At 37.1% G+C, this 72,089-nt stretch overlaps 2 protein-coding genes and 1 pseudogene across 2 annotated transcripts; all 3 read right to left on the reverse strand.

The window, feature by feature from the left end:
• Window positions 1-36,136: 36,136 nt before the first annotated feature.
• On the reverse strand, window positions 36,137-37,093 carry LOC130848521 (olfactory receptor 1009-like). Its single transcript, XM_057726996.1, has one exon. The coding sequence runs from the start codon at window positions 37,091-37,093 to the stop codon at window positions 36,137-36,139; it is 957 nt and encodes a 318-aa protein (XP_057582979.1).
• A 19,465-nt stretch (window positions 37,094-56,558) lies between these two features.
• On the reverse strand, window positions 56,559-57,503 carry LOC130849855 (olfactory receptor 1009). Its single transcript, XM_057729062.1, has one exon. It carries the CDS (start codon window positions 57,501-57,503, stop codon window positions 56,559-56,561), a length of 945 nt encoding a protein of 314 aa, XP_057585045.1.
• An 11,289-nt stretch (window positions 57,504-68,792) lies between these two features.
• On the reverse strand, window positions 68,793-69,732 carry LOC130849841 (olfactory receptor 1002-like; annotated as a pseudogene).
• Window positions 69,733-72,089: the final 2,357 nt, after the last annotated feature.

Genomic DNA, 72,089 nt, shown 5'->3' on the forward strand with positions numbered 1-72,089 from the left:
TGCTGATTTCCATAGCAAGGTCTGGGAGGCTTCCAGGAAGGTACACCAAGGAAGTTGAACAAAGATGGATAAACCATGAAATGACAGCAACAAAGGTGCACAATCAATACAGTTGAGATGCAAGACCCTCCTTTATATACTGTAAAGTAAGGCGTTTAAAGCTTGGGGAGACAGGAATGTTGGTGTAAGTCAACTAGGTGCAACCTATTCAACCATGAACTAAAACTCTGGTTCTCAAATCTTTTGATCTCAGCAGCCTTTTTCACTCTTAAAAATTATTGGGGACCCCAAAGTGATTTCATTTATGTGGGTTATATCTACCAATATTTACCATGTCAGGAGTAAAAAAAATAGGAAATGTTAAAGCTTCTTATTAATTCATTTAAAATAAATAATAAACCCATTATATGTCAACATAAAAATAGATTAATAAATACATATAATTTTTTTTCTGTACCAAAAAATATATAGTGAGCAGATTTCTATGTTTTTGAATTTTTTATAAACTTCTGGCTTTAACAAGACAGCTAAATTCTTACCTATGTTCTGAATTCAGTGTACAGTTGGCCCTTGAACACTGCATGGGTTAAGGACACCAACCCTCCATGGAGCCTAAAATCCACACATAATTTATTGTCAGCCCTCCGTATACATGGTTTCTTCATAGCCACAGTTTCCCAAATGTAGGTTCAAACAACAGGGGATCATACTGTAGTATTATTGTTGAAAAAAAATCCATGTATAAGTGGACCCTTGCAGTTCAAACACCTGCTGTTCAAGGGTTAGCTTGTTGTTTTGATTGAACCATATGAAGAAAATTCTGCCTTAAACACATATGCAGTTAGAAAAGGCAAGAATATTTAAATAGTCTTCACATAATTGTGATACCCTTCTCTGATAATATAACAAAACACAAATCTTCTTTTTTTATTTCAGTATGAAACATAAAGCCAAAATCTGTCATATCTTGGGGTTTGATGAAAATATTGAGCTTATGGAATCTATGAAATGTCAAGAACCCCTCAAAGTTCCCTAGACAGCACTCTGAGAACCACTGATCTAAACATATCCCTCGAAAGAGTCCAAAGGACATTCTTTTAGGAAAGAATAAGGAAATGTATTAGTGAGAAGATCATTGAAAAATCTCTGTGACTAATAGGCTGGGGATGACAGGAAGAGATGTTGCCACAAAATTGTTTCCTTTTTATGGCTGAGTAATATTTCTTTGCATGAGGGTGAGTCAAAAATTATCTGCACTCTGGCTGTAGAATTTATTTTAATGAACTTTTAGAAAAGACAAATGCATCATTTTTTTAACATAATCTCCTTGCTTTTCAACACACTTTGCCCATCAGTCAACAACCTTTCATATTCCCTCATTAAAAAATGTTTTAGGCTGAGCTGCAAACCACAAACGCACTGCTGTCTTCACTTCTTAAACAGAAGTGAATCTTCAACCTCTTCGGGCTGCTTTCAGGGTACCAAACAAGTGAAAGTCTGATGGAGCAAGATCAGGACTATAGGGAGGATGCTTTAACACCTCAAAGCAATGTTTTTGCAGAGTGTTGACAGTGTGGGCAGAAGTGTGCAGACATGCACACCCTCAGACCACAAAAAGCAAATCACTGCATACTGCTCTTCTTTTGTGCAAATCATAAGTGGAGCATCCATTTTTGCTCGCACCACAGTTACAAATGAACTGATGTAACATGTTCATACCTGCACAGCAGTGACTGGGGAGACAGTAGCCTTGAACAGAAAGTGCTGATAAGACAGCACAGCCAACAGAAGTTTTAATATAATCAGATTGTGGATAATTTTTGATTCACCCTCATATATACGTACTGCATCTTATTTATCCATTCTTTTGGATTTGAACAAGAATAATAGAATCTTGGAGAGTTGCAGCTAAGAGAAAAGCATATAATCATCAGAGGTACATTGATATAATTACTAGAAGAGCCACAGGAATATTTTCAGTTGCATAAGTGGGAACTAGAAATGATTATGCATCAATTGTGCTACATCATAGAGCTAGTGACATGCAGAAATAGACAAGATTCAAATTCAGCTCTTCCCAACTCCAAAACATATTCTCTCAACTGCTATAATATCCTCAACATCTATCAGGAACATACGTGTATTAGGGACTATACAAGTTGATGGGAACAAATAATAAAAAAGGTATAGGCCCTTTCTTCAAGGAAATAATAGTACAATGGGGAAACAAGCATCTATCATTAAATAAGGGAAATGAAATGTGTAAGAGATGTAATTATAGATTTATGTGAAAAGTACAAGGAGAGGAAAAAGAAGTGAGCATTTGACATATTAGGGGGAATAAGGTAATTGTATAATAGCCTGACAAAGTTTGTACAATAGAAGACACATTACTTTGAGCTGAAACATAGTAAAAACTTATCAGTTATTAAGTTATTGCTTCTCAGCTTCAAGCCCACTCTTATATTCTGCTTTAGGATACTTTGGCTGGGACAGTGCAAACCACATTTCTTCCTTACCCGCTGCTAGATTCCACCTATAAAGTGTGAAGGAGGAAGGTGAGCTGGAAGAGGATAAAAGACTTGCTTCATTCTGTTTTCACTTCCTGTCCCTATCAGCATCACCTTAGAAATGCTTCTTCACTGAAAAAGAGCAATTGTATTCCAGCGGTTTCACATTTGACCCCATCCTGCAGTGTCTCCAATATTGGCTGAACCAGCCTTATTGCAGCACGTCAAAGACGCAAGTCTCAAATAAGTGAGTCTCAACACCAAATGATAGGTGGGGAGGGGAGATCCTCTGAACTTTGCTGAAGAGCAACACTTTCTCTAAGATCTGAGTTTTATTGCTTTTCAGGATCTTCAGATTTCTAAATTTGAATAATTTCAAACTTTTTTTTTTTTTACCCCAGCCCTAAATATTATAGCTTCTTCCATAAATTGCCTCAAGTCTTTCTTTTTGGTCTTTCCAATTCTTCAATAACCAGTTAACAATTCTTTATATTTAAATTTTCTCTGTAAAAATAATTGTTGGGGTTTCTGTCTCCTGACCAGAACCTAGGTGATGCAAAGAACATTTCTTCCAAAGAAAACCATAAATGCAAGGACTTGGAAGTCTGAAAAAAAATAATTCATGAATGAATGAATTATAACACAATTCCTTTCCTCAAAATTATGTTCATTGGAGAGAAGATTTTTTTTAATTTTTTGTCTTTTATAAAAGTTCTTAGCACACTCTGCCTTTTATTCCCAATTGGCTACCACATAACTTATATTCATTAAGCCCTAATGAGGCAAGCACAGTAATAAACATTTCTAATCTCATTTATCCCTCACTTGAAATCCTAAATCTATTATTATCCCCCTTTTATGGTGAGGAAACTTTGTTTTAGGAAGTTTAAATGAGTTACAAAGATATCCAGATGGTAAGAGGCAGAACTGAGATTTAAATTAGGCCTTCTGTCTGTAGACACTCCAAATAAAAGAAAGAAAAATATTGCTGGAGATTGCTTTTGTAATTTCAATAACAGTTTGTAATAAAATATGACAAATTTTTAAATGAAGCTACATTTACTTTCACTTCCCCAATGAGTGGGAGATGTTGCTTGCAGGTTGATGCAATATTCTACCTCTCAAATTCCAGATAGACCATTCACATGAAGACAGCAGTTCTTGTCTGATTTTTCCCAAGATATTTATCTTGTTTTTGTTTTTTTTTTTTGTTTACTTGTTTTGTTTTGTTTCATTTCAGTTTTCAGTTTCTACACTTGAACCTAATGCAATGCATTATCTCAAAAACACCAGCACCACTTGCTGTCACCCACCTCATGTTTGGACTATTGTGCAGTCACTAAACTTCTGGCCACTGGTTTCTCCTGCTTTCAATCCTTCCTCCTCACAGCTGCTCTAATAATTCTCCAAAACCTTATGTCATTCTAACTCCAGTGCTTCAAACTTTATCATACTGGTTCCTGTTTTTCTACAGAATTGAATCAGTTATGCCCACAGGTGAGCTTAAGCTATGTGTCTGCTTTAATTCTAGCTATTTCAAGGAGTATAAGGAAAACACAAGTGTGGGCCCATAAATGAAAATTTTTACCCAGAGCTAAAGAGTTCCTTGGATAGCACTCCACCTTATAGGAAGAAGAGTCTAAATGTGCAGATTTGATCCAAGAGCATGGGGGCAGAGGTGGTTTGTAGAACATTGTAGATTAAGTCATTATTATTCAGCCATAAAAGAGAAGGAAACCTTGCTACCTGCGAAAACATGGATAAAACTGGAGGACATATTACAAAATGGAAAGATTCAAACACAGGGGAAAAAAATACCACAGAAGAGAGAAGACAGCTGTATCAAGCAGTATCAGCAGTATTTCGTCTTGTGGAACTGAAAACCACAGCCACAGAAAGATAGAGAAAATGAAAAAGCAGAGGACTTTGTACCAGATGAAGGGACAAGATAAAACCCCAGAAAAACAACTAAATGAAGAGGAGAGAGGCACACTTCCAGAAAAAGAATTCAGGATAATGATGGTGAAGATAATCCAGGACTTTGAAAAAAGACTGAATGCAAAGATCGAAAAGTTTACCAAAGACCTAGAAGAATTAAAGAGCAAACACACAGAGATGTGCAACACAATAACTGAAATGAAAAATACACTAGAAGGAACCAGTAGCAGATTAATGGAGGCAGAAGGGTGAATAAGTGACTTGGAAGACAAAATGGTGAAAATCACTGATGTGGAAAAGAATAAAGAAAAAGAATGAAAAGAACTGAAGACAGCCTAAGAGACCTCTGGGACAATGTTAAATGTGCATTATAGGGGTCCCAGAAGGAGAAGAGAGAGAGAAAGGACCCGAGAAAATATTGGAAGTGATTATAGTTGAAAACTTCCCTAACATGGGAAAGGAAATAGCTACCCAAATCCAGGAAGTGAAGAGAGTCCCAGCAGGATAAACCCAAGGAGAAACATGCCAAGACATATAGTAGTCAAATTGAAAAAAATTAAAGACAGAGAAAAGTTATTAAAAGCAACAAGTGAAAAATGACAAATAACATACAAGGGAACTCCCATCAGGTTAACAGCCAATTTCTCAGCAAAAACTCTGCAAACCAGAAGGGAGTGGCACGATGTATTTAAAGTGATGACAGGGAAGAAACTATAACCAAGAATACTCTACCCAGCAAGGATCTCATTCAGATTCGACAGAGAAATCAAAAGCTTTACGGACAAACAACAGCTGAGAGAATTCAGCACCACCAAACCAGCCCTACAACAAATGCTAAAGGAACTTCTCTAAGCAGGAAACATAAGAGACGAAAAGGACCTACAAAAACAAAAACAAAACAATTAAGAAAATGGTAATAGGAACATACATATCAATAACTACCTTGAATATAGATAGACTAAATGCATCAACCAAAAGACACAGACTGGCTTAATGGATACAAAAACAAAACCCATATGTATGCTGTCTACAAGAGACCCACTTCAGACCTAGGGACACACACAGTCAGAAAGTGGGGGGATTGGAAAAGATATTCCATGCAAATGGAAATCAAAAGAAAGTTGGAGTAGTGATACTCATATCAGATAAAATAGACTTTAAAATAAAGAATGTTACAAGAGACAAGAAAGGACATTACATAAAGATCAAGGGATCCATCCAAGAAGAGGAGATAACAATTATAAATATATATGCACCCAATATAGGAGCACCTCAATACATAAGGCAAATGCTAACAACTATGAAAGAGGAAATGCAAGGCAGAAATAGAGACACAGGTGTAGAGAACAAACACATGGACACCAAGCGGGGAAAGCAGGGAAGGTTGGGGGGGGATGAATTGGGAGATTGGGATACCAAATTGTATACTCTAAATATATGCTGTTTATTGTCTGTTAACTGTATCTCAATCAAAGTTCTTAAAAAAAAATACTGCAGGATCTCACTTATATGTTAAATCAAAAAAGTAGAACTCAAAAGGTGTTTGCCAGGGGCTTGGAAGTGTGGCAAATGGGAAGATGTTGGTCTAAGGGTACAAACTCAGTTTTATGATTCATAAGTTATGGAGATCTAATATACAACATGGTGACTATAGTAAATAATACTTAATGTATACTTGGAATTTGCTAAGAGAGTAAATCTTAAGGATTTTACTACTCACAAAAATATGGTAACTCTGTGAGTAGTAAATGTGTTAATTTGTTTAATTGTGATAATCATTTCTTAATGTATGTATACAGCAAAACATCATATTGTACATCTTAAGTATATAAATTTTTTATTCATCATTTTAAAAAGATTGCCTTTTGATAGTGTACTCAGGTATTCATATGTGAGTCTTGGAAGGAAGAGGAGGAAATGATACTATGTCAGGCAAAGTGCTGTACCTTAGAATCTCTGTAAAATTCCTATACTGTGACTTAGTATCTTTCACTACTGGGATAGGAAACCACTTCCCCCATCTAAACATCCGCCTCACCAGTGCTCATCCACACATGCCCAATCTTGAAGCAAAGAATGACGGGGAACTTAGGTCAAGCAAGAGGCAGGAAACATAGAGCACCCAAGTTTGCTAAGGACCACTCAGGGAATGCAAGTGGACAAAGCTGCTCAGTGCAACTGTGTCAGGCACAGGGGCCAGAGGCCACTTTTTTGGAAGGGTAGAAAAAAGGAACAAGATCATATTCAGTGACTGTGTTGTTCAATTTATGAGACACTCTCACATAATAGGGGAGGTCCATGCCCCCTCCTCAAAAAAAAAAAAAAAAGACCAGACAGATTAAGGCTGGGTCATTTGCATTTCTATAAATAGAACCTAAATTAAAGAAAAATGTTACTGCTTGTGACCCTATTGTAAATCACCAACCCCTCTAGCCAACCTCGGACCAATATGAGAACTTGATAAGCTAATGGGTCAAGCTCCTCTATGTGACATAAAAAGGCTCGTATACTACAGCCTTCCTCTCCAGCCACATCTTCTGCTACCCACCAGCACCATGCTCTTGTGATAGCAGAAACTGAGTAAGGCTACTTCCAATATGCTAGGCCTGATTCTTTTAGCGCATTCAGCCATTTTCTCAGAAACGTTTCTCTTTCTTACTTAATCATCTGAAAATGATTACTTTCTATTCAGAGCTGTACAATGCACCTGGTGTTTGCTTCTCTGAGGAAGCACTCCTTAACACTCCCTTCCTTTGTGAGCATTCTTTATTCCAGATAGAAAGTCACAGGGTGATAGCCTCAAGGACCACTGGAACCCTCCCAAGACCTCCTCAAGTGCTGCAGAAAACTGATCCCATGAGAGACCAAACACCACACTCAGAGGGTTGGAGAACTCAGGTTTATTGAGCCGGTGGACCCAGGTGAGCTAACGCTCCAAAATTCTGGGGCCCCATTTCAGGGGAATCTTTTCCTTATATAGGTTAAGGCATATAGCTATAATTGGCACAGGCTGATTGGCTGGTTTAAACAAGGCTCTAGTTGAGTTTGGCACAAACTGATTGGTTACATAATTACTATAGGTTAAGGGCAGTTACAGAGCGGGGGATTTGCCATGGGTTACATGCAAGGGGTGGGGGGTGGGGGGTTTCCAAACAGAAAGTTGCATGAGCAGGAGCAGGACATTCCATACTTATCAGAACACCTTAAGGTTACAGTTGATAACTAGGTCATCTTGTTCTTATTGTGGCACAGCAAGCAGTTTTTACAGAAACAGAGCTAGCATAAAGGTATAAACTTCAAATTTTCCCCCATCACAAGGACCACAGGAACCCTCCCAAGACCACCAACTTTGACCATGTGGAGGTTTCCCAAGAGGAAAGAAGAATGCAAGCTTGCATCTGCCCTGCTCCTTATCTGCAGCCCTGCCTTCCTCTCCTGAACTATAAGACCCACCCTATTTTCTCCCAAGGGAGGACACAGTCTTGAGGGCCCTAGCCTACTCTGACCCCCTTTGTCTGGCAAAGCAATAAAAGCTACTCTTTTCTACTTCACCCAAAACTCTGGCTCTGCATTTCTTTTCTGTACCAGAGGACAGAGGCATGGATTTTGGCAACACTCTCAGTGGTGCAGACCCTTAGAACTCTATGTTATTACCTGGGAAAGCCTCCAACATGAGCACCTCTCCTTGGATTTGAACATGCTCTTTCTTGTGCTTGCAATGCTCTTGCAAGCTACTCCATCTTGCATGTTTCTACTCATACTACATGATTAACCTAAAATATTCACCATTCCCCACTTTCCTGAATAAATAGTATTAATCACTCACTGCACTTTGTACCAGGTAATCCCCAACCAGGTGTACTCTGTACTAAACACTACTAACACCAAGAACTCAGGGTTCCCTCCACAACTGTCCCCAGCTCTCAATACTTAATAAAAGGAATGGTTACAATTCTAAGTGCTTGCTAAATGCCAGGCACAGGGTTGAGCATTTTAAGGATATTATCTCATTCAAACCTCAAGCAATTCAAACAGATAAAACCTGCCTAGGCAGTGGAGAACTTTCCCAAACATCATACAACTAAAATAAAAATGTATAAGATATAACATTTCTCTAAGAAATAAAATTGCTTTTAAAAACAGCAAATGCACAGCAACTGTGTTTAAGCATGCTCTGACTAATTTGTAAAATAAGTTAATACATGTAAAGTGTTTAGAACCTTGTTTAAAATACATAACATATAAATTTATAATTAATATTAATATTGCTGTTGTTTAATTTCTCTATTTTGAACACTGAGATGCTTTTCATATCTTGGGAGGAGACAGCATAAAATCTCAGAAATTGCAACTTTTCTGGTAACGTGAAATTCCTATCTAATTTTTCATAAATTTCTAACCAGTGGTGCTCTGACAGGAATATGAGAGACATATGAGAGGTGAGGCAAATAGGTATTGCAATTGTTAAAAATCAAAAGCAGTCTAAAAAAAATCATACTGATGAAACCAGTGACAGGGCAAGAATAAAGATGCAGATGTAGAAAATGGGCTTGAGGACACGGGGTTGGGGGTGGCAGGGCAGCGAAGGGGAAACTGGGACGACATCAGAGAATAGCATAGACATAGATACACTACCAAATGTAAAATAGATAGCTTGTGGAAAGTTGCTGTATAACACAGGGAGATCAACTAGATGATGGATGATGCCTTAGAGGGCCAGGACGAGGGAGGGTGGGAAGGAGTCATGGGAGGGAGGGGATATGGGGATATATATATAAATACAGCTGATTCACTTTGATGTGCCTCAAAAACTGGTACAAGGGTGTAAAGCAATTATATTCCAATAAAGAGCTTAAAAAAAATAAAAAACAGACAAACACGTAGTCCCTACCTTCAAGAAAGATAATCGTGAAAGTGTAATGGCAAGAAAATATTATAACGCTGTATCTTTTGCGAACAAACGTAAAGGGAAAAAAATCTGTTAAAAGGAGTTATCTTCTGTACTTTCCAAAAAATTTTGCCATGAAACTAAAATTAGCCTTGAAAAAATTTTTTTTGAATTTGAAGTGGGCTAAACAATAAAGGGGAAGGCTGAAGGGAGTTTTCATTTTTCTTCTATACACATTTTTTTTTCTTCTATGCACTTTAGGGGTTTTGGCCCTTGTTAGTAAGAGGCATGCATTAATGTAACCTACATAAAAGAAATAAAAAAGAATTGTTTTCCTCTATAAATGTAGTAAACGCAATTAATGACATTGTTTATGAATATTTAAATGTTTTACTTTTCTCTATAATTATTTATGCCCATATGTGTACAGTCAAAAAATACATTCCAACTTCAGCAAAGCAAGGAATGATGCTTTTCTTGGAGACATTTTGCCACCTTGTGGTGTATAAAAATAATACCATGTTTAAGTATCCACACATGTGCTTAACAAGAAGTATCTTCCACTAGCCAGGCTCTGCTGCTCTAAATGCTTACAGAATTCATACCTTTCCAGGTGACCATGACCAAGAAACCCAACTTTGTATTCCTTATTATGCTGAACAATGTACATATATTTGCAGTTATATATTTCCTTGTCTCTTCCCTAAACTACAAACCCCCAAGAACACTGGGTCCATATTTATTTTTGCTCACCAGTGTATTATGTCCCTGCCCCAGCATAGCTCCTACAGAGCACCTAGCACAGTAGCACTTGATAAATATCTGTTGAGTTAGTTAATTAATTAAAACACTGAAACATATTCATTTCTGAGTTATTTTTTAAATTAAAAAAAAAAGAAATGCTTATAAGTGTGTACAATATGTTCCCATTTGCCTGAAAGTGCAAAGATCTATTCACATGCATATTCTTGTAAATGGATGAAAATCCCCTGGAAGGAAACCCAGGAACTATTAATACTAATCCATGTTAGAGAAGGAAGCTGAAGATCTGGGCTGTGATCATCACCTCTTACTGTGTACTCACTTGCATATTTTGTTGGAATATTTACCATGAACATATATTATTTTTAATATAAATGCATAAACAAAGCAATAAACAGTCTCATTCTTGCCAAATGTAAACAGCAAATTACTTGTAATTTTCATTATATAAAAGAGAGAAAATAAAGTCCCCCATGACCTTTATGAATTTTATTTTTTAATTGTATATATTTAAGGTGTATGACGTGATGTTTTGGTACACATATATACAGTGAAATGATTACTACAGCCAAGCTAATTAACACATCCATCTTCTCACATCATTAGCATTTTGTGTGTGTGGTGAGAGCACCTGAGATTTACTCTTTTAACAAGTTTCCAGTATAATATAAAGTAATTTTTAACTAAGGTCACCACACTGCACATTAGATTTCTCGAACTTATTCATCCTACATAATTGAAACTTTGCATCCTTTGACCTACATCTCCCTATTTCCTCACCTCCCTGATCCTGATAACCACTGTTCTACTCTCTATTTCTAGGAATTTGACTTTTTTAGATTTCACATGTAAGTGAGATCATGCAGTATTTGTCTTTTTATCTCTGGCTTATATCACTTAGGATAATATCCTCCAGATTCATTCCTGTTGTTGCCAAATGTAGCATCTCCTTCATTTTAAAAGTAAATTATAGGCACTTCCTAGGTGGTGCAGTGGTTAAGAATCTGCCTGCCAATACAGGGGACACGGGTTCGAGCCCTGCTCCAGGAAGATCCCACATGCCACAGAGCAACTAAGCTGGCGAACCACAACTACTGAGCTCATGTGCCACAACTACTGAAGCCCACGCACCTAGAGCCCATGCTCTGCAACAAGAGAAGCCACCGCAATGATGAGCCCGAGCACCGCAATGAAGAGTAGCCCTGCTCACTGCAACTAAAGAAAGCCCGTGTGCAGCATCAAAGACCCAACACAGCCAATAAATTAATTAATTTATTTATTTATAAAAAATAAAATAAAAGTAAATTATAGATATAGATATAAATATATCACAATTTCTTTATCCATTCATCCATCAATGGACATTTAGATTATTCAAGATACTGATTTCATTTTCTTTGGATATACACACAGAAGCGGGATTGCTGGATCATATGGTAGTTTTACTTTTGGTGTAACTTTCAAACTCTTTTCCATAACGTCTGTAACAATTTACATTCCCATCAGAAATGTACACGGGTTCTCTTTTCTCCACATCCTTGACTACACTTATCTTTTGTCTTTTTGATGAGCCATCTCAACAGGTGTGAGATGATAGCTCACTGTGGTTTTCATTTGCATTTTCCTGATGACTAGTGATGTTGAGCATATTTTTATCTACCTATTAGTCATTTTTTTCTTCTTCAGAAAAAATGTCTATTCAAGTCCTTTGCCCACTTTTTTTTTAATCAGGATGTTTATTTTTCTGCTACTGAAATGTTTGAATTCCTTATATATTTTGGATATTAACTCAGCAGATCTATGATTTCCAAACATTTTTCACAGTACATAGGTTTTCTTTTCATTATGATGATCGTTAGCTGTGCAGAAGCATTTTTAACCTGATATAGCCAATTTGCTTTTGCTTTTGTTTTCTGAACTTTTGGTGCCACATTCAAAAAATCATTGCCAATGCCAATGTCAACGATCTTTTCCCTTATGTTTTCTTCCAGTTTTTTATTTAAATATTCGATCCATTTTGAGTTGACTATTGCATATGCTGTAAGACCAGGGTCCCACCAGTATTTCTCTTTTGCATAATTACATATGCCTTTTTATTGCAACCCTCTCACTTTGATCTTAAAACTTAACATTGTAATATCTATTTAAAGTTATCATTTCATCATTTTGGAACCTCCCCTTAAGCTAATATAATGTTTGCTCTCTCATATATTTGTTCTACTGTAGTGTGTTTACATGTGTGTATTCAATACGATGTGTGTATATATATATGCATACAAAGTTTACATATATTAAAAATATATAAAATATATTTAAAATACATTTGCTATTTCCATTTAGAAGATTATATCAATTAAATATCTCTCAGAAGAAAGTTCCAATTTTTTAAAAAAGTTGGCTATAAAAGAGGACAAAATAGAGGCAATTGAGAGCAAGTGACATTTCTCTGAATGCTCAAAACTATTTCCTTCCCCTTATTGGCTTCAGCAGAGAATACCAGGAAGCACTGACTTTCTTTTCAAAAAATTCTTTTTTACTGCTCTATCATATAGTTCTAAAATTCCACAAGAATATAATTGCTCCTTTTTAAGAGATGGTCCTTTGGGAATAGCCATGAGTTAATCATACAATGTTTAATATTCCTTTTCAGTGTGATTAGATATTTGAGCTTTCTTTTTTCTTTCCTTCCCTCCTTCCTTCTTCCCCCCTATTTTTATAAGCAGATATCATGGTACCCTACAAGAAGTAATTGCCCTAAATATCAGGATGAGCATGTTCTTAAAATTATTGTACTCCCAACTAACTCCATGACCTTGAGCTGATCAAGTCTTTATTCATTAGTTCTCTCATCTGACAAAGAAAGGGATCAGCCCAGATCATCTGTAAGGCAGCTTTCATTTCTAACATTTCTGTGACTCAGATAACTATGATTCATTTGAAATCTGAGCAATCCATAGTTAACTCTACAGAGAAGCTATTACAGCAAAAAGCTAACAAGTTATTCATGCTAATGTGAGACTGAAGTTCCAAGACCCAACATCTTTACTGATGTTCTTTCCAACAAGGTGCTTTGGGCATTATTAAGACTGATTGGGTGTTCAGAAATGGGCAATTACTGAACTTGAAAGAAATTATTCGCCTCACTTCTAAACAAGTTTCAGAGGAGCTAATTAATGAAGGGAATTTTAAATAAGAAAACTTCCTGGGTGATAATTGCTGCACAATTCTCAAAGGTAGCTCTTGGGGCCTAATACAAGTCAGGCAGCAAAGAACTGACCCTGGGGATGCACAATGCCTTTGTAAATTGATGTAAGGCAGCAAGGCGGTTTTCTAGCATTATCAGTTCATCGATTGCTATCCTAGCTTCTTGGAGTTAGATTCTTTGCCCTACAAAACAAAAAAGAAAAAAATTTATTCCAATTTAGCAAAAACTGACAAACCCAGAAGATTTAATGAATTTATAAAAAGTGGAAGCTGTAGAAAGGCTGCACTTCAAAATATTTTCTATGTTAAAGAACATGTGTCTTAGTCTGAAAAGGCTACATAGTTTATTACTCCTGTTACATGAAATTTCAGAAAAGGTGGAAATATAGAGGCAGAAAAAGATCAGTGATTGCCAGGGGTCCAGAGGAGGGTGGATATGTCAAGTAAGTGAAACACAGGAGATGCCACATTAGGAAAATTAAGTGTGGGGTGCATGGGATCTCTCTGTATTATTTCTTACTGCTGCACGTGAGTCTACAATTATCTCAAAATAAAAAAATTTAATAAAAAAAACAAAAAAGCAAAAACAAAAACAAAAGAGCATATGTCTTGTAGGAGGGTACCTCTAGGTTGGAACAACAGCTTCTGATCTTGAGCAAGTCATTTAAACCCCCTGAGTTTCAGTTTCTTCAAGTGTAGCATCAAGTTAATGGTACCTATAGTGGGGAATTAAATGAGATGGTGCTTATAACATGCCTGGAACATAGTAAGTGCTCAATAAACATTCATTGTCATTATTGTTTAATCATCACTATTATTCTCACCCAGGCTATTACACTAGCTCCTACCAGGTCCCATCACCTCTAGTCACTCTCCATGCCTGAGTATCCTGCACAAGCCACCTCTCCAATGGAGTAGCCCTAATGTTATAAAAATTAGTCTCTTCCTAGAGAAAGAATAATATTCCAACTCCCCAAATTAACTAGACCATAATCTGACTCCATCTATTTTTCTATTCATGTCCCACACCACTCTGCTTCACAGTTACCATAATCCCAGCTGAATGTGACCTCCTATTTGTCACATCACCATGCTCTTATTTGTGCCAGTCTCTCCTCCAGGTATTCCTCTCACCATTGCTACACGTCCAAATCCTACCTCTACTGCCAATCTCAAGAGTCACCCCCTCTATGATGGTCATTCACTTCCTAATCTAATTTAATCTTCCTTCCTTCCTTCCTTCCTTCCTTTCTTCCTTCCTTCTCTCCTTCCTTCCTTCCTTTGAGTCTTTATCAAACCCTATATGTCCTTCTTATGACTATTACATTCTGCCATAAATTTTAGCAATTTATACATTAGCTGAACTTTGGTTGGGAATTTTCTAAGGATAGAGACTATATTTTTCTAGTTATTTTTAATAGTAATAGTAAAAGCCAACAAACTATAGTATTTTATTCTTATAAATAACCCCTATTATGTTGCTCAGAAATGGTTGTAAACTTAATTTATAAATGAGAAAATGAGGTCCTCCTGGGAGCAAGGTAGCTTCTGGAGATCACAGAAAAAAGTTAGTGACAAAGTTAAGTCTAAACCTGGACTCTTTGACTTCCTATCCAGTGATATTTCCAACCGAATATTTTCTTAATCCTGTGTGCACAAGATCAATGGTCCTGTATCAATGTTGTCAATGGTCTGTATGCTCTCTGGTTTCCCGCATAAACCCTTACATATTTGCCATGGTGTTAGTTGGATCTCAAGTTTAACAAACACAGTTATGCAAAAATGTCAGTCATTTAACTTCCTCAGTCCTCTCCTCTATTTCCCATTTCTGCTCCTTCCCCATCCCCCAACCATGGTCTTTTCCACTAGAGGATCCACTAGCCCAGAACCACCTAAGAGCCTTTAGAACCACCTCATCAAGGGCAAAATCCATGCCACAGGGATTTCAAGTTTAAAACCGGGCAAATCAAAATATGGAGCAGGTGTAGTGAATGCATCTTTTACACCAAGAAAAAATAAATTAAATATTTGAAGTCTATACATTGGCAAGACAATGCTTAAAACAGTGATATTAACTAATAATGAATAATATTAATAAATAGGTTAAACAGGCTTCTTCTCAAACCTCAACCTCCATTAAAAATATTTAGAAAAAAAGTTACTCATCCTTGAAAAAGACAGCAGAGGATTAAGTGGACATTCTGAAGAGAATTCCAGGATCCTTTTCAAGTAGACATTTTAGAAACATACTCGTTATAGAAATCTTGAACAATACAGAAACATAGAAACATTTTTTTAAGTGATCTCATCACACAAATATAACTGCTATTAAGTTAGATAGAAGTTTTCTCACTTTTTAAAGAAATTTCTTCCCTGTTTAGTGTTTCTGAAAACATGTATATAACATTTTATTTTTATTTTTCATTTAACCAGAGAATAAATAATACCTTAATGGTTTTATAAACACTTAAAACTGGTAATAGCTGAACAATATTTCTTTATAAAAGATATAATACTATAGTTGATTGGGCTTAAATGTTCAACAGAGGGAAATTATTATTTTAGTAGTCCATCATTTCATCTACAGCTAGGGGCATCTGGGCCCACAACTTGTAATTTTAAGGATAAAATTCATAAAATGCCATTTTCAAACCATTATGAATTTTTCTGTCTTTTTTTTTTTTTTTTTTTACAAAGAAAGTAGAGACTGATTCAAAAGATGTCAGTGAAGTAGAAGGATGTGGAGTGCATCTCTCTCCACAGATGCACTAGGAATACACCAAAAGATGCAATAATTCCCACAGAGAACCAGCTGAACACCAGCAAACAACCTCAGACACCAGAAAGAACTGCAAAGATCCTGACATAACCAGTAGGGAGGCATTTGCGACTTTCAAGAGGGTGAAGCAGCTGAGCTGTGGCACGCAGGGGTAGGGGGAGTGAGAAACGGACAGAGGGTCCACACCAATGCTCAGAGTGCCTGGAATGAGATGTTGATTCACAGCTGAACAGGGGGTCTGGGGGGGGGGAGTGTGAGAACTGGAGAGCTGGCTCAGGGTGAGAAACATTGTTGACGGTAGGGAGACAGACCGAGGGGACAGGAGGGAAGAGGTCCGCAGCGAGGAGTGCCTACTGCAGAGAGCCGCGAGACCATAGTGGTGGCTGGATACTGCTGATTCACAAGCAGCGGGGAGGAGCTGTGGGTGCAGCCTCTCTCTTTCGGTGCCTGTGATGGACAGAGGAAGGACCCGGTAGGCCAAGCTAATGCACTTAGGGATAACAAAGACCTCTGGGCAAGGCTGGCTTAGAGTGCCTGCAGCTGAGAGCCAAAAGCCTGCAGAGTGGTCCAACTATAAGACATTCTGTTTATACCTGAGCTGCCGGCATCCCTCTGCAACAGGCACTGCCACACCCAATGGAACAGCTGAGTCCCAGAAAGTGCACCACTGCTCACTCACTCCCAGGGGAAGGAGCCATTATTGTACCCTCTCTTTCCCCACACACCAACACTTACAGAAGAACAATAAAGGAAGCTCTGCTGGTCAAAGAATAATACAAAACACCCAAGGAGTGTAGAAGGACACTTACAGCTGAGAAGCCAAGGAAACAAAAATATTTTTATTGATGCTATTGAATGGGTCCATTCTGAGGTCAGTTCTAGTTGTTTTTTTGTTTGTTTGTTTGTTTAAATTAATTACAAGATAAGTCCTACGGGATCTACAAGTTTTATAACATATTTTTATTTCATTTTTATTCTATTTTTACTTTTAGCCTTTTTATATATTTCTATTTCTAGCTAAGTTTTTTGTAGTGCTGACTGTATCTCTTCTACCTTCTTTTCATCTCTATCTTTTATACATTTCTATTTCTTTCTTTTTATTTTCATATTTCCAGTCACACTACATTCTTCTGTTGCCCTGTCTTCTATCCTTCTTTAGTTTATTTTATCTTAATATGCTTAAAAGCAATATTATCAGTCTGCTCTCTCTCCTTGCTTTAGTCTCCATATGACACACTGCTTTGGTTTTTATTATTAGGTTTTCTCTTTATCTTAGTTCTAAGTATAATTGTCTGATTTCACTTTGAGAATCTTCAGTCTGCCTGGTGGTACTCTAGCTCTTCATTATATTTGATCCTAGTGTTCAATATCTCCCTAGATTTGTGTTTGTGTGTGTGTGGTGTTATTTGTTTGTTTGTTTGTTTGTTTGTTTTTGTTTCTGTTTTGTTCAGTTTTGGTTTTGAATTTCTGTTGGTTTTCTCTTTGAATGTCTGATAGCATACTGGGGTTCTTCTGTCAGGTCTTTCTAGTGCCTTATGTTCTATTGGATTCAGCATTTGTCTGTCTTACACATGTATGTGTTTCCTAGACTTAGTATTTGTTTGACTCAATACTCTGCCATTAGTCTGGGGCTTGGAGAGTCTTCTTTAAAACCCTTTATTGCTGGGAAAAGCAACCTCTGAAGTTTGGACTACCATGAGAAAACAAAGAAATACCATACAGGAGAAGGAGCAGGAAAAAACCCACAAGACCAAATAAATGAAGAGGAAATAGGAAAAATGCCTGAAAAAGAATTCTGAGTAATGATAGTAAAAATGATACAAAATCTCAATAATAAAATACAGAAGATACAAGAAACAGCTAATAGGGACTCAAAAGAACTAAATAACAAAAAAACAGCAATGGACAACAAAATAACTGAAATTAAAAATACTCTAGATGGTATAAGCAGCAGAACGACTGAGGCAAAAGAACAAATAAGTGAGTTGGAAGACAGAATGGGGGAAATAATTGCCACAGAGGAGGAAAAAGAAAAAAAGAATAAAAAGAATAGAAGACAGTCTCAGAGACCTCAGTGATAAAATTAAGCAAACCAACATTCGAATCATAGGAATCCCAGAAGAAGAAGAAAAAAAGAAAGAGTCTGAGAAAATATTTGAAGAGGTTATAGTGGAAAACATCCCCAACATGGGAAAGGAAATAATTAACCAAGCCCAATAAGGACAGAGAGACCCATACAGAATAAACCCAAGGAGGAATATACTGAGGCACATATAAATCAAACTAATGACAATTAAACACAAAGAAAAAATATGAAAAGCAGCAAGAGAAAAGCAACAAATTACATATAAGGGAAAACCCATAAGGATAACAGCAGACCTTTCTACAGAATCTCTGCAGGCCAGAAGGGAATAGCAGGATATACTGAAAGTCCTGAAAGAGAAAAACCTACAGCCAAACCTACCTAGCAAAAATCTCATTCAGATTTAAGGGAGAAATCAAAAGCTTTCCAGACAAGCAAAAGTTAAGAGAATTCAGCACCACCAAACCAGCCTTACAACAAGTGCTAAAGGAACTTCTCTAAGTAGGAAACACAAGAAAAGGAAAACACCTACAAATACAAACCCAAAACAATTAAGAAAATAGTAATCAGAACACATGCTAATAATCACCTTAAAAGTAAATGGATTAAATGCTCCAACCAAAAGACACAGACTGGCTGAATGCATACAAAAATGAGACCCTTCTATATGCTGCCTACAAGAAACCCACTTCTGACCAAGGGATACATATAGACTGAAAGGAAAGGGATGGAAAAAGATATTCCATGCAAATGGAAGTCAACAGAAAGCTGGAGTAGCAATACTCATATCAGACAAATTAGACTTGAAAGTAAAGACTATTAAAAGAGACAAGGAAGGACACTACATAATGATCAAGGGATCCATCCAAGAAGAACATATCACAATGGTAAATATCTATGCCCCCAATATAGGAGCACCTCAATACATAAGGCAAATGCTAACAGCCATAAAAGGGGAAATTGACAGTAACACAATAATAGTGGGAGACTTGAACACCCCACTTACATCAATGGTCAGATCATCCAAACAGAAAATAAATAAAGACACACAAGCTTTAAATGACACATTAGACCATCTTGACATAATTGATATTTACAGGACATTCCACCCCAAAACGACAGAATACACTTTCTTCTCAAGTGCACATGGAACATTTTCCAGGATAGATCACATCTTGGGTTATAAATCAAGCCTTGGTAAAATCAGGAAAATTGAAATCATATCAAGCAACTTCGCTGACCACAGTGTCATGAGACTAGATATCAATTACAGGAAAAAAGAGTGCAAAAAATACAAACAATTGGAGGCTAAACATTACACTATTAAACAAAGAAGAAATCATTAAAGAAACCAAAGAGGAAATAAAAAAAATCTAGAAAAAAAGGCAATGAAAACAAAACAACCCAAAACCTATGGGATGCAGCAAAAGCAGTTCTAAGAGGGAATTTTATAGCAATACAGTCCTACCTTAAGAAACAAGAAAAATATCGAATAAACAACCTAACCTTACACCTAAAACAATTAGAAAAAGAAGAACAAAGAAACCCCAAAGTGAGCAGAAGGAAAGAAATTATAAAGAGCAGAGCAGAAATAAATGAAAAACAAATGAAGGAAACAATAGCAGAGATTAACGAAATGAAAATCTGGTTCTTTGAGAAGATAACAAAATTGATAAACCATTAGCCAGACTCATCAAGAAAAAAAGGGAAAAGATGCAAATCAACAGAGTTAGAAATGAAAAAGGAGAAGTAACAACAGACACCACAGCAATGCAAAAGATCATGAGAGACTATTACAAGCAACTATATGCCAATAAATTGGATAACCTGGAAGAAATGCATAAATTCTTAGAAAAATACAATCTTCTAAGACTGAACCAGGAAGAAACAGAAACTATGAACAGACCAATCACAAGTACGGAAATTGAGACTGTGATTAAAAATCTCCCAACAAACAAAACCCAGGGCCAGATGAATTCACAGGCGAATTCTATCAAACATTTCGAGAAGAGCTACCACCTATCCTTCTCAAACTCTTCCAAAATATAGCAGAAGGAGGATCACTCCCAAACTCATTCTATGAGTCCAGCATCTCCTTAATACCAAAACCTGACAAAGATGTCACAAAAAAAGAAAATTAAAGCCAAATTCACTGATGAATATAGATGCAAAAATTCTCAACAAAATAGGAGCTAACAGACTCCAACAGCACATTAAAAAAAATCATACACCATGATCAAGTGGGGTTTATCCCTGGGACGCAAGGATTCTTCAATATATGCAAATCAATCAATGTGATACATCATATCAACAAATTGAAGGATAAAAACCATATGATCATCTCAATAGATGCAGAAAATGTTTTTGAAAAAATCTAACATCCATTTATGATAAAAGCTCACCAGAAAATGGGCACAGAAAGAAATTACCTTTACATAAAAAAGCCATATATGAGAAACCAAAAGCCAACATCATTCTAAATGCTGAAGAACTGAAAGAATTCCCCCTAAGAACAGGAACAAGACAAGGGTGTCCACTCTCACCGCCATTATTCAACATAGTTTTGGAAGTTTTAGCCACAGCAATCAGAGAAGAAAAAGAAATAAAAGGAATCCAAATTGGAAAAGAAGTAAAATTTTCACTCTTTGCAGATGACATGATATTATATATAGAAAACCCTAAAGACTCTACCAGAAAACTGCTAGCACTAATTTATGAATTTAGTAAAGTAGCAGGATACAAAATGAATGCTCAGAAAACTCTTGCATTCCTACACACTAACAACAAAAGAGCAGAAAGAGAAATGAAGGAAACTCTCCCATTTACCAATGCAATAAAAATAATAAAATACCTAGGAATAAACCTACCTAAGAAGGAAAAAGACCTGGATGCAGAAAATTATAAGACACTGATGAAAGCAATCAAGGATGACACAAACAGATGGAAGGACATACCATGTTCTTGGATTGGGAGAATCAACATTGTGAAAATGACTGTACTACCCAAAGCAATTTGCACATTCAACGCAATCCCTATCCAATTACCAATGGCAATTTTCACAGAACTAGGACAAGAAATCTTACAATCTGTATGGAAAGGCAAAAGACCCCGAATAGTCAAAGCAATCTTGAGAAGGAAAAGTGGAATTGGTGGAATTAGGCTACTTGACTTCAAACTATACTACAAGGCCACAGTAATCAAGGCAGTATGGTACTGGCTCAAAAACAGAAAGGAAGTTTAATGGAACAGAATAGAGAACTCAGTGGTAAGCCCAAGCACATATGGGCACTTTATCTTTGACAAAGGAGGCAAGAATATACAATGGAAAAAGACAGCCTCTTCAATAAGTGGTGCTGGGAAATTGGACAGGTACACGCAAAAGAATGAAATTAGAACACTTCCTAACACCATACACAAAAATAAACTCCAAATGGATTAAAGACCTACATGTAAGGCCAGACACTATCAAACTCCTAGAGGAAAATATAGGCAGAACATTCTATGACATACATCAAAGCAAGATCCTTTATGACCCACCTCCTAGAATCATGGAAATAAAATCAAGAATAAAGAAATGGGACCTCATGAAACTTAAAAGCTTTTGCACAGTGAAAGAAACCTTAAACAAAACAGGAAGGCCAGCCTCAGAATGGGAGAAAATACTTGCTAATGAAGCATCAGACAAAGGATTAATCTCCAAAACATACAAGCAGCTCATGCGGCTTAATACCAAAAAAGCAAATAACCAAATCCGCAAATGGGTGGAAGACCTAAGTAGACATTTCTCCAAAGAAGACATACAGATGGCCAACAAACATATGAAAAGATGCTCAACATCAGAGAAATGCAAGTCAAAGCCACAATGAGGTATCACCTCACACCAGTCAGAATGGCCATCATCAAAATTCTAGAAACAACAAATGTTGTAGAGGGTGTGGAGAAAAGGGAACTCTCCTGCACTGTTGGTGGGACTGTAAGTTGGTACAGCCACTATGGAAAACAGCATGGAGTTTCCTTTAATAACTAAAAATAGAACTACCATATGACCCAGTAATCCCACTACTGGGCATATACCCAGAGAAAACCATAATCCAAAAGAAATATATACCGTATTGTTCACTGCAGCACTATTTACAATAGCCAGGACATGGAAGCAACCTAAATGCCCATCAACAAATGAATGGATACAGAAGATGTGGCATATATATACAATGAAATATTACTCAGCTATGAAAAGGGATGAGATGGAGCTATATGTCATGAGGTGGATAGACCTAGAATCTGTCATACAGAGTGATATAAGCCAGAAAGAGAAAGACAAATATTGTATACTATCTCATATATACAGAATCTGAAAAAAAAAGTGGTACTGATGAACCCAGTGACAAGACAAGAATAAAGATGCAGATGCAGAGACTGGACTGGAGGACATGAGGTTGCGGGGGCAGGGGGCAAAGGGGAAGCTGGGACGAAGTGAGAGAGTAGCATAGACATATATATACTACCAACTCTAAAATAGATAGCCAGTAAGATGTTGCTGTATAACAAAGGGAGATCAACTCTATGATGGGTGATGCCTTAGAGGGCTGGATGGGGAGGGTGGGGGGGAGTCATGGGAGGGAGGTAATATGGGAATATGTGTTTAAATACAGCTGATTGACTTTGGTGTACCTCAAAAATTGGTACAAGAGTGTAAAGCAATTATATTCCAATAAAGAGCCTAAAAACAGCAACAAAAGTAGAGACCTGGATACTTCTTTAATGCAGAACATGTTCCCTTATTCTATACAAATACTTCCAGTCAACATTTTTTTTAAATCATAGTAAAATAACATAAACATATGTAAAATTTGTCATTTTAACCATTCAAATGAATGAATTAGAGACAGTAATTCACACTGTCATACAAACATCACCACCTTCCATCCCCTTATTTATTTTTTCATCATCTCAAACTGAAACTCTGTACCTATTAAACAATAGCTCCATACTACACCCCCCCTTCCCTAGCCCCTGATGACTGCTATTCTACTTTCTGTTTCTGTGAATTTGACTACTCTTAGTGCCTTGTATAAGTGGCATTACACAATATTTGTTTTGTGTCTTGCTTATGTCACTTAGCTTACTGATTTAAACTTCATCCATGTGGTAGCATGTATCAAAATCCCACTCCTTTTTAAGGGTGAATAATGTTCCACTGAATGGATATTTGATTATCCATGTATTTGTCAATGGACATTTGAGTTGTTCCCACATTTTGACTATGATGAACAGTGCTATTCATGTGTCACCTTTTTAGCCGCACAAAGACAAAGCAAAAATTTTCTAATGAGATTAGGATGAATATGATAATATAAAATACTAGCCAGCTTAGGGCTTCCCTGGTGGAGCAGTAGTTAAGAATCTGCCTGCCAATGCAGCAGATATGGTTTTGAGCCCTGGTCCGGGAAGATCCCACATGCTGTGGAGAAACTGAGCTCGTGTGCCACAACTACTGAGCCTGTGTTCTAGAGCCTGGGAGCCACAACTACTGATGCCCAACCCCCAGCCCCCCACCCCAGTGCTGCAACTACTGAAGCCTGCATGCATAGAGCCCGTGCTCTGCAATAAGAGAAGCCACTGCAATGAGAAGCCCACTCACTGCAACAGAGTAGCCCCCACTCTCTGCAACTAGAGAAAGCCCATGAGCAGCAAAAAAGGCCCAATGCAGCCAAATAAATAAATAATTACATAAATAAAAATATAAGCCAGTTTATAAACATTCATTCAACAAATATTACTACACACCTACCCTGTAGCAGACATTCTGCTAGACAAACAGTGCTGAACAAAAAAAGCTTTTCAATTAATGTATTGAATGCAAAGTACAAGCTTGCCTAGTAATATGGGGACAAAGATGGGGCAGCTGGCCACTCTGACCTGGTGGGCTCTAACTATGGGCAGCCTCCTTAAGCAAATACAGAAAGCAGTCCATGCAGGGTGGTCTGATGGCAGGCCCCCATGCACCCCGTAGAAACTAACCCCAACAGCCTCTGCTCTGTTCTCTGCTTTGCTGCAGGATGCTAGTCTGGCTGATTCAGGCAGCTGGACAACTGTCTCAACAGCCCCATTGTGGAGAAGATCCGTGGTGCTGCAGGACAGGTACCTGCTCCAGTGGTCCATGGATATGCAGCCAGCCAGGAGGGGGTGAATAAGTGGGCCTGGGGAAGTCTCCTGGCAAATGAAGCTCCATCTGGGCTCCTAATCTGTCTCCATATTCATCAGAAACATCTGTATCTTTAAGCTGACTTGTCATTTTACTGCAACATTACTATCTAACAACTTGTAAACATTCAGCAAATTAGAGATTCATCTGGTTTTGAAATATATGTAAACATGAGATTGGATTTGAAATCCATTTTCATGATAACAAGAAATCTCAACATTGCATTTGTCAAAAAGAGAAAATGAAGATTGCTTTAATATCATTTATTTAAATTTAATGTCAGGGGACCTCCCTGGTGGCACCATGGTTAAGAATCCACCTGCCAATTCCAGGGACACAGGTTCAATTCCTGGTCAGGGAAGATCCCATATGCCTTGGAGCAACTAAACCCCGGCGCCACAACTTGGGAGCCTGTGCTCTAGAGCCCACAAGCCATAGCTACTGAGCCCATGTCCCACAACTACTGAAGCCCGTGTGCCTAGAGCCCTGCTCCGCAACAAGAGAAGCCACCTCAATGACAAGCCTGAGCACCACAACAAAGAGTAGCCCCTGCTCACCACAACTAGAGAAAGCCCACACACAGCAACAATGCAGCCAATAAATAAATAAATTTATAAAAAAATAAAAAATAAAAAAATAAACAATGTCAGGTCCTCTAATATTTGAATAGGGCAAAAATTAAATTTCAAGGTATTAAAAATTATTCTCCAGAAATTGTTCACAGTCATTTGGACCAAAAACCTGAGGTAGAACTGTTGGAAGCAAACTCAAGTTTCTCATTCAAAAATTTGGAAAAAATATTTGTAATTTTTATGCAAATTCAAAACACCTTTCCTATCATTTTGTATTTTATTTGTATCATTTTAGTATGATATTTAAAAATAATGAAATGTCTAAATGAGTCCCACTTGGATACTCCCGTCTTTTCTCAATGTCTTCAGTGTACTGAACAACTATCATTTTTCTTTATTTTATCGTGACATGAATTCTGTTGAGCACTGTGATGGTTAATTTTATGTATCAACTTGGCTGGGCCACAGCCCCCATTTATGTTGTCAAACACTATTCTGGATGCTCTGTGCAGGTGTTTTGGGATAAGATTAAAATTTAAATCAGTGAACTTTGAGTAGATTGCCCTCCATCACATGGGTGGGCCTCATCCAATCAGTTGAAGGCTTGAATAGGATAAAAGACGGCTCTTCCCTGAGCAAGAGGGAATTTTGCAGCAGACTTTTTTCAGATTTAAACACCAACATCGGCTCTTCCTGGGTCTTCTGCCTGGACTTGAACTGTAACACTGACTATTCCTGCATCTCCAGTTTGCCAATCCACCCTGCAGATATAGTACTCGCTGGCCTCCATAAGTTCATGAGTTAATTCCTTAAAATAAATGTCAATCTACCTATACACACACATCTTATTGGTTCTGTTTCTCTGGAAGACCCTGACTAATACAGACACCAATGATAATAGCAAACAGCTAGTGCTCATTATGTAACAAGGCATCATTCTAGTCATTTCACAAAAATTAAACTGTGTAACTATATTCTTATCATCCCCACTCTGTATATGTGGTTATAGAGCTTCTATAAATCTGTGGTTATAGAGGCTCAGAGATATTAAATAACTTGCCCAGGTTCACACAGTTATTTAAGTAGCACAGTCAAAATATAAACAAACCCAAGTTCCATTCTAAGGCATATTCTCTTATCCAATATTTAGTATACTTTCTTTCTAGAGCTAAATAGGAATAAGGTTTTTCAAACTGCAATTTAAGTCCTTTTATATGGGAATATTAATAAAATCAGTTTAATAGGTCATGACCAGCATTGTTTAAAGGAACAGAATAGAATAAAGCAAGTGTTATCAAACGTTTTCTGTAAAGGGCTATATAGTAAATATTTCAGGATTTACTGGCATACTGTCTCTGTGACAGCTACTCAGTTCTCCTCTTGCAGCCCCAAAGCAGCCATGGACAAGACATAAACCAGTGGTTCTGGTTTAAATATTTTTGCCCCACAAAGGGTATGTGGATACATTTTTGTTGTGATGACTGGGGTGGGGGTGCTGTAGATATCTAAAGAGTAGAGGCTAGGATGTGAATAAACAGCCTGCAGTGCAATGAATGGTGCCCACAGCACAGAGTTATCCACCGCCAAACATCAATAGTGCTGCCACCGAGAAACTCGGAGTGGCTGTACCCAACAGAAATTTATTATGGACACCAAAATTTGAAATCCAAATAATTTTCATGAGTCATGAAATATTACTCTTATTTTGATTTTTTCAACCATTTAAAAATGTAAGGACCATTTTTATCTTGCAAACTGCACACGCACAGGTGGTGGGCTGGATTTGTCCCACTAGGCACAGGTCTGCTAATCTCTGAAACTGAGTGATGAAAATGTATTGCAGGTAGTAAAACTAAATATACTTTGTGAAACTCTTCTTTCAAGTTATATATCTGTATGTCTCTACTGGTTATCTCTGGATAAAATACAAACATGTTTGAAAGCTTGGATTCTTTTGGTATAAATTATTCTTTCTAAATGTGAATTTAGATTATAGTATCCCTCTGAATTATGGTCAATTATGTGTGTTATCCTTAAATTAGATTCTCAGAAGAAATTCTGAATTGAGACTATACAGGAAACACCTTTAGATAAAGACAAGACTATACACAAACTGCTGAAAACAGTTTTGGTGAATTCAACCAGGACCAGACAATGAGACTTACATGTGGTACCATTCTAGATTAAATTACCAAACATTAGGAAATGGCCTATGGATGGATGCGCTTGTCCTGATGGGATTGTCCTGCTGGAATCCCTAAAGTAAGACACCTGCAGAGTCAGGGTAAGCCAAGTTATACCCTCAAGTTATCTTCTGACTGCACAACTCTCTCATTATGGCTGACCTTTAATAAAGTCTCATTAGAAGTTGTAGCCTGGACTTGACTGTGCTGTGAGTGGTGGTTTAGAATACAGTAAATCTGTTCACAGGAAGAAAATGGTGGCATATCGGAGATGTAGCTGCTGTTGGAAAACAGAAGAGGAAATATGGAGCAATGAAAATAGGCGCCTGTGGGTGGAGCAGAAGCATCCAGCTGAGGAGGCAGAAGGGCTCAGCATGAATTTTTTCCTCCCTTGTAGATACTCTGAACTATCTGGAGAAGAGACACTGGTAAAATTCTGCATTTCTTGCAGCCAGTAAGAATGGAAATTTGAGCCCATCATAATTCGGCAGCAAAAAAAGAGACAGAGAGAATGCCATGGTTAGCTACTAGCTAGTTAAATCAGGGGGTACTTCATTTGTGTACATACACAACAATAAACACATCCTTGAATAAAATGTACCACCACCACCCGACCCTACATTTTGTATTACTTTCTTAGAACAAATTACCTGAAATGGAATTACTGAGTCAGACCATAGGGAGATTTTAGAGCCTCTTGATAAACACAGAAATTTCTTTTGCCGTTTATAAAAACAAATCCCTTCAGTACTTAACAAAAAACATTTTTTAAGCTTTGTTGGAATTTAATTGCTTTTCACTATTGTGCCAGTTTTTGCTGTACAACAAAGTGAATCAGCTGTATTTATACATATATCCCCATATCCCCTCCCGCCCACGAATCCTTCTCACCCTCCCTATCCCAAAAAACATTTTTAATGCCCACTTTACTTATCATGCTGTGAGACACTATCCAATCTCTGGCTAAGACTTCCCTTTTTCTTGATAATCTGTTCAGAACCTTTTTTCTTATATCCGTGAGCTTTTTGCAAAAATACTTTATAAGAAAATTGTTTTACATGTATTTCCTACAGTCCCCTCCCCTCTCCTTTTTAATGGATTTTTAATTCTTTGACCTGGAGAAGTTTCTCAATATGTGGTCCAATCTATCATGTTTTTCCAATACCCAGTTTAAGCTTAGAAAATGCACCATTACCCCCATGCATCTTTACTGGTATTATGCTTATGTTTATCAGTCATGATCTAAGTCATTTTTTAAATCAGAGATTGACTCCCCCACAAAAAAGAACCTGTTCAATATATGTACCACATCTTTATTCATTCATCTATTGATGGACACTTAGGTTGCTTCCATATCTTGGCTATTTAAATAATGCTTTTATGAACATTGAGGTGCATTTGTCTTTTCAAATTAGTGTTTTTGTTTTCTTAGGATAAATACCCAGGGGTGGAATTGCTGGATTGTATGGTAGTTCTATTTTTAATTTCTTGAGGACGCTCCATATTGTTTTTCATGGTGGGTACACTAATTTACTTTCCCACCAACAGTGCACAAGGGTTACCTTTCCTCCATATCTTCACCAACACTTGGTATTTCTTGTCATTTTTAATTTGCCATCCTGACAGGTGTGAGGTGATATTTTATTGTAGTTTTACTCCACCATAATAAAGAATGAAAATTTGTGATCTGTGACAACATGGATGGACCTGGAAATATAATGCTTAGTGGGATAAATCAGATGGAGCAAGACAAATACTCTATGTTTTCATTTATATATGAAGTCTAAAACAAACTAACAAACAATTATAACAAAACAGAAATAGACTCACAGATACAGAGAACAAATGTGATTATCAGAGAGGAAAGGGCTGGGGGGAGGTGCAAAATAAGTGAAGGGGATTCAAAGGTACAAACTACTAGGTATAAAATAAATAAGATGCAAGGATTTAGTGTACAGCACAGGGAAATATAGCCATTATTTTGTTTAAGTGGAGTATAATGTATAAAAATATTGAATCATCATATTGTACATCTGAAACTAACATAATACTGTAAATCAACTATACTTCAATTTTTAAAAAATTAATAAAGTAAATGCTTTAAGAAAAAAAAAGAATAGAGGGAAGTTTTATTTGAGCCAAGCAGAACTACAGATGCCAGACAGCCTCTCAGCACTGAGGAGCTGCTCTAGAGAAGCATGGTTTTCAGTAAGATTTTATATCTTGTCTGAACAAAGAACATCAACATGACAGGAGTACATTCCTTCAAAGTTTTAAAAAAGACATATCAGCACATACACAATGAATCAATATGGGCTTGGTGCCTGGGATAAGAGTCTTATCAGTGAAGGAGTACTAGCACTGGCATGCCAGGAAGGAAGGCACTTAAGATTTTTTACTTCTGGCAAAAGTACCCTTTCCTTCAATGGTTAACACAGATATACAATGTGTGTTTAATAGGCTACAAAACAGGCTGTACAATTAGTATAAAGTTTAACTTACATCATGTAAAAGTCAGAATGACTTCCCAAACGTCAATACATGAAAAATTATTCTATAAGAATATAATCTATAAAAATATCAAATTACTATGTTATACACCTGAAACTAATATAATATTGTAAGTCAACTACACTTCAATAAAAAATAATTTTTTTAAAATTCCTTTCTCATACCCATTTCTTTTCCCTAATAAACTAAGACAAAATTAGAAGGCTAAATGAAGAATACTGGCAAACCTTCTGTTACTCCTCAAAACTCAATTCTACCTCAAGTGGATAGAAATATGTCTCCCTACCATGTCTTTTCTTTCCCTACAAGACAATGTTTTTCAAACTGTGACCTGGAACAATATTCCTACTGTATGTTACTAAGGGTTCTTCACAAAGGGCTCCACTTCCAAATAAGTTGGGAAACACTGACTTCACGAAACATAGACAGGTCTATTTAGTGTCAGATTTCTACGAACATTTTATATGCTAAAGTCCTTTATGAGTCACCAAGGGGAGGGAAGGTAAAGAATATAAGATGCAATCTTTCCCCAATTTATTTCATTATGATTTTTTTCTATATCTATTAATTACTTACACAGTTTGGGAAGTCTGGGCCATGCCACCTTGAGAAAATCCATCAGTACATGTTGTATCTTCCTTTCCCTCCATCCCAGGCACATGAGAGCCCAAAGAACAAAGAAGGTTGAGATATGATAAAAAGGATCTAATCCCAGATTAAGGCAATGACTACAGTGAAGACCTGCCTATAAATCAGTGTATTCCCTGCTGCTCACCGGTTTCCTGATATTAGCAAATATAATCCTGATAATGATTAAGTAATTATAAACTCACTTGGCTGGCAGAATTTCATTAAAGTTCATTCGGAGTGTGCTAAAGGGTCACAAGAAGCCACTCATGACCAAAAGTAAGTAAATAATTAAAGAGGGAAAAAAGATATACAGATGTTGGTCTCTAGGATGGCAGTGTATGAGAGCAACACGAGGCAAGGATAATGACAGTATAAATCCACGTATCCAGCGATTATTACACGAGGTGAGGATAACGACCGTATAAATCCACGTATCCAGCGATTATTACACGAGGTGAGGATAACGACCGTATAAATCCACGTATCCAGCGATTATGACACGAGGCAAGGATAATGACAGTATAAATCCACGTGTCCAGTGATTATGGCCCTACAGAGGATGTGTAAGGTGCATTATCTTTTTTTCATGTTCCTGAGTACTGCATCCCAAATATGGTTTCATTATGGTATATTGTTCTTTGTTTCAAAAGAATCTTTCATTGGACATCTTATTCTGAAACACTTTCCCATTATACAACAATAAAAATAAAATAAAAAACACTTCTCTAAAACAACACCCTAGGATAAATATTATCCTTAGTTTACATATAGGAACACGTTTAAAGTTAAAATCACACAAATAATTCATTAGGGATCCTGTATTCCTGTTTTCATCTCCTAATCCAAGATGTGATTGAGAAAGGAGTTTTCATGTCTTTCCAAACCTCCCTGTTTTTCCTACAAGCTGAGAGCATCACAAAGTGCAGGATACAAACAGTAGTTAAATCTCAGTCCAGAATTTTTGGGTGAATTAACTAAGCTATTATTTCTAACAGTTTTATTATTTATACAAAGCAAATATAAAGATCTTTATTCAGAAATCATTACTGTAGAAACATAAAATACAATTCTGTGACTATGTACATTTTCTCAGTTAAGGAAAAATCTCACAGAAAACTGAAAAGTTGCAAGATACTTGTACTGGTGATAAAGCATCAGGTAATAATACAGAAATCAAAAATCTCTTCCATGCAGCGATGTTTAGAGATTGCCCCAAGTGAAAAATAACACTTTAGTCAATGTCACATTGGTAAAATAGCCACTATTTTTTGAGAATTTATTATAACAAGGCATAAAACTAGGTATTTGACATTTATTATCTGATTTAAATTATAACAGGATGCTCAAATATTTCAGTTTTAGCAGAGATCCCTGAAGCACAGACAAAATACTAGGTGGCTGAACTTGCTGAATTTTAATGCAGAGCTTGTGGACTCCTCCTCCCTGAGCTGTGGGGTAACCCAGCCTGGATCTTCCAGCATCAGCAGATCAGATCGGTCACCTCTAACCTCCCCTCTTCCCAAGCCTGGAAACTGTGGAGAGGATGCAAAGAAAATCTGGGGAGGATTTCTTTGGAGACAGTTGCCATTATTCCCTTTATAAGCCAAGTGACAGAGCCTGCTCTTGCAGAGTTTAGATGGCCCAGAAGCACCTCTAGTTCCTCTGAGCTGGATATGGGCCCCATGGAAGAGGATAGATTCTGGGTCATCTTAAGAAGGAACTCCGTTAAGTCAACCTCCTGGAGCGGTAGAATACTCATAATCTAGGAGTCAAAGCCAGAAGCTGGAGGGCTACTGGAGGATTCGTAAGTGTTCAGCCAGAGGAGGCGCTGGCCCAACAAAGAACTGAAGGATTGAATTCAGAAGTCAGGTGTGGAGGTGGTGAGGGGCGCTCTGGCTCTGATGAACCCACCAAAGCATCCCCTAAGAGAAAGAGCCAATAATCATTCATCTGTTATTAAAAGCTGCTGAACCAGATTCCAGCTATTCCAGTCAACTTTTTCTGCTCATTTGCCCCTCCCCTTTCCATCCTGGTGTTTGATCCTGGACTGGCCACACACAGCAGCTACAGAGTGAGAAAAGGAGGTACCACAATGAATAGAGAATTGGATCTGCCCCTTTTCAACTGCTATAGGCATCAGAGCCTAAGAGGATGGAAGCGAGATGTTTTAATTTGGAAAAGGGCATGTCATTTGCTATTACAGTGAACTTGACTTTTTAATACTTGGGAAAGGAAATCATTTGTTTCTTACTTCTAAGAGAAAGGAAAAACAAGTAGATCTGTCTGTGATGTCAGTGAGTGGTAGGAAAGTTTGGAATGACACAGCAGCATTCTGAAGGGGCAAGAATGGAAAAGGATAAGCTTGCCTCTTACTTATTCCATATGAACATCAGCTCCTTTAAGAAACTGGTTGCAAATCCTCAGTAGATTTGGAATTATTATCCCTAGCTTCTTGGCTGAATTAAAAGACAACCTTAAAATCACAAAACTCAGGGGGTGGATTGAGGATGCCAACTCAGGTGACTGTCTCCCAAACCCCAGCTCTTTCCTGTCCCTGACGGCCTCCACTTCCCCTCCCATTATTACATCCTAGGATCCTGCAAAGGGAGCAAGAGTGAGCAATCTGAAACACTTCAGATAGGACTTGCCTGGTGGTGCAGTGGTTAGGAATCCGCCTGCCAATGCCATGGACACGGGTTCTAGCTCTGGTCCAGGAAGATACTACATGCCACAGAGAAACTACAGAACCTGCTCTCTAGAGCCCGGGAGCCACAACTACTGAGCTTGTGTGCTGCAGCTACTGAAGCCTGCGTGCCTGGAGCCCCTACTCCGAAACAAGAGAAGCCACCACACTGCGAAGCCCGTACACTGCAATGGATTGTAGCCCCTGCTCGCCACAATTAAAGAAAGCCATATGATCCAGTAATACCACTCCTGGGCATATGCCCAAAGAAAACCATAATCCCAAAAGAAACTTGTACCATCATGTTTATTGCAGCACTATTTACAATAGCCAGGACATGGAAGCACCCTAAATGCCCATCAACAAATGAATGGATAAAGAAGATGTGGCATATATACACAATGGAATATTACTCAGCTATAAAAAGGGTTGAGATGGAGCTCTATGTCATGAGGTGGATAGACCTAGAGTCTGTCATACAGAGTGAAGTAAGTCAGAAAGAGAAAGACAAATATTGTATGCTAACTCACATATACGGAATCTAAAAATGGTACTGATGAACTCAGTGACAAGAACAAGGATGCAGATACAGAGAATGGACTGGAGAACTTGAGGTTTGGGAGGGGGCGGGGGTGAAGGGGAAGCTGAGACGAAGCGAGAGAGTAGCACAGGCATATATATACTACCAACTGTAAAATAGATAGTCAGTGGGAAGTTGTTGTATAACAAAGGGAGTCCAACTCGAGGATGAAAGATGCCTTAGAGGACTGGGGCGGGAAGGGTGGGGGGGACTCGAGGGGGGGGAGTCAAGGAAGGAAGGGAATACAGGGCTATGTGTATAAAAACAGATGATTGAACTTGGTGTACACCCCCCCCAAAAAAAAAAAAGAAAGCCATGCACAGCAATGAAGACCCAGTGCAACCAAAAATAAATAAATTAGTTAATTAATTAAAATAAACAAATAAATGAAACAGGATAACACCTTGGTTCTAAAATTTTGCTGTTTCCACTGGACAGGTTTTGCCTAGGTTGCTGTTTTTATTTTTACGCATCTGGTAGGTCACTTATGCTTCCCCACCTTGGAGAAGGGGCCTTTTGTAGGAGACATCCTATGTGTCCCAGCAGTGACTATCCTCTCATCACCAGAGCTATACACTCTAGGGCTTCCCTCTAGGAGGACTGCGTGAGTCTTTTTGCTGAGGTGGGCTGGCTATGTGGGTGATTTGGCAGGCTTGGTGGGCCCCCTGTCTGGTTTTGTTGACAGTTCCTGCCTTGTGCAGAGGTTGCTGGCCAATTGTTGGCAGGACTGGTCAGGAGGTGGCAGATTGGGAAACTCCAGGGAACCCTGGGGTGAGTGCTGGGTTTCTAGTGGGTGGAGTCAGGGCCCAGGAGACCCCGGGCTGTTTCTTGCCCACTGGTGGGTGAAGCCAGGCCCTGGGCTAGTGTTGGCCAGCTGGCAAGCAGAGCCGGGTCCTGGCGTCTGGTTGCAGGGCCCAGGGGTCCCAGAGTGGTCTTGGCTTTGGATCACTGGTGGGTGGGCCAATTCTTTATATAGCTGGCTGAAGCCATCTGGGTGTCTGGAAGCTTCCAATGGCCAGCTAGTAGGCAGGACCAGGGCCCAGCCGGTCCCAGGCCAGGGTATGGCCTGATGGTGGGTGGGCCAGATCCACAGGTTGTGGGGCTATGGTTTTCTTGGGGCTGATGTCTGCCTGCTGGTGGGTGAAGTGGGACTGAGGCTAGAACAGGCTCACTGGTGGGTGGGGCTGGGCACAGCCAGTCCTAGGGCAGGGTCATCTGCTGAACAGTTTTTATTAGGAGGCAGCAAGATATGTTGAGAGTTCATAAAGTGAATCCACATGCATTTTCTAACTAAATCTTCACAGTAGTTTTATAATGAGGCACTTGTTCTCATTACTTCCATTTATCTCATTATGGGCTTGAATGATACATCAAAAGGGTAATGAACAGTAGTACATCTTAGACCTACTATCCTGTAAACTCTAAGGGCATTTCTATAACAATTTAGCCACAACATTATAATGTCACCTACAAATGCTGATTCATTTCCTCAGTGAAACTCTCTCTCTGTCTCTTTCTCTCTCTTTCTTTTTTTTTTTTGTCTCTTTTTCCAAAATGAAGACATAAAGCCAGATTGACAGAGGTAAGATGGAATTGGGTACACTTCCTGGGTCTCTAAGAGAACAGGGAGACCCTGGCCTGGGTGCCCACTCTGCATGTTCAGTGATGCTACATCACGGCACTGAGACTCAAAGACTACCCAGCACTCATCACGCACAGGAGTCATAAACATCAAACTGAGCTGCATGGATGTACTTCCTTGTGATGCTACAAATCTACTGACCTTACATAGGAACAGGTAGATATAGACTATGAGCCTACCTTGAACTATAGCATTTCTCTGTACATTCTTGGCTAAGTAATGAGCTCCATTACCAGGGTTTAGAAGGCATAGCATATGTACAGCCAAACCCCAACCTAGAGAAGCTTAGTTAATTCTCTACATATCTACAAAAAATTGAATCCTGAGAAAATATAGGCTTCCTCCATTCCATCAGAAGCTCTTTCAAGCATGAAAAGCATCTGAGATAAGCCCAAGGGTCTTGATTATTGTAAACAGGCCCTGAGAACCACCCCCTCTATCAGAGTTGAACACAGATCCATCTTTAGGGCCTGAGATATATGTAGTTCTTTGTGTCAAGGCCATTCCCAAAACTGGTACATACAACCAAGAGTTTCATTCCATTTATGAGGTGAAACATAAAACCACACACTACTTTTTAGAGATTCCTACTGATGGGAGCTAGATGTGAATGCAAAACCTAGTGCAAACATTGGCATTTTAAAATTCTAATGCCAAGGAGTCAGCAGAAAAATAAAATATATACACAGAATGATTTTTTAAAATAGTAACTGATAATAAATAATAAAATTTTCTGAAAATAACTGGACTGTATGGTGTCTGAAACAAAATTAAATGGACTGAGGGTATGAACTATAATATTAGCATATTATACAGAAAAGATCACACACAGGGCTTAATGAATCCACACTGATTGACAAGATGAATGAACAACTGATGGATGAATGGATAAAGGGGTACCACCAAGTCCTCAAATACTTGCAAGTGGCCTGGAACCTGAGGAATCCACACAATTATTCTGTCCTTTTAGATTTCTCCCTCCTTTTCCTTTCTAGATAAGAATTTAATCTTCGCCACAGCCCTGTGGATGGCATCTTTGACCTCCTTATCCCTCAAGCTGTAGATAAGTGGGTTCAACACGGGGATCACTGCAGTGTAAAACACAGACACCAACTTGTTGAGATCCAGGGAGAAACTGGCACTAGGCTGTACATGAATAAAGAAAAGAGTACCATACAGGATCGAGATGGCCATCAGGTGAGAAGAGCAGGTAGAAAAGGCTTTGCGCCTCCCATCGGCAGAGCGGATCTTCAGGATGGAGATGAGCATGTAAATGTAGGAGACCAGGACAGTCAGACTGCTGAAAATGCCCACAGCTCTGGCCACAACAAAAACTACCAACTTATTGAGCCTGGTGTCGGCACATACAAGGGAAAGCAGAGGTGACATATCACAGAAGTGATTGAGGACATTGGGGCCACAGAAAGGGAGATGAAATGTGTTTGCTGTGTGAGTCATGGTGTTCAGGAAGCCAATGGTATAGGGACCAACCACCAGCTGGGTGCAGAGTCTCTGGGACATGACGACTGAATACAATAATGGGTTGCAGATGGCAACATAGCGGTCATAGGCCATGGACGCCAGGAGAAAACACTCTGCTGCCACAAAGAACCCAAAGAACCACTGCTGCAAAGCACAGCCCCAGAAAGAGATGGCTTTCCTCCTCACAAAGTTGGAGAGCATCTTGGGGCTCACGACTGAGGAGAAGCACATGTCCACAAAGGACAAGTGGCTGAGGAAAAAGTACATGGGTGTGTGAAGGCGGGAATCGATCTGTATCAGAACCATCATACCCAAGTTTCCAGTTAGGTTGATGACGTAGAAACTCAGAAAGAGCAGGAAGAGTAAGACCTGCAATTGAGGGTTGTAATTCAAACCTCTGAAAATGAACTCGATGACCCTCGTGGAGCTTTCATTGGCCATGGACGGACTCTGGTTCCCACTAGGAGAAGAACAGAGGCATCACAATAGGTTTGGTAAACATACCTTCAAAAAGGGGACAAGGGAAAAATAAACCAGTAACTGGGAGAGCATATGACTTAGTTGCATGCTGTAGCTAAGGAAACAGATGTGGGATAGAGATCAGACCTGAAGCTATAACATCATAAGGCTGCATAGAAATCCACCAATATATGGATGAGAACCAGCAGCCTGGAAGCTCAAGTTCCCACAACCTACAGCAGAGACAGTTCCAGAATAAACACACAGTGATGCAAGAGACTGGGAAAGAGGCATGCTGGAGAAGAAGGAGCAGCTGTTCAGTTTTAGGCATGTGCTGTGCACTTTGTGATTATAACCTAAGGCTAAATGCCTGTTCTCCAATTGCTCTGAAACCCACCTCTGACCCTGGGAAAGTTACTTTTCTTCATGCGTGAAACAGGAGTAATAATACTTACAACTCTCTTTAATAAGCCTGCAAGCTAAATATCATTCTTCCCTTTTACATAGGAGGAAACTTAAAGCCAAATCCATGTTCATAATGCTAGTGACTGGCAGAAATGGGCTTTGAACATGTAACTGTTGAAACAAACTGTGTTCTTTCCTTTTTCACATTGTAGAAGTGTTTCCTGTGTCTTCACAATTCCTTTCATCTCAAAGAGATCCAAAATTCATTGCATTATGAGTACAGGATAATGCATTTTTGGCTTCCTATTTCTGCTGTTGAGGTTACAGCCAATGGGCATTAGTGGGAAACACACAGGATAACAGAATGTTGAATTTAAGCATCACCTCTACGGAAACAGTACATAGAAGGAATCTCGAAAAGAGGCTAAAGTATCCCAACTCTACATCCTCTACATATTCTTTTTCATCCACTATAAGAACAACTTTGGTTGAGTCTGCTGACCTCTTTGTACCTAAGTTGCTTCATTCATTCAATGTGGCTAAAACCCTTGCAGCTCCATCTCTCAGAATTCTCATCCCCTTAGATTGAGCGGGTTGATGTATAAGTGCTCAGGAAACCTCCTGTACTTTAAATTTTTATTGGTCCAGGAATACTGGAGTTCAACATTACACTTACGCTGAACAGTTTTCCTTCACTTTTCTATTTTGAAATTTATCATGCGACTTTAGCGAGGCCGTCTTTAAGGTCAAATAAAACAGCTTACATCATATCCTTCACTTGAAGGGAATTAAAAGAGAAAGATAGAATGGCCAGACAAACCATCCACCCACCTCTCCCACCTCTTGCTTCAACCTCTTCAGGGTCTAATACCTCCTCCAGGATCAGTCATGTACTTTATTTCAGTCTTCCACTTGACTTTTGTCCAAAGCTCATCAACTCTTCCTTGTCAGTCTTGGTTTCTAAACCTGCCCAAGCCTCCTATGCACATTTTAATTTCTCAGTTTTTCTGTGTCGCTTCGTACTTAGAATATAGTGCTCCACACAGTGGGGGGACACAATGGGCTCTGACATTCAGAGCACTAAGATAACATCAACACAACGCAACCCTTCCCTTAGCAAGGAAATCATCTAGGTGGTTTAGACTGAAATGTGAGTTGAATTTGGTGCTACTTTTCCCCCTTATCCTGTTGTTGAAGCATCTCTGTCCTCTTTTATACTCATGATTATAGTTTTATCCAGTTGCGGAACCTGAACTTACCTCTACCCCAGTTATCTCTTCTTAGACCTTGCTCAACCATCCAATAAAGATGAGAAGCATGCTGATTCTGGCCGTGAACCAAAATACATATCTTACTTTAAACCCACTTAAATTAATTTATGTTCTCCCGAACTTGTTACAAATCAGGTAGAAAGAAGAACGGTTAATGATTTAGAAGTTCTCAACTTATGTTTTAACGGGCTCCCTCTTTTTTAAAGATGACAAGAAGAACTAAAGTGAAAATAAGCCAGATTTCTTAGTTTTCATCTCTTCCCTTAACACGGCGACCTTCACACACAGAATGGGTCCAGAATTTTCAATAGTCATATAATTTTACTCTTTATTTTCTTCCAAAAAGAAAACATGGAAGACTCCATTGTAAAACATACCCTTGGTCTTTGTCAATTAGCTAAAAATTCCCTGAACTAGTTGCATCATTTTGTCTTTGCTGTTATTGAAGATTCTCTGTCTCCAAAATGTACTGTATCTTGGGAATGAGCCACTAAGGGAAAGTGCAAATAACATTTTGCTTCATAGCCTCAGTCTGTCCAATGAGATTTATTTTCTGATAATTTTATGCTTGTTTCTAACTGGATATTCACTCTCCGTGTTCTCTAGTTTCAAGATAAGCGAGAAAGCTGTATAGAATCCTTTGTAAATTAAAGTAGCAGAGAAACGGTGGGCCACTGGAGGACTTCGCTCTCCAGACCCTTCTTTCTTTTGCATTAATAGCTTGGGAATAAGGGCAAAGAATGCAGAAAATAGACTTTCCTCAAACATACCATGTAGCACACATTGCCAAAGAAGTTCATTTTCCTGGGACTTTGTCCAAACCATGTAAAGAGTGTAACTGTTATAAGCAATGGCTAGAAGAGAACAACTTCTGATGATGTATTAACTGGTCATTAAACTTTAGAAGGAGATTATATCTGAACTTGCAGCATAGGGCAAAAGAGATACATTTATTACTGCCAAGAAAGGAATAAAACCAACAAAACAAAACACTCTAGGGTTATGTTTTGCCTCCAACATGAGTAGCATCAGCCTGACAAAACAGAGTCAAATGGAAACCTGAATTTTGATTCTAGCCTGAGTAAGGGAAAACTTTAAGTCCTTTGACATGCAGCACAACTTCCCTACTGTAGAAGGATTTGCTTTGTTTTTAATTTCTTAATCTGCTGCTGTATTCGTTAAAGTAATTTTTCCCATGAGATGTTAATGTTTTATAATAACTTTGTGGTGACTCTACATATGAAAGACAATTTTACTTCTCCTCTGAAAACCCTTTAGACATTGCCCTTTTATCATTTTTTTTTTTACTATTGATATTGTTAACACGTCTGAGAATTGTTGGATTTTATTCACTTTTTGGGGCATCAGGTTTTGATTGCCTTTGTGCTTAATTATTTTAGTAGCCTTACAATTGAAAACTCTCCTCTAGGATTTGTGGGCTTTTTCTTATTGATCTTTGTCTCAAAGCTGGTGAAAAATTTAAATCTAAACATTGGATACTTTACTAGCTCAGAAAACATGTGATAGCTTTGATCACCCCTTCTGTTTTGATTGCTGACTTATCCTAAATCTATATGTAACACCTGTTGCTGAATCTCTATATTTTTGATATCATTATGTTTCTCCTCATCTGTTTAATTATGTTTTCCATTTTCTCTGCATCTTGCAAGAGCTTTTCAAATTAGTGCTCTCAAATGTAAACTTGATCTTATAACTGTCAATTCTTACTCTAAAGCTACCTATGGGGTTTTAATTCTGATATTACATTGGAATTTCTTTGAAGTCCTCAATAAAACTCAGATCCCTTTCAGCTCATCGTTTTGTTTTGTATTCTTTTGTTTTTGTTTTTGTTTTTGTTTTAATGTTTTCTCTTCTATGATTTTCTGCCTCTGCTTCATGGAGACAAAAACATCTGAGATCCTCCTAGAAAATCCAAATTTTTCCTAGTATTTTTCTGGTTCCTTTTATACTTCACTTGAAATTTGTGTGATTCCTTAGAGTTGTCTGGATAATAATCATTCTCTATTGTGTGACAGTATATATTCATCAGTTAAATAAGACTGAAGGTTTTCTTCTGTGTGTGTATGTGTTATTTTTCTTTTTCTTTTTCTTTTTTTTAATCAGGGGTCTTCTATCTACCACAAGCATTTGTCATTAATCAGGGATCAGGGAATGCCTTTGGCCCTATTTACTATCCTCATGATGGTTGGCTAAAGATTTTTTCTTTGAAGAACTGGCTAATGCTTGTTCCATAAGCATAATATTTATATTTTCTATTTTCTTGGAATTTCACTTACTGATTTAAATGGAAATTAATATTTTGATTCTTCCCGTTTTCTACCACATAATTATTTTTAATTTTGTTATGCACATCTGTTTTGAATCATTCTTTAGAATATATATTTCTAAGATTCCTTTTTAAATTTACTTTCTGAAGTCATAAAGACAATTTTCAGAGAGCTTATTTCCACTTATAATGACATAATTACTGTTGATTAAAGTTGGAATGCAAATTCAAAAGACAAACCCATTTGTAAGAGAAAAGACAGATAACTAGGTTATCTTCAATGCGTATCTATGTTCTCTTAAAAGTTATTTTCTTCCTTTACCTAAATCACCTATTGGGCAAGAAAAATTGGGAAAGGCAGGAAAGGTACAAATAAACAATGGAAACCTTACCACAGAACATTTGCCTTATGATGCAAACGATTTGCACATTTTTAGCTGATATAACGGTCAATTAAAAAATATTTTATTTGTTTTATCATAATAGTATCAGATTGATCTTGGAAACTGTGTTTCAAATTCACACAATTCCTGGCTGAAGCCAAAATGCCTTGTAAAATTACAGATTTCATATTTAACCAACCATCGATGTTATATTTGATAACCAATATGGCACAAATAAATGAATGAATTAATTAAGTAGACAAATTAATAATACAACTGGCAATGCTGAGAGAATACAAATTTAGAAAATTGTTATATCAAAAATACTTCCTTATAAGTTGAGGAATCTATAGACATTAGTAATAATGAAGAGTTAATAGCACAAATTAAAGTTTTCAAAGACAAATGTTTGGGAGAATAATATCTTCTACAAATATGCCCCAAAGCAAACTAGTGATGATAAATTCTCTAGCAAAAAATGAATATGTGATATTGCATATCTCTATCACATACTCACCACTCTTTACTAATTCCCTATTCTCTCTGGATCTCAGCACTGCAGAGTACTGCCTTCCCCTACTCCCTTGGGTTTAGGCATGGCCACATAACTTGTTTTAACCATTGCCATTTGAAATGAAGGGCATGAGTCATTCCTAGTAGAAGCAAACAAGAGCCTGTGTACTTTCTCCCCTCCCACACTGAATAGCAAAGTTCCAAATGGTGGAATCTTCAACTATTTGAAGTCTTCCAGCACAGAATCTGCTAGCATGCAATAGGAATGTCCATTGAACAAGAAATAAATGTTTCTTTATTGCTTTAAGGCTCAGAGATTTGGAAGCTGCTGATAATTATAGAATGAACTAGCATTTTCCAAAAGATACTGAATTCTTTAAAGATATTATGGAAACATTGTGTTCATTATCTGAACAGGTGGAAAAATATTAGTTTCACATAAAGAATCCATTTTGAAAATACTGAGATTAAAGAATTGTATTGTTTTCATTACAGGAAAGTGCTGGTATGTAAAAAAAAATGCCTGTATTTGATTATAGAGCTGAATAAATGTGTAAAGATGACCTAAGTTTCAAATTTTGATATTTCCTCAGTGAAGAAGCCCACTTAATCACTCATGAAACCCACAATTTACAATATTTACTCAAATACTCAAGTTTCCAAACAGCCTTATAGTGTCCCAATATTAAATATGAATTGACAACCAAGAAGCACTAAACATCTGGAAAAGTGCCCATAATAAAAGGCAACAAACTAACAGTAAAAAGAACTTGGAAAAAACTATGCACAAACAGGAAAAAAAATTTAAAAACCGTCATCATCTAAGGGAGAAGAGAAATGTATTCATGAAACAAGAACAGAATGCTATATTTTAAAAAGAATTGTTTGAAGACATTTTAAATGAAATAGCAAAAATGGAAAACTCCATCTGAATATGGAAGACCAAGTTGAGAAACCCTTCAGAAAGTAAAGCAAGAAAAAAAATGATGAAAATGAGAAAATAGAATGTAAGAATATTAAATACTGAAGCTAGAAGGTCAAACATGTGAATAATAGAAGCTCCAAAAAGAAAGGGAAGAAAAATGGAAAAGAGAAAATTATTAACCAGATAATTCAGTAGAATATTCCCAAGTTGAAGAGCTTACGTGTTCAGATTTCATGATGACCAGCATTTTGGATTAAAATACATTAACACAAAGTCAACACATTGTGAATTTTTAAGACAATGCAAAGTTTTTGTTAATTCCCAAAGAGAGAGAAAATACTGGTTTCATACTCAGGTTCAAGGATAAGAATGAGTTTAGATTTTCCAACAACCAACACAGAAAACTAAAAAAACAAGTATTAATACCTTCAAAATTCTGAAGAAAATTAATTTCCATCTCAGAAATCTATTCCCAGCCAGTATAATCATTAAAAGTGAAGGTAGAGTGGGGCGGGGGGCAAAGGGGAAGCTGGGACGAAGTGAGAGAGTAGCATAGACATATATACACTACCAAATGTAAAACAGATAGCTAGCAGGAAGTTGCTTTATAACAAAGGGAGATCAACTGGATGATGGGTGATGCCTTAGAGGGCCAGGACAAGGAGGGTGGGAGGGAGTCGCGGGAGGGAGGGTATATGGGGATATATGTATAAATACAGCTGATTCACTTTGGTGTACCTCAAAAACTGGCACAAGAGTGTAAAGCAATTATATTCCAATAAAGAGCTTAAAAAATATATATATAAATACAGCTGATTCACTTTGGTGTACCTCAAAAACTGGCACAAGAGTGTAAAGCAATTATATTCCAATAAAGAGCTTAAAAAAAAAAAAAGAAGAAGAATACTGATTTGACCAAAAAAAGTCCCAAAACTCTACTAGGGAGAGAAAGTTGTGTGTCTGGTGGGGGGTATAAGAAAACTAGTCCCAATGTTCAATAGTAACAAATCGGGGGAAGGGATAAATTGGGAGATTGGGATGGACATATACATACTACCAAATATAAAATAGATAACTAATAAGGACCTATTGCATAGCACAGGGAACTCTACTCAGCACTCTGTAATAACCTGTATGGGAGAAGAATCTTTAAAAAAAAGAGTGGATATATGTATATGTATAACTGATTCACTTTGCTGTACATCTGAAACAAACACAACATTACTATACTCCAATAAAAATTTTAAAAAAATGAAGATAGAATAAATACAATTTTACACACACAATTTCTTTAACTCTTTACCTTTCTTGGTAGACAGCTTTATCAAAACCTTTACTTACTTTCTCAGAAAAGTACTGGAGCATGAGCTCTGACAAAACAAGGGGGTAACCAAAAATGGGAAGGTAAAGGAAATCAAGAAGATGGAATCCAAAAACAACAAAAATCTAAAGAATTGTGTTTAAAGGAGATCTCAAGATGATAACTGTGCACTAGATGTAGAGGTCAAATACTCCAGTTGAAAACAGAACAGAGGGCTCCAGGAGAAATTTCTTTAAGAAAATGAAATTGACAGAATACCTGATGCATCTAAAACGATAACTTAACAGGGAATTCAGGACAGAATTAGAGATTAGCACATAGAAAAGTAAGCAAATAAAACCAAGACTAGCAGTGAAAGAAAACAAAAGTTGTATGGGAAAAAAAAAAAAACTGTTCATAATATATATTGCATGGCTTAACTGTGACTGACTTTTGCACAGTAAAAAAAAAAATGACATAAAAATATCCATAATTATTGCACACCTCAAATAAAAATGGTCTTTGCATCATGAAAACTGATACAACTGAATATTGATCTAACAAAAATTACAATAAAATTGTATTTAGTGGATGGTGGGATGAAAGAGATGTGATTGATACTGTGAAATGGGGCCTTGGGGAAAGTTAAATCCTCATCCTTCACGTTGAGAAGTCCAAAGGAGTGACCAAAAACATAAGCAAGTTATTCAGTGCTTGCCTGTGGGGAAGGAGAAATCCAGAGAGGGAAATCACAAGAATTGCTCCATTTTTTTTTTCTTTTTCCTTTTTCCATAAGATGCTTTGTAGAATAGTCTTTTAAATTTTGCACAGAAAGAGATGATTGCTGGGGAAATTTGGTTTCAATTAAGGCTGAGAGTTGAAGGAAATCATCAGTGAAGAGGTAGATGATCCAGGGGTGTTTGATTACAGGGTATCTTAGTCCATTCAGGCTGCTACAACAGAATGCCATAGACTGGGTCATTTATAAACACAGAAATTTATTTCTCACACTTAGGGGGCTGAGAAGTCTAGATCAAATTTCCAGCAGATTCAGTGTCAAGTGAGGACCTGCTCCCTGGTTCATAGATGGCTATCTTCTCCTTGTGTCCTCATGTGGTGAAAGGGGCAAGGGAGCTCTCTGAGGTCTCTCTTAAGAGCATTAATCCCATTCATAACGGCTCTACTCTCATGACCTAGTGCCTCCCAAAGGCCCCAGTTCCAAATACCATCATATTGGGGAGTCAGCCTATGAATGTGGGGGAGACACAAACATGCAGTCTATAGCACAAGGATTCCTCTGGATTCCTAGGGAAGATTGAGAAGGTGGTGATTGAAGACTGTGTCAGGGAATGGATGCCTGGAGGAGCATGGTGATGAGAGAATGGGAAGAGATAATCTATGGAAGACAAGAGCAGCAACGTCTTAAGGAGTAAGGAAAGAAACAAGTAGATATGTGCTGTAGTGAATCTAGCTGTTCAAAATGTACATTCATATTAACTCTGTCATCCCTTCTAGGATGGGGCCGGAATGGCCCTCAGCTCTCTCGGGATTCTACAGCAGCCCCAATTAGTTACGCTTATAAGTGAAGTCAAGTCTCTGATGTATGGGAAAAACCCAGACATCTGGAAGTATCAGTGATAGTTTAACTAAAATTCAAGGGTTCATGGGACTTCCCTGGTGGTGCAGTGGTTAAGAACCCGCCTGCCAATGCAGGTGACATGGGTTTGATTCCCTGGTCCAGGAAGATGCCACATGCCAGGATGCTACTAAGCCCTTATGACACACCTACTGACCCTGAAAATCACAACTACCGAAGCCTCTATGCCTAGAGCCCATGCTCTGCAACAAGAGAAGCCACTGTACTGAGAAGCCCGTGCACCACAAAGAAGAGTAGCCTCCACTCACCACAAGAAGAGAAAGTTCACACGCAGCAACAAAGACCCAGTGCAGCCAAAAAATAAAATCAAACAAATTCATGGGCTCACAGTTGAAAACTTAGACATTCCAGATCACTTAGAAATGATACTGGGCAGCAGAAAGTGGGGCAATTGTCTTCACCCTGTGGAGAGAAATCTATTTCATGAAGGTGTTGAAGCATTTCTACTGTTTAGCCATTTATTATTTCAGTACTAACCAATGATTCTCAAAATTTATATCTATATAGGTGTTATCCAAAGGAAAATATAAGCACTTTTTTTCTTGTACCATGCGAGACAATTACTGTGGGTATCCAGGAATTTATGGAGCATAGTTTAAGAAATATGAACTTAGCCAAGAAAACACTATGAAAATTTACTCAATTACAAATTGTCAGCTCCTCCAAAGGAGGCATTTTGTCCTCATAACCAGTAAAGGATTTATATTTAAAATCCTTAAATTACCATTAAAATTTCAGAAATTCAAAAATTCTCATAAAACACTTTAGACTGACAAATAATATAATGAACATGATTTCAGTCTCAATGGTGAGGAACATTGATCTAGATGAGTTGTTTTCAACCTGGCTGTATGTTAGAATCAGCTTAGAAGATTTTAAAAGTACTAGTGGCTGGGTCTCTGATAAGCCACGGGAGTTTCAAAGTTCAGCCACTGGTGGGACCCAGACCTAGTTTCTAGACCCTGACTGAGCCTCTTAATGGGTTTCCACACCTCCACTCTGTTCTCAAGTCCATCGGGCATCCAACCCCAGGATGTACATGGTGGGTGAAACAGAGCCAATAAAAAGCCATCTGAGTACCATATATGCTCAGAGTTGATCTTATTCCTTGGTCTTTAAGACATCACAAATCCTGCCATAGCCTACCTTTCCAACATGATATGTCATCTCCTGGCCTTTACCCACCGCTGTTTCATCTGATAAGGCTATCCACTCTTCCCTCCTCTGAAACTCTTATCACACCATTATGTTTGTCTTCAAACCAGTCTTCAGAATAGCTTAAACATGACCTCCTCCATTAAAAGCCTTCCTCTGACATCTGCAGTCCAAGCAATCTCTCCCTCTAAATTTCAAAACATGTAGCAACCTCACATATGAAAAGTATTTGTGCTACCTTTTATTATGGTGGTTTCGTGTGGGACTTAGTATCCCGTACAAGACTATGACCACAGAGGATGGAGATGTAACTTGGTCAATTCAACAAAGAATTACGGTGTCCCAGGTAGCACTGATATGGCTGTACCAGTTGTTAAATACAAAAGAACATCCATAGTCCTTAGAAAATAGTTGCTTCCCTTAGCCCTTCAAGTACCCACTACCCTGAATATCTCAGCCCTTCTAACTCCAGACTTCCTACAATCCAGCCACCAGGATAACGCCTCTTACAGCAGAAGTCTCTAGGTTCCTGTTTCAGCCAGCATCCTTTGTGATGCATCAAAGCCCTCTTCCTACCAGTTGTGAATACCATCCCCTACTGATGTTCACTCTTTGCAAGATCTTGCAACATGAGGTGAGGAATGCAGAGGGGACCAAACAATGGTTGTCAAAGGAAATCAGCTTCCTTCCTCACATCCTTATAAATGAAAGTAGATTCATGATTAAAAATGAGTTGTTAATTTTTTTTGTACAGGTGAGGAATGTCAAGGAAAAGAAATCATGAATTGAATTAATTTACTCCAGTTGACAATTTGTATATACATTTTCTGTTGAGAAATTATCAGATTTTTATTGGATTTTTTTCCAAAAAAAAAAAAAGATCATAAATGTATATAAAACAGTTCATTAGCAAATGTATCATGAAAAATTCCAAAAATGATAGGTGGGGCATAAAGTTCAGGCATACTGACCTACTGAATAATAGGCATCGTATTCAGTAAGAGTTAAAGTAGGGTGATACTGTTACAGGGAAGAGCCAAATCTGACTACATGTTGGATTTGTTTCTTTTATTTTAACTTTTGCTTCCAGATGCTTTTGTTCACTAAAAGGATACTGTCTATACATAATGGCCTGCCTCAGGGAACCATGCTGCTCTGCCCAAATGTTAAACCAAAGTGCCTTTGTACAGGAAAACATCCTGACCCTGTCCACCTGTGGATGGCTGCAAGAAAGAAGAAATTAACACATCCCCTCCCCGAGGTTCACCATTCCACGGGATATTTGCAAAACTTATGGCCTTTTAACTTTACTTCCTTATCTCCTCCCCCTCTCTGTACTATAAAAGAAACTGGCATCCAGACCCCAATAAGATGGTTATTTTGAGACTTTAGTCTGCCACCTTCTCAGTCTGCTGGCTTTCTGAATGAAGTCATATTCCTTGCCTCAACGCCTTGTCTCCGATTTGTTGGCCTGTTGTGCTTGTGAGCAGAGCAAGCTTGGACTTGGTAACAATACCAGCACCAAAAAAAGGACTGAATAAAATTGATATCAGTAAGATATGTGTGTGTGTGTGTGTGTGTGTGTGTGTGTGTGTGTGTGTGTGTGTATGATAAAGGAGGCAGTTGGATGAGGGGGAAAAAAGGGGAGCTTGAGAACTAAGAAGAATTTAATTTGACATATGTGTCTGCCACTTCTTGTGTAGTTTTAGGCAAGTCACTCCACTTTTCTTACCTTCAGTTTTCCTTATCTCTTGAATGAGGACAATTCCTACCTTACAGAGTGGTCTTAAAACAAAATTATCTTAACAGGACTTACCACATTACCTGTTACTTAAGAATTTTACACCCTCTGTTCTTAAAGAGTGTTTCAGTGGCTCAGTTGACAGTAGCATTGTAGAATTATAATTATTATTCATATTTAAGTATTATTTCACGAAGAAAAAAAATTACTCTTCAGGTATTTTTAAATTCCTGAAGAATTAGATTAAAATAGTAATATGAAAAACCAAAAAAGGCAAAATTAAAGTGTCAAATATACCAATGTATGGTCAATATGTATTTAAAGATGAAAATAGTAACAAAAAATGAAAAAAAATACATAATTTTATTTTTTTTAAGTAGCAAAGGACAGACTAGGAAAAGTATTTGCAGCTAATGTTAAAAAGCCTTTTAAAAAATATCACTAGGGTGATGTAAGGAATTATAAGGGTTTGATGGAGTAAAAATCTCTGAAGCTTGTGTTTTTAGAACAAGTGTGTCATAATTCCATTACATATCATTAGAAAATTATTTTCTCCCTTTACATTGTACTTTCACAATGTGACAATAAGAATTTTAGAGATTAGGGATTTTAAAATTTTATGTGCCATGAACTTTAAAGATTCTATGAGACCTGAGTCTTCCTGTATGGATCCAAAGACACAAAGTTTATACAATTTCACAGCCCTTCAAAATTAGTTTTTACACTTTTGAAAGCTTTTTTCCAAGCCTACTGTCTTAATAATTCTTTCAACAATGAAAGGAAACTTGTGGTCAATTTTACTGTGATTTGCAAGCTGATGCTGCCACCGTGTGTCGAAGTTTAACATTACCTTAAAAAGGAACTATGACAATGTTATTTCACTAGGAATGGTGCCTACATTTTATTTGAACACACCCTATATTCACTAAGACCATGTTAATAGGAGATAAATAAAGAGTAAGAGACAGTGGGGGAGAGAGTATTTCAACAATAATGTGATATAGTGCATCTCATGGTACTGAAAGTATAACAAACTTTAACAAATTTTGACGCTCTTATTCTAAAATCATACTAAATATTTAAAACCAGATTTTTAAGAATTTAGGAATAAGGTCATTTTTAGGGAATATTTTATTAACAAGAAATTGGAGCAGGACTAACATGAGCCTTAAAAGTTAATGATATTTTATCACATTCCTTTCAAAATGACCTCAGATAGATTTAACAAACTTGTAGTGAATAATTGTGTCAGTGTCATATATTATCCTAGACTCTGATGATACAGAAGTAGTATTTCCAGGGACTTCCCTGGTAGCGCAGTGGTTAAGGATCCACCTGCCAATGCAAGGGACACGGGTTCGATCCTTGGTCCGGGAAGATCCCACATGCCTTAGACAACTAAGCCCGTGCACCACAACTACTGAGTCTGTGTGCCGTAACTACTGAGCCCATGCGCCACAACTGCTGAGGCCCAAGCACCTAAAGCCTGTGCTCCACAACAAGAGAAGCCACTGAAATGAGAAGCCTGCACACCACAACGAAGAGTAGCTCCACTCTCCGCGGCTAGAGAAAGTCCACAAGCAGCAACAAAGACCCAATGCAGTCAGTAAATAAATAAATAAGTAAAAAAAAAGAAGTAGTATTTCCTCAGGACATTTAATGAAGAATAATTCTTTTTCTAGGTGACTAAAATTGTATAAAATTTAATCAGAAGTAGATGGTGTCCTATGCCTTTCTAACATCTATAAAGATGATCATATGGAATTTTTATAAACCTAAAGAATATCAATAACAAGAATAATAGTAGAAATACCCATCACAATCTTGTAAGCACTTATCTACAATATCTTAATTTTATATTAATATAATGCCTTAAATAATGTTATCCCCATTTCACAGATGAGTATAAAAAACTGTTTTGTTTAAACTATCTGTAATATTAGAAATGGCTTCTTGTTTTGCATTGTGCAATATGAAGTCTCTCTTGCATAACCTGAATGTAATTGAGACCTTCCCATTTAAATTCTCTCTCTCTCTCCCTTTTTCCTGTGCACCTGTGGACACGTGCACATGCACGCACACACACACACATTAAGCATATTAAAAATGAATTTTTTTTTTCATAGAGTGTTCTCACGTTGGTAGGGGATAGGAAAGTGTGAAAAGGGTGTCTTTCTCTCTTCAAAACATCTTCTTTAAACTTTTCTCTCTCCTTCCTCAAAGTTTCATTTCAAATGTGTTTGTCTGCCCAACCAGATCTTCCTTTTCCCTTCTTTGGCAACAGAACTACTCTCTTATTGTACATAACTTGTCCATCTCACACCTGGTGGGGCTATCAAGCATGAGACCCTGCCTCTCCCAAACCACAGAGGTAAGCACTTGGTCCAGCAGAGGAAGTCAGTGAGGGAACCCTGACACTCTGGACACAGCCACCAGATCAGTAAGCGGGAATGAAGCCAAAGTCATAGCATTTGTTTCTCTTGAAGCATGTCAAATGGAGAAAAAGAAAGTGAATAAAAACCCTTTCTCCACTATCTTCTCTAAATTTTATTATCTTTTAATTCACTGAACCTAAAAATCAAGCCAGTAGTGAAGCAAAGTGTGGTATGTATGTTCTGTTCCCATCCTCTGGCTCCAAAAGAGGCATCTGTGCCAGTTTGAATTAGGATTGCCTATTCCTCTGATAGAAAACTCAAAATAACAGTGACTTTTAAAAAGTATGTAAAGTAATTTATTTTATCTGTCATAAAACATATCTGGAGGTAGCAATACAGGGGTGATACAGCTAATATACAGTATCAGAAACACAAAGGTTTCCTCATGGTCCAAGATGACTGCTCAAGGTCCAGCCATTAAAGCTGCATTCCAGGTCACACAAAAGAGATAGACGAGAGGAATGTCACTCCCTAAAAATCTAAGGAGATTTCCTAGAAGTACCTCACAAATCTTCCACTTACATATCAGGAGTTAGTCACATGTCAACACCCACCTACAAAGGAGAACAAGAAAAGCAGTCTTTTATCTTGATTTCAATGTGCCAGCTAAAAATATGGCTTCTATTAAAGATGGGCAGAATGAGAGATAGGATGCCTCTTTTTGACACAGAAATAAATGGAATCTTTTTGACTTATCTCTCCTTTTTCCTAGGTGATTTTAACTATGATAATGGCATTAGTACAATATCTAAAAGTGTAAGTTTTGTTGTCTGAGGATCTGAGTTGGAACCCCAACCCCACTACATGCTAGCTGTGTGATCCTGCCTCCATCCCAAGATACACTCCAGCCTATTATGCTCTTCTTTTTTTGTGGTAGTAGTGGCCACAGGTTGGTTTGTCTTTATTTGTAAGCCTCTCTCCTCCCAATGGAATGTAAGCCCCATGGAGGAAGGGACTTTGTGTGGTTCACAGATCTGTCCTCAGAACCTGGGATACTGCCTATCAAGTACTACATATTAGAAATCATCACATGTTAATTTAATAAATTATTTTGGCAATTAAAAACCCTGTTGAGAAGAATATTTAATAAAAATTGTTTAAAGTATTTAAGATGTATAATTCAAACAGGCAAAATAATATTTCATATGAAATATTTTAAAATATATATAGATACACATAAAAATATAAAGAATATAAACAAATGATTTAATACAGATGTTCTGTACAAACCAAATCATACTACAAAAACGTGCTTTTTAAGATTGCATTGTCTTATAAAATAGACTGTGTACATTTATGTATTTCCAAATTCTACATATACTATACAAATATACATAAACAGGAAAATAACAAATAAATATGTGAAAATAGCCACAGTTTTTATATGTGATGTGTAATTACATGTGATTTTTATCTTTTCTGTGTTCTATATTCCAAATATCCTACAATGATTTTGAGCACCCCCCCAATATGTTTTTATTGTTTATCTTAGGCAACAAAAGGTTTCTTTTTTTAATTAGGCACATCTATTTTATATTCTTATTAGTTCAAAGTTTTTAAAATTTGATTTATACATTAAAGTATACAATAAGCTATGTAAGCTAAAACATCTTCTCAATTTAAAAACTTTGCTTCATCATTTTTTTTTTTAAATGGTAAAAACCATGGTCAATAAATGAAAATTCTGGAATCTCTAGGAGGGCACAAAGCCTCTCATCACACTCAGTAGGATCTCTTGCCAAGAATACAGACAAGTCTGCTGCCCATCAGCATCAGGAGATCTGCCTTCAACCCCATTATGTTTGTCTTTGAAATGGCTCAAGTGAGATTCAAGGAGACTGCAGTTACTGACCCATCACCCTGAGTTCAGATAATAGCCATTTCCATCTAAATGGAATGGGCCACTCTTTGGATGAAGTACCCATAAAGCATCCAGAGCCTTGGCAAAGAGTGTCTACTCAGATAATCCCAATGTGTTTCAGGGAATCTTCAAACACTTGAAGAAGACCTGTTAGCACCTATTCCATTCTGAACATTGGGTGCACAGGGGTTTATAATAAATGCGGCATCCCCTTTCTTGACCAGTTACTCCTTCTTAATTGTTTATGAAACATCCCTTCTTTGATTGAGGTATAAAATGCAGTACAGTTTGTTCTGATGGAGTCTCCAGACACTATGAGATGAACAAAATCTAAGCCTCTGTGACCTACACTGGTCCTATCATCGCTTCTGCTCCCCAGAGCTGCAGGAGTCAAGCTTTATGGGAGGAGGATGCTGGACTGTGATTCAGGCCAATTGCTGTTGAGACTCAGAGTGGTCACTGGATGACCATGAATGAGTTCCCTGGCCATTCCTTTATGTAACTATCCTCCTAGGTTGCTTCAGAGAGGTCGAGAGTCATCTCACTCATCCCAGGGAAAACATGGAGCTCACAAACTCCCTGTGGGCCCTAGGCTCAACCAGGGCTACCTGGATCCCAATAACTCAGGTGTAGTAGGTTTTTGGTCTTTGGGTTTCTTTTTTTAATGTTGCATATTTTTCCTGTCTAAAATAATAGATAAAAGAGATCACATTTGTGAGTGTATCTTATAGCATCAAACTTAGAAATTCGACTGCCAAAAAACTCATGAGGGATGGGGCAGGGAGAAACAAGGGAATGTTCTAGAACCTTTCTTGGATGCAGAGATCCAGTGACGAGATTTAGAGGAACTGTATGTGGTTCAAAGACAGGATGCAGAGCAATCACCTGGAAGCAGAATTTGACTTGCTGAGCATGAGGTTTGAAATTTTATTCTTTCCCTGAGAAAGGAGGAAACAAGGATGGCATCCAAATGATAGAAACATAAATTCAGATCAGGTAGCCACTTCTTTGACCATTCATTCAGAAGCATTGCTAAGTGGCCTAGGATCATAGGAACATTCCCAGTTCAGTTGATTTGCATAGAAGCTCTTTTTTTTTTTTTTTTCATTTCCTGTACTGGATATGAATTTAGGTCTTGGCAAAAAATATTCTTTATAGATAATCCTTTTGGTGATAGGACTTACTGATAAAGGCTTCACTCCTTTAGAGAAAGTCAGAAAAACTTGCAAAACTAAGTCATAGATACAGAAGTGATTCTGAACCAGCATGGAGATCATTTAGGATAAAAGCAGGAGTGGAAGCCTATGGCCTCCAGCAGCTGAGTGGAATCTCACAATGGCAGTAAGGAAGTAAATAGAGATTTATCCAAGTGGTTAGACCACAGAAGTGCACTAACTCCAGACACAGTCAAAGGGTAACAACCTGGATGTTGGGAATAGGGGGTTCATTATACTATGTTTATTATTCTACACATGTAGAAACTCCATAATAAAAATATTTTTAAGTAAAAATATGTTGGATGAGGTATCAGAACAGTTGATGGCAAATAGTAGGGAGATGTCTCAGAAATGACCTGGAGAATAATTGGAAATAATCAACAGCTGTCATGAACTAGGATGGTGTTCACGAACCCAACAGCAGAAACCCTATCCACCACCCTGACACAGCATCTGTGTCACATGGCAACTAAATAGAGCTCTGGTTTCTAGAAGATATGTATATGCCATGGATAATAAGAGGAACCTCTTACCAGCTGCAAGAATCCAAAGAACCTCTGCTCTGAGGCACAAACTAAAACATTGATAATTTTCTTTTCAGCAAGAAAATGTCATCTTATTTCACTATTAAAGCAGCAAACACAAACACATCTGAAATTGTTCATCCCATCCTCCAACTAATTAATCCTTTCCATAATAAATAAATAATATAAATTAAATGGAGGAAATTTTTGAGCTAACACCCAGATCCTTTTCATAGCATACCATTGGCACTATTTCTGTCTCTCTGATTATTTAGCACGTGGCTCATTCCTTCTGAGACAATGACCTCAGTGAAACCATGATTATCCTTAGCTTGTACACCATCTCCACGTCTCCAGTTGTTTCCATAACCTGCTCACTTCCTCTGATCTCAAGTCACTCCATGACTGGCCCCTATAACGTGCTATGCTTAGAAGAAATGCAATATTCAAAACAGGTTCAACTATCCCTGCAGTGAGGAGGAATAATTGTGACAGTATCATTTCATCAATACTGCTTGAAAAAGCATTTCCTTATCCAGCAACCCTGTCAAGAAATGTTTGTGGGCAGAGAACTGAGCTAGATCTACACTCTAGATTTTCCCTGTATCACCATACAAGCATGTCACACTATTTTTTATCCTACTCATATATAGATATAGATAGAGATAGAGATAAATTTTATGTTTTTAATCAGACACAGCTATCAGGGCTAAAATGCCTGCACAATCTAGTTTGTACCAAAAAGATGCTTTTCAAAAGTCACTTATCTTCCCTGAAAATGATTATAATTCCTCTCGAATTCTTCAAAATATTTCTAAGGTTGAGGGGAGCAGAAAGCTGTTAAAATATTTTTTAACTTCATTCTTTGTATTCATTTTTTTAATTTGGAAGCAACAAAAAAAGACTAACATGAAAATAAGGTATAAATTTTCTTCATTTTAGTTACCTCTAACTTCTCAACACCTATTGTCTCTGGTTTGTTAGCATTTTTCTCAATTTTGTACTTACTTTTTCACATTTTATTTCTAATTTCTATAGTAAGCTATCTCTATTTATCTTTATTTGAAAGAACTATGAAAAACTGAATATCAATAATAAAGTATAGTTGGAACAGCTAAAGAGTCAAATATGTAGAGTGGTATCTGGAAATTATTACTAGTACTTGTCACTTGGTGGAAGAATAAGAATACAGGATTTTTTGGCTAATATTGTTCTTCATTTGCTTGCCTATGTTCTCTTTTTTTCTGCAATGATCATAATATTGTATTTTTAGAAGAAAAGAATAAGGAAAATAGGCATAAAATATTAAAAGGAATATGATACAGGGGGTTGTTTAGTTTTTTAAAAGTCATTTGTAAGCTAAGTAATTGCTCTGCTTGATATTTTCAACTCTGCATGTAGGGATAGGAGACACATGCTGTTCTGAGGAATCTCACCTGATCTGGACATTTACTTTGGTCTGATTACTGTGAGAGTATTAGTAGCTAGGTTATTTCAACATTTATTAGATTTTATCATATTCTCAGTTATTAAGATGTTTGAGGAAGAAGAACTGATCTGCCTCTGTGGGTGACTGGGGATTTTAATCATTTATAGGGACAGGATGAAATAGAGCTTTTTAAAAAAGGTACTAAAATAAAGGTCATATACTAGAATGGAAAGATACCATCCCCTAAATTCTACAAGTTCTTTAGCATCTTTGGATGATAACCACTTAGTCTAGCCATGTCTGGAAGATTTTCTTTTTATCTATTTTCTGGTTTATACGGGAATTTAACTTCTGATGCAAAGCTTCCTCCTAGTGATGGTCCTACACACGGCAGCTTTCACTTCTTTATTTCTCAAGCTGTAAATGAGAGGATTCAACATGGGGATCACTGCTGTGTAGAACACTGACACCACTTTATTGAGGTCCAGAGAAAAAATTGCGCCTGGCCTCACGTAAATAAAGAAGAGAGTCCCATACAAGATGGCAACAGCTGTGAGATGGGAAGAGCACGTGGAAAAGGCTTTGTGCCTCCCATCAGCCGAGCGGATCCTCAAGATGGCAATGAAGATGTAAAAATAGGAGATTAATATAGTCAGGCTACTGACAACTAGTACAGCTCCAGCCACGATGAAAACTAATAATTTATTGATCCAAATATCAGCACATACCAGAGAAAGAAGCGGAGACATGTCACAAAAGAAATGATTGATAATGTTGGACCGACAAAAGGGAAGTCGGAAAGCAGCTGTTGTGTGGGTCATGGTGTTCAGAAACCCAACAGTGTAGGGTCCAACCACCAGCTGTATGCAGAGTCTCTGCGACATGGCAACTGAATACAGTAACGGGTTACAGATGGCCACGTAGCGGTCATAAGCCATGGACGCCAGGAGAAGGCACTCAATGGCCGCAAGGAACCCAGAGAACCACAGCTGCAAGGCACATCCCAGGAAGGAGATGGCTTTCCTTTCAGTGAAGAAGTCTCTGAGCATTTTGGGGCCCACCACGGACGAAAAGCAGACGTCCACAAAGGACAGGTGACTGAGAAAAAAGTACATGGGTGTGTGGAGGCGGGAATCCATCTGGATGAGAATAATCATGCCCAAGTTTCCTGTCATAGTAACCAGGTAAAAGAGTAGGAAGAGCAAGAAAAGGAAGACCTGCATCCGAGGATGGTATTTTAAGCCTATGAAAATAAACTCCGTGATCCTTGTATAGTTTTCAGCAGCCATTGGTTGGCTTTGGTCTCTAGAGTGAGAAAAACAGAAAATTGATAGTGGATATGACTTTAAATTTTTTAAAAGCATAACATAATACACAAGACAAGAAATGACAGATTTTCAGTTTAGGAACATTGGTGTAAAAAAGCCTAAATGAAATGCTAGCAAATCAAAAATATTATAATGAGCAAGCAGTATGGCTTAAATTTTTTAAAGGGAAAATTTGGTCAACATTAGAAAATCTAAAAAATTGTTCACAATTACAGATTAAAAGGAAAAGCATTATTATTATTTCAATAGAATTTTTTAAAGAATTTGATTAAATGTGGCTCTCAAAAATAAGAAAAAAAAATTCTGAACTGCAAACAAAAAGGAACTATTTAGCACAGTAAAAAGTAATATACCTAAAGCTTCCAGAGAATATACATGCAACAAAAATACTAAAAAGTTCACATTACAATCAGAAACTATGTAAAGATGCTCATAATTTATGCTACTTAACATTATATAGGAGATCACAACCAAAATGCTAAAACATAAAAAAAGAGAGATGTAAGAATGTAGAAAAAAGAGAAAAAAAATACCGTCACTGTTTGCAGGCAAAATAGGCAAAACTGTCATCCACACAGAAAAAGGAATCTTATCAGATATTAAAAAAAAAATGAGTTCAACAAAGTATAGACTAGAAGATCAATGTAAAAAAATTTCATCGTCACATAAATTACAATGAAACAACTCATATTCATCAATTCAAATTGATAAGATAACCATATAACCATATAATAGGCCTAACACAGAATCTTCAAGATTCGTATGAAGAAAAATATAAACTAACTTTACTGAAGCAAAGGAAAAAATGCCTAAATTGGTGAAAAAATATATTTCATGTATTTCTTAGTATAATTGAGTCAGACTCAACTATAAAGATTCATTTCCTCCTGAGAAAGTAAAACTTAGCTCAGACTCCAGGAGTAGGAACTCGTGTGGCCATTCTTCAGGTTGGAATAGCAGACACAGAAAGGTCAACTGTGAAGTGAACAGAAACAGTATTTCTCCCACAGACACACTGCAGCTCTAAAGGGTCCTAACAACCGTTTTCTCTGAATGACAGCTGCTTTATTACTCAATGAAAAACTTTAATTTCTAAAATATAGGCTAGATAATATGTTTATTTGTACAATAATTATACCAGCAAGATGAAACATGCCACTCTGGCCTGGAAGATCTAAGTCACTTTGACATAGCAAAGGAGTCTCAATTTCCAGCACAGGTACAGAGCTCCACAGGAGGAATTTCCACAAACAACATTCCACATCTATCTTCACTTCATAGTTGCCAAGGAAACAGGACCCTGTGTCTGCCCTGTGGACCTATTGTGATATTGGCCCCTTTACATACAGACTACTTTGCTTTGAGCTGATCAGAATTTTCCTTGATTTAAATTACACCTAAACTCCACTCCTACAATAACTCTATCTTTCCTTTGCTCAATGAGATACCATGGTGCCTAGGGTGTGATCTGCCCATTGCAAGGGTCAATGCGGCTGGCTTAGATCCAACTACAGACTTGCTCCTGGTTGCCTTAGGCTGACTGAGCAAGGACACCCACCAAGTAATTTTGTTAAGTTAATGCAGTTCTAACCAATGTCTGAATATAATTTTTAAGGAAACAATCTGATTTAAAAATTTATGGAAATATATTCAAAAATAGCCAACATAAGTTCAGAAAAGAAAAATAGAGATATCAACACAGATATAAAACTATCATAATTAAAGCAGTAAGGTTTCATTACCAGAGCAGACAAAGAGATACATAGAAAAGGACAGAAAAACTTTGGCAAAACCATAAGCAGACCTAGGCACATATGCCAATTGACTATGAGTAAATATTTTATTCCATATCAGGAAAGTAAAGATGAATTACTCATTTAAAAAAAGTGTTACAATATTTGCATGGCCATTTGAGAAAGTAAATACTGTTAAAATTTTACCCCACAACACTTAAACTAAAAAAATTCTAACTATAAATATATGACAACAAATAGTAAAGAATACTATTATGATTTTATTGTAGGAATGGTCTTCTTAAACAGAATATAAAAACTGCATGAAGAAAATTTTGTAAATTTTACTACATCACAATTTTAAATGAAGGTATGCCAACATGCATTCTAAGTAAAATTAAGACACACTGATTGGGGAAAAAGTATTGAAACATAATTACAAAGGATTAAAATTGGAACACACAAAGAACTACCACAAATCATTAGTTAAAACAGCAAATACTCACTGCAATGGTAGGCAAAAGATATAATGGTATGCCACAAGCGAGGATAACAGAAGTACCAATGAACATGAAAAAAATGCTTAATTTCCCAAATAATCATGGAAACCAAACAAAGACGACTTACTGTTTTCACCTATCAAGTTGACAAATATTAAGAAATATAAGAATATCAAATATTGTTGAGACAGAGAAAATGGCAACTATACTGCAGAGGTGGGGCGCCTGGATGGTAATTTTTCACTATTTTTATTTTTTAAAAAAAGCACATACCTGATGACTCAGAAATTCCATTACTTAGTATCTACCCTGAGGAAACACAGAATGGAAAAACATGTCTGCTTCATCATTGCTTGAAGTGATGAAAAACTGAGTCTAGTCAATATTTGTCAAGAAGAATAGCAACAAAATAAACGTTGGCATAGCCATTCTATGGAATACTCTACAGAAGTTTAAAAAATAGGTAATTCTGTATGTACAAACATGGTTATTTTTCCAAGATATACGAAGGGGAAGCAAGTTACAGGATGATCTGTACAGTATGATTTTAGGAACACTTTTTAAACCTTAATATTTTCTTTAATGATAATTGTTTAAATATGTGTGTGTAAATAAAATAGAAGAGTCTCTAAGGATATACACCAAATGAGCAATCAGCAACTTAAAAAAGAAAAAGAAGCAAAAAAAAGAAAATAGTGACAATCAATCTGGGATAGGAACAAGAGGCGAGAAATGTGTGAAGCCTAGGAGGCAGAAAGTGAGAAGGTAAGAAACAACTGCAAGTGTTGTGTTTGGAGTTATAGATTTCTAAAATTCTAAAAGGTGAGAGAATTCCAGCCCCAACCTCACCCTTTATAAATAAGAAAACTGAGGTCCCAAGATGTCTGATCCAAGACAACAGAGATGGTGGCAAATACAAAATCATTTCCTGATTGTGCTAAAGCCCATGATCAGATTCATGATACAACTGAGGCTGCAATGAACATGGGACAAGGAATAAGCATTTAAAGAATATGCAAGTCTCACTTGCCCCAAGTGCTTTGCAAACATCAGCCCATTTGATTTCCTCCTCAGCTCATGTAAGAAATATTTTGTTATCCCCATTTTGCAGAGCAGGCAATTGAAGCTGTACATGTGGGAGGTGGAGCCTAAAGTCCCAGAGGGAGTATCTCCTAAGAGTTATCTGAGATTAAGACAGTGACAGTGTCCTGTCTGAATACAGTCTCTATTCTTTCAACGATGTCCATCTCCCAAAAGGGAATCTTAGATCTCCCAATGTCCCAACCCAATTCAACATGTTCTTTGTGGGATTTGGACTCAATAAATGCCCAAATGCAAATTCAACACTGAAGGGACTATTGATTACAAAGAAATCAATGAAGCTCCAGAGAAATCATAAATAGAGTACAAGTTTACTCAAGGACAAGGGCTCTCAACACCTGCAAATTGTGCTCTCATTGACAGTTCTTTCATTAAAATTCCTATCCTGTGCTTCAAGTGTGATGCTCATAACTGGATGCAACATTCCATACAGAGGGCATCACACCTGGGGCAGGTGGCCCAACCTCTCCCCTGTTCTGGGCACAGTTATTGGGACCTGAAGAGGGCTTTCACCTCACTATAACCTCTTTGTGCATCTTACAGTATTTCCTGTCACTTCTTCCTAAATTTGGTGCCACATTCTAACCAGTTACAATTTGACAGTAGATATTTCTCTATGTACCAAATAAATGTATTTTTAATGTCAGTCATTTTTATTTTCCCATAAATCCATTTAACTCATTTTGAACTTCCTGAAGATAGAGAAGCAGAAATGGATTTAAAATGATCTATACTTACATATCAACAAGTTCCTTTCTTCTTTAGAGAATTAACATTAAAATGGAGTACAAATTGTGCTCTGTCAGCATACATTCCATCTTGCCACCCCTACCTGAGCCTCTGCACAGAGAGGAAGTCAGACTTTCTAGCAGTCACTTGGTTTTATTCTTAGCTTTCTTCCCAAGGAACTAGTAAGATTCCACTCTGGAAAAAATAATCTTCTTCGTGTGGATTAAAGTTTACAGAAGTAGTTATATCATTTTTTGTTCTGGGAGAATTTATGTCCCTGAAGTATGCCATATCTTGGGAATTTTATTAAGAGGGACGTAAATTAAAATGCTCTTGCCTTTAAATAAAAAGTCTTCTGGGATCGACGTATTTGTTTTCTGTGTTTGACTGCGTAAACTCTTCATTTCTTACCTCCTTCTTAAATGGCTTAAAGAGTAAACTTTAGTGCAATGATGCAATAATGACTGAGTTTTTCCCACAAGAAGTACCACAAAAATTCAGGGACTGTTCAGCTAAAGTACATTATGCTAGAGAAGCCGCCACAAGGATACCATTTTTTAACATGAATACCTTGTTATCATTTATCTTTTCCCAACACTGACAGGAAAACCACTGAGAATCAGAGCATGTGAAAAATTTCCATTCTATTTATACAGTAGAAATTCTTAAAAAAAAAAAAAAAGAAATTCATGAGAAATTGAGAGAGGTTTCACTAACAAAGGCAAGCCTGAGGCTACGTTTTTAAGCTTTTATTGATGAAGAATACAGAGAAAGATGTACAAATCTCAAGTGGACTGCTCAGTGATTATGACAAAGTGAACACACATATGCAACCACCACCCAAGTCAAGAAATAGACCATATCCACTGTCCATATTATGTTTGTGAAATTCATTGTTTGTTGAATAAACTCTAGTTCATATATTGTATTGTTGTTATCCTATTATACTGATAATCTATGAATGATTTATCCATTTCCTTGTGGTTGTTTGCAGCTTCTAATTTTGAGTTGTTTCCACTTTTTAACTATTGTGAGCTGTTTTTCAATGAACATCCAATGAATACCACATCTTTTGGTATTCGTGAGCAAACATTTCTCTTGGGAACATAGCTGGTGGTAAAATTTTCTTGTTATAGGGTACATATATGTTCATATTGACTGATAGCTCAATAATTTTTTCAAAATCTATCACCTTCACTCCCATAAATAGTGTATGAGAGCCAGTATTTGTGATTTTAGCCATCTTGGTGAGTGTGGAGTGGTATCCCACTGTACTTTAACTGCCATTTCCCTGATTTCTAGTGAGATTGAGCAACTTTGCAACATTTACAGGACATTTACATAGTCACTTCTATGAATTGCTTACTCAAGTGTCTTGCCCACATTTTTTTCACTGGATTGCCTTTCTTTATTTTTTTTTAAACAGTTATTCATATATCCCAGGTATCTCCGCTATATGCACTGAAAATACATTTTCCCTCCCTGTGGCTTACATGTTTATGTTCTTAAAGGTCAGCTTAAGTTCTCAATTTTCATGTGGTTCAGGGAATTGATATTTTTTTTCATGTTAAGTATTTTTGAAGCCTATATTTAAAAAGATTTTCCAACCACATGTCACAGAGATATTCTCCAATATTATCTTCTAAATGCTTTAATTCCTTGCCTTTCACATCTTGATCTCCAAATCATCTTGAAATGATTTTAGTGTGCATTGTGAGATGGGTAAAATCTCACTTTTTTTCCCATGGAGACACCCAATGGCTCCAATACAATTGTTTTTAATCTTTTCTCTCCCCGCTATCACACAGTGTCACCCTTGTCACAAGTAAAGTATTGTTGAGAAAATGAGGAGGCTGATTACACAGGCAGAACCTTGCTGTGAAGCCAATTCACTCAAAGTGCATCAGCATTTCCAAATGAAGACACATTAAAATGAACAGAAACCATTTATCAGAATCAATTTGCAAATACTATCTTTCCAAAGTACATTGCATGATAAAGCAGAAGTGATTATCTTTGACAGCTTTATACCAAACTCTTTTGTAATTACATAGTTTTACAAAATCTTATTGGAATTATCATATTAAATAATAACTTCCTGAAACATACATCCTCATTTTTGTTTGGAAGAATAAACAGAGAAATTTCCAGAAAAATTATATGGGGAAAAAAAGTGATATCCCATCACCACTGAATGGCTTTATACTGGCTACATTAAAGACACAGGCTTTAGAGAACTCACCACCTCTTGCATTTAATAGATGCCTGATCTGAGTCATTGGGCTAAATCTCTCTGAGTCCTCAATTTTCCCAGCTGTAAAATGGATCAAATGACTCATACCAAATGGGAGCTAAAATATTAAATGAGATTCTTATGAAACAGTGCTGTGTCTATGATATATTAGATTCTAAGCAAATGTATGGTAATAACATTATTATTAAAGAATAAATATACTGTCCTAATAAGTGCTTTTAAAAATATATTAGTGGGAGTTCCCTGCTGATCCAGTAGTTAGACTTGGCCCTTTCAATGCCATGGCCCAGATTCAATCCCTGGTTGGAGAACTAAGATCCCGCAAGATGCACAGGGTGGACAAAAAAATTTAATTAATAAAATATATATATTAGCATGAAAAGAAACAGAAAAAAAAATCAAAACTACAGGCCCAGGAAAGAAAACACACACACATATACACACATCACACATTACCAAGGACAAGCTCAAATGTCAGTTCTTACCCTTATCAATTACTTATCTTTACTAGAGTTGTTTATTCTGTGAGCATCACTGTGATTGGCAGAATTTCTAAAATGTCCTGCAAAGATTCCCAATCTTTGTCTTAATCTCTGGAATCTGCAATTTTGATGAAATAGCACTCATATGATTCTATTATATTGTATGGCACAGTTAACTTTAAAAGATTACCCTGGATGATCCGGGTGGGTCCAGAGCTTTCTAGAGCTGAGAGCAGAGAAGTCAGAGAGGTTCAGAGTATGGGAAGTACTAGATGTGTCATTGCTTGTCTGAAGATGGAGGGGCCATGGGAAAAGGAATGGTGGCAGCCTTAAGGAGCTGAGAGAGGCCCCTGGCTGACAGCCTGCAAGGAACAGGCACCACAGCCTTACAACCACAAGGAACAGAATTTTGTCAAACAGACAAGTAAGCTTGGAAATGGAGTCTTCCTCAGAGCCTCCAAAAAGGAGCCAAGACCCACTGCTATGTTGATTTCAGCTCTGTGAGACCCTGAGCAGAGAATCAGGCCATGATGGACCATGTCTCTTGACCCATGGAAGCTGCAAAGTAGTAAATTGTGTAGCTTTAAGTGACTATGTTTGTGTTAATTTTGTAATGCAAAGATAGAAAATGACTAAAAGAGCATATTCATCTTTAACATAGAAGTAGTAATATTTTACTTGTGTACATTTCTAAAATAGTGTAAAGACTAGAGATGATAAGACTGGAAAGCACATAGCTGTTTCCTGGTACACCGTGGAAGTTCAATCAATGACAGTTATTATCAGGATTATTCAACAAATAGAATTGTGCTAACTGATTACCAAAATAAAATCATTTAAAAATGACTGGGTTGGGAGATTGGGATTGCCATATATACACTACTAAAAAGAAAAAAAATACCAAATTGTACACTCTAAATATATGAAGTTTATTGTATCTTAACTGTATCTCAATAAAAGTTCTTAAAAAAAGAAAAATGACTGGGATGCTCAACTAATATTTAAATAGAAATAAAATTCTAGTCTAATCTAGTGCACTCTCCTAAGCTATGCTAAATAATCATTTCTAAGCTTTGATTTTATTGAAGAGAAAATATGAGCATAGCATACTTGTGTAGGCAAAGAAAAACTGGACAATATGTCCAAGTTCCTCAAGTTTCTGTCGCAAGCAACAGAAATAGGAAATTCACTAGAAGTACATTAGGTAGCTCATAGCACCAATGAGCAGGTGAGAGAACAGACTAGAACCAGGACAGCTGACTGTCCTGGTAGCAGAGACTGCTGATCTACCAAGCAGACCTTGACTGAAATAAACGAGTTCAAGCTCGGATCATATCACTCTATCTTGCTGTGGGAAGGCAGGGAACTTGGTTAAAATCCATCTAAGACTGAAATCTGTAGGTGAGCGAGAAATCTCCAAAAGGACATCAAGGTACTATTATAAACACAAAGAGTAAATAAATGTCTGTAAAAAGAAAAAACTATATATCACAGGAAAAAATGCAAAATATGATGCTTTACCAAAATATTCATATCACTAGAATGGCCATATAGTGATAAATGGAATAAAATCATAAAGAAAAAAATCAATTCACTCTTTAAAAGTTATTTTTTGTTATCTAATGCATTCCAGACTCCATACAAAGTCACGCATGTATTTATGTGTGTATGTAAATTTATTCAATACTGATGCATTTTTTCCATTTTGCAGATAAGCCTTTCATCCAAGGAAACATAGCCAGAGTTGATAATTGAAGTTATGCCCATCAAACTAAAGTGTTCATGAAATAAAGAATATAGTGTTGACCTTATATTTATTGTGCAATCAACAAATATACATTGAGCACCTGTTACATGCCAGACTGTGAACTCAAGTACAAAGTAATGAACATAAAACATCTTTCTTTCATGAATCTTATCTCCTGTGGGGAGAGACACACAATAAGCAAATAAGTAAATAAATAAAATTTGTATTTTTAAGTACTTTAAAAATAAAAAAGATAAGTGTTTCCAATAAGGGAGGAGCAAAGAATAATTTTAGGTAAGGAAGTCCAGGTCCAGAGATGATGATATGATGTGATGATTTGAGCAGAGACTTAGATGAAGTAAGCAGTAAAGAGCAACACTGCTCCAGGATGAGGGAAGAAAAAATTTAAGGGCCATATAAGACCCCAAGTGTGACTGAAGAAATCCCACAGAGGAAGCCTCTAGGTGCTGCACACACCATTGTAGGGCAGTGTGTCCTAGCAGTGATATTGAAAAAAAAAAAAAAAAAAAAGAGGAAGGAATCAGATTGAATCAGGTTGCACTGTTTAAGGTTAAAAGATAATCTGCCCAGCTTTTTGTTTTGTTTTGTTTTCGTGGTGCATGGAGACTTGGAGTGACTGGGAAAATAACAGACCACCATCAATCCAGAATAATGCTGCTAGGAAGATCTTAATTTATGCAACAAAGAATCATCTGGTAAAATGGTAATAAATATTCTCATCTCCTTAAAAGTAATTATTTTATTAGCACTTATATAGCTCATAGGAAATCCCTTCTACCAACAAATTACATTACATGATGCCCTCCTGCTTTCAACTTTTCCGTTTCCAAAACATCTACATCATAAAAAGGAATGAGAAAATGATCCTGATGATCAGAATAAATTAGCCTGCCAACATTGTGTTCTGTCCTAGAACCTCCAGAGCTCCTGTTACTATTTTGTAGGGTCCTTTCTCCTTTTATGATCCAAATATTGGCATCTGACTCCATGGAAAGCCATGCCATAAACAAAATTTTGTCATCTTTCCCAATCCCTACCTTCTTTAAAGAAGCCTTTATTTACTACTCTTGCTAAAATAAACTCCTTTATACTCTATCTTGGCTCTTCAATTATTTTGTCACATAAATCACCATAGATGTGTAATCATTTTTAAATCTTTTTGCTTGTTTACTTGTCTTTCTACACTCCACTAGCCTGTAATTTCTGTGAGGAATTTTACTTCAATATGAATAACACACAACAAAGTGTCAGGCACATAAAAGGCATATGTAAAGAAATGTTAAATTAACTATTGATTGTAGCATTCCTTGACTCCCATTTCCTCTAATTTGAATAGCATATTGACCAAAATCATTACTCAACAAAGACACCAAAACTGGCAGAAAACATGGTGAAAAATAAGCAAAATAAACAAAAATTCTAGGGTATTACAGACTATTTATATCCTACAAAGTTACTGAATTAAAATTAAATGTGTTTTAAAGAAGGTCTTCAAAAATGACAATGTAGGTCTTAATGAGTCTTACAATGGTACAAAACATGGTTTATTCTCTCATTTCTTGGATTTGTTGCTATGCTACAGAAAATAAAACACAGAAATATGGTTGAAAGAATATTGTACTTGGAAAATACAAAAGTGTAAGACCAAATTATGAGGTCATGGGCATTCCATTGATTCTTCATGGCTGTTTGCTCATTATCTGTAAAAATAGAATTAATATCCTGCCTATAACACAAAAATCAATAAATAACAACAATAATAAATAATACTTTATTAAAGAACATGAATGCATCCTGTACTTCATATGTACAAACCATGTAATTACAGTGGCAAAGTCCCAACAAGTTATTACTATGACCAAAGAGTGTAGAGGATGTAAAAGGCCTTGGTAAAATATATACACCAAACATGAAGGCAATATTAGAGAGTGCTATGGTTACATAGTTCCTGAGTAACTCACCTTTTTTTAGTTTTATTGATATGCAATTAACATACAATATTGTATTAGTCCAAGGTATACAACATAATGATTCAATACATATTGTAAAATGATTACCCCAATAAGTTTATCAATCACTTAACAGAGTTATGAATTTTATTTCTTGTGATGAGGACTATTAAGATCTCCTCTCTCAGCAAGTTAGAAATATGCAATGCACTATTGTTAACTATAGTCACCATGCTATATTTTACAGCCCCAAAACATTTTTATCTTATAACTAAAAGTTTTTAACTTTTGACCATAACACATTTTTTACCAGTTTATATTTAAACAGTCTAGGTCAAGATCACAGACAATGAGAGATTTCAACAAACTGTAAGCAAAACGGAAGTACTGTGAAGTCACTGGTTATGTTTATAACATTTATTCGGGATTTAACAAAGAACGTCTCATATCCAAGTCATAAATATTTTGTGAATTTTGAATAAGAATATATTTTTTTCTTGAGATTCAATAATCTACTCATCTGAGTTTAAAGTTCAAAAATTAATCCCTGCTTAATCAGAAATGAGAAAAACAAAGTGAGAAAATTATAACCTAAGACATTGTATGACTTGTCAATAACCCAGGGTAATAAAGAGTGAATCTCAACATAAAACTAGGATTTCCTATACCCAGTCCATGTGTTTGCATCTTGCATATATATTAGCTCTCAATCTGTAATGCAATGGTATTCCAGTTTATTTACCCATAAAAAACTTCTTCCTTTCAAATGTCCTTCTGAATGAATCCTTGACCTCTTTGTCTCTCAAGCTACAGATAAGCGGCTTCAAAATGGGAATCATGGCTGTGTAGAACACAGAAACCACTTTATTAATATCCAGGGAGAAACTGGAACTCAAACGTACATAGATAAAGAAGGGTGTCGCATAAAGGATAGAAACAGCCATCAGGTATGAAGGGCAGGTGGAGAAGGCTTTCTGCATTCCATCAGCAGAATGGATCCTCAGGCTAGCAATGACAATGTAAATGTAGGAGACCAAGATGATCATGTCACCGAGTACTCACAGAGCTCCAGCCAAGATAAAAAGTAAAAATATATTGACCCATGTGTCGGCACACGCCAGGGAGAGAACAGGAAGAAGGTCACAGAAGAAGTGATTGATGATATTTGGACCACAGTAAGGTAGGTGAAAGACAAAAGTTGTATGGGTTGCACTTACGAGACCCATGGTATTAGGCGCTATCACCAGCTGCACACAGACTTGCTGGGACATAATGAGTGTGTACACCAAGGGCTTACAGATGGGCATATACCAGTGATATGCCATAGAAGCCAGGAGGAAACACTCCGTCACTACAAACTGATCGAAACACCAGATCTGGGCAGCAGAACCAAAGAAAGAGATGACTTTTTTCTCCATAAGATGTCAGTCAATATCTTGGGACCAATGACAGAAGAGGAACACACATCCACAAAGGACACGTGGTTGAGAAAAGAGTACGTGGGGGTGTGGAGTCGGGAATCCATCCAAATGAGAGTGATCATCCCCAAGTTTCCCAGAAGAGTGACAAGATAAACCAAGAGAAATGTCACAAAAGAATGACCTGGTGCTGGAAGTGATTTGTTAAGCCCACAAAGAAAAACTCAATCACCAACATTTCATTTCCGTACTCCATTTCTATGAATTCATCTGTGATATGATGAGAAAATTGTTTCTGTGCAATCATTTTGTAATTAAAAACTTGTTAATTTTACATTAAGTTTAGCTTCTATTTTTTGAAATTAAATAGGATAGCCTGGCACTTATTCTCTTGAGCTCTACTCCTGGTTGTCATGCTATTTATCTGCAAACTGTTTGGGTGATAATGAGTTATTAAACCAAACCTCACTGGGCTCTTCAGTTTCCTCCTTGGAAAAAAGGATTTTTGAATGGAATCACAGAATTTTAATCTGGAAATGAACATTGGAGATTATCTAAGGGAGTTCTAAGAGGTATATTTCTAAAAAATATCTACTGTTAATCAAGTATATTTTAAGAAATACTTCATTGAAGAAAGCATTATAAGAATTCACTATGCCCGCTGCAGATGAAGAGTAAACAAGTATTAGGAATGTAACTTCCTCCCCAATTCCCTCAGGTTCTACAACAATGGTTAATTGTATAAAACATAACTTCTGAAATCTAAAGATGGAGGTCAAGCTGAGACAGGAGAAGTTATCTTTGGAACAGGGATCAAAATCCTCAACAGTGTCTCCTCTGTGACTCCATTTCCATGGTGCCTATATTCCTCGCATCAGCAGTTTATTTACTCATATAATCTAGTCAAGCTTGGGACTTCCCTGGTGGCACAGTGGTTAAGAATCCTCTTGCCCATTCAGGGGACATGGGTTTGATCCATGCTCCAGGAATCCCACATGCCACAGAGCAACTAAGCCTGTGTGCCATGACTGAGCCTGCACACTACAGCCCACAAGCCACAACAACTGAGCCCACATGTCGCAACTACTGAAGCCCGTACACCCAGAGCCTGTGCTCCGCAACAAGAGAAGCCACCTCACTGAGAAGCCCATGCACCACAACAAAGAGTAGCCCCCCTCACTGCAACTAGAGAAAGCCTGCATGCAGCAACAAAGACCCAACACAGGCAATAAATAAATAAATATATAAAAAACTAAAATAATCTAGTCAAGCTCTATTGAATTTTTAAGGCCATCAGAGAAGAAATCATTTCTTAAATATTGAGTAAGCATTGTGATCCTATTAGTTGCATGAGAAATAGAAGTATTTTAAGGACAATAGGGGCACCTCTGGGCAATTATTCCAGAGAAGAGATATTTATGTCCACACACACAAAAAAAACTTGTACAATATTTTCATAGAAGTTTTATTCATAAAGGCCAACATCTGAAATAACCAAATACCCTACAACAGCTGGAGGGTTAAGCAAATTCTGGCATATCCATACCATGGAATAAAGTAATAAAAAGTAACAAAATATGATATATGCAACAATGTAGATGGATCCAAGAATAATAGACTGAGTTTTTTTTTTTTTTTGGTTGATCTCAAAAGTTCACATACTCTATGATTCCATTTATACAACTTTCACAAAATGGCAAAATTATAGAGATGGAGAGCAGGTGAATGGTTGCCAGGGATTAAAAATGGTGAGGAGGGTAGTGCTGTTCCTATAAAGGGATAGCACAAGGGAGATCTTGTGGAGATGGAATATTTCCATATCCTGATGGTGGTGTTGGTTAAACAAATCTACTACACATGTGACAACATACCAATGTCAATTTCCTGACTCTAGAGTTGTTCAGTACTTACATCAGATGTAACCACTAGGGTAAACTGGGTAAAGGGTGCCTGGGACTTCTCTGCAAAATTTTGAAGCTTCCTCTGAATCTTTATTTTTTCCAAGATAAAAGTTTTTAGAAAAAAAATTTAATGAGAAAAGAGGGAGGGGAAAATAAATACAATGGGTAGAAAAGGAAAATTGAAGAAGAGAGGCATATATTTTGGACCTTGGAATTATCATAATGATTCCAACAACACAAAATTTCACACAAATGTTTCCAATAATGACACAAAAATATCAATGGGGTGTGCAGCAGGAGAAATATCAGTAGATCTGACGCTATTCTCCCCTGGTAAGAAAGCTTGAAAAGAGTTTTACTTAACAGGAAATGAATGAAATAAAAACCACTCACTCACTCACCCACTCTGGTCTCAAAGGTGATGGAGCTTGAAAAGGTTTGAAGTGGTGGAATTTGAGATTAGTTGGAAAAACTATACTTTAGCTGCAAAATATTTCAAGAATTTCAAATTTTCTAAAAATAGACTTATTATAGACTGTTTATATATGTTTTAGCTGTTATCAAGGAAGATGAAAGCAAGCATTTTAAGTGTCACAAGTTTAGATTTTATGAAAAATGTTACAAGGACAAAACAATATATGCACATATCATCTCAACTAGTTGCCTTTGTAAACAAAGGTAATAAATTAGATATATACCCGAAAATCATGTT

The sequence above is a fragment of the Hippopotamus amphibius genome, chromosome 3 (genome assembly GCF_030028045.1).
Source record: "Hippopotamus amphibius kiboko isolate mHipAmp2 chromosome 3, mHipAmp2.hap2, whole genome shotgun sequence".
Classification (NCBI taxonomy): Eukaryota; Metazoa; Chordata; class Mammalia; order Artiodactyla; family Hippopotamidae; genus Hippopotamus; species Hippopotamus amphibius.

Excerpts from the sequence above, each read along its gene's own strand:
- LOC130848521 (XM_057726996.1), bottom strand. The coding sequence starts at position 37,093 with ATGGCCAATGAAAGCTCCACGAGGGTCATCGAGTTCATTTTCAGAGGT.
- LOC130849855 (XM_057729062.1), bottom strand. The coding sequence starts at position 57,503 with ATGGCTGCTGAAAACTATACAAGGATCACGGAGTTTATTTTCATAGGC.